This window comes from Hippopotamus amphibius, chromosome 15 (genome assembly GCF_030028045.1).
Source record: "Hippopotamus amphibius kiboko isolate mHipAmp2 chromosome 15, mHipAmp2.hap2, whole genome shotgun sequence".
Taxonomy (NCBI): domain Eukaryota; kingdom Metazoa; phylum Chordata; class Mammalia; order Artiodactyla; family Hippopotamidae; genus Hippopotamus; species Hippopotamus amphibius.
This window is the reverse complement of record NC_080200.1, coordinates 18996154-19068242: the sequence shown is the minus strand read 5'-3', so window position 1 is coordinate 19068242 and position 72089 is coordinate 18996154. Positions and strand designations below refer to the sequence as shown.

The following is a 72089-nucleotide window of genomic DNA, read 5'->3' as shown; positions in this document are numbered from 1 at the left end:
GAACTTATTATACCATTTTTCACGTTCAGCTTCATTTATTCCCTATATCTATATTTTATGAACTGCTTTCTCATGTTTCAAAAGACATATATGACACAAAATGCTCATATTACAATTGAAGACCATAGCTACATGTCCATAGGAAGCTTAGCAACTAGAATGTGGGTACTATTCCTACCTACATTAGGGTGTAGATAATCTGATGTTGACATCTTGTCTTGCATCATTCCTTTCCTATATAGTGTGGCTGGAGGTGAGAAGAGCCTGGGACACACAACGTCCCAAGAGATCAGAGTGGGGTGTGTTTGTATGTGTGTGTGTGTGTGTGTGTGTTGTGGGACATCACAGTCCATAGAGCAGGAGTACTTCAGCTTGTATGCACCAAAATGTCCCCCTGGAAATACAGATGACAGAAAGTTAACCAAATATAAAAACAAAAAGTGGATCCATTTCTATGCTCAGGATATTTGGAAACAAAATTAATAAGGTACAAGGAAAGCATGTTAATTAGGGACTCTCCATACCTTGAAGTTCAGCAATAGCAAGAAGCCCACTTCATTCCTTAACATTCTCTCTCCCCATCTCTCATCACTCTCCGTCTTGCTTATTCTCCTTGGGAAACGGGCTTCTTTGAAGCCTGAATATCTGAAACAAGAGCCTTCTTCAGGGTCTTTGCACTAACCGTTCTTCCTGCCAGGCATGCAATATCATAACCTCCTGACCTCTCTTCCTTGAGGTCTCTGTTTAAATGTTACCTACTTTGCCAGCCTACCTGAACATCCAGGAAAGAATAATAACCCAGCCATCCTCTCCTTTATACTCCCTTCCTTTTTCCTTTTACCTGTTGCCATGAGATACATTATATGATTTTGTATTTGCTAATATTATTTCTAAATCATTGAACTGTGTCTCTCAGCACAGTATACTCCTTGCCTTGAATATGGTAAGTACTCAATTTATAGGCCCTGAAGGACTGACAGAAATTCTCATTAAAATATACAGTAACTGAACCCCTGGGGAAAGGCTGAGAGATGAACAGGAATTTATAGTCAGAGATGGAATACGGAATGCCCTGATGGGGACAGATTTCACACCAAATTAGAGACATTGATTTCATGGCTGCAAAATATAAATAGTACTATTTTATTATGCCAGTAATGTTCATTTTTGTGAAAATTAGTCATGCTATTCTTTTTTTTTTTTAATTCCAGGTAGTCTCCTCCACAATATGGAACCAGGGAATGATACACGAATTTCAGAATTTCTTCTTCTGGGAATATCAAATGAACCAGAACTGCAGCCCTACATATTTGGGATTTTCCTTTGCATGTACCTGATCACTGTATTTGGGAACCTGCTCATTTTCCTGGCTGTCAGTTCAGACCCCCACCTCCACACCCCCATGTACTTCTTCCTCTCCAACCTGTCCTTTGTAGACATCTGTTTCATCTCCACCACTATCCCAAAGATGCTGTGGAACATCCAAATGCAAAGCAAAGGTATAAGTTATGAAGGCTGCATCACCCAGATATACTTTTTACTACTCTTTGCAGGGTTGGATGACTTTCTTCTAACCGTGATGGCCTATGACCGCTTCGTGGCCATCTGCCACCCCCTGCACTACACAGTCATCATGAATCCCCGGCTCTGTGGACTGCTGGTGCTCCTGTCCTGGGTGATGAGTGCCCTGAATTCCTTGGTACAAACCTTAATGATATTGCAGTTGTCCTTCTGTAGAGACTTGGAGATCCCCAACTTTTTCTGTGAACTCAATCAGGTGGTCCGGCGTGCCTGTTGTGACACATTTCTTAATGACGTGATGGTGTATGTTGCAGCTGGGCTGCTGAGTGGTGGTCCGTTCATTGCAATACTTTACTCTTACTCTAAGATAGGTTCCTCCATATGCAGAATCTCACTAGCTCAGGGGAAGTATACAGCATTTTACACCTGTGCATCTCACCTCTCAGTTGTTGCCTTATTTTATAGTACAATCCTAGGAGTTTACCTTAACCCTGCTGATGCCCACAGCTCACACTCAAGTGTAACAACCTCAGTGATGTACACTGTGGTCACACCTATGCTGAACCCCTTCATCTACAGTCTGCGGAATAAAGATATAAAGAAGGCACTAAAAAGATTCTTTGGGCTATAAAAAGGCAAACTCTTCTGGGGCAAATAAATGCCTACAATTGCAGGGCTCTAATAAATGGAGCCAGAAATTGCTATTCTTCCATCACACTGTAGATATATAATTTGCCTTTTGTATTATTTAGTTTTGCATTTTTGAATTCAACTTCTCTCTACATTTAAGTAACTCAATTTATTTTATGCTCTGATATATATGTATATATATGTGAAAATTTGATATATATGTGACAATTTTCCATTTGTTCCATTTTCCTGCTTTCACATATTTGCTCCAAAAGTTCTGTCAGAAACATTTACAAAGTCCCTACTTTCACTAAGTTTTTCCAAATCTTGCAATAAAAAATATTGGAAGTTCCCTTTTTTTTCTATAGGGAAGCATGACTTTCTTAAGAATAATTTCTTCTCAAATGACTTATATTATCTGGAATTTTTCTCTTTGTTTACTGAAAGAAGGGTCATGAGTTGTATTGCTCCTATGAATAAAAACTACATGGACAACTCAAGCAAAATAGGGGAACAACTGAGACCACATTTGTTCATCATTTGTGTACATCATTTCTTTGTATATTGCTACCTTAACCATTTTTCCTCATATTGTACACTTTAACAATACTGTGTGTTACAGGTGGTAATTGAGTTTTATTCTTCTCATTTTGATCCTGTTCACTTAGTCGTGTCTCCAGTGACTTCTGTAATGACTGGCAAAATGATGATCAAATACGCATTTCCCTATGAAGTCTACACAGGACAATATATTTGAATAAATAGATTGACTTACTGTGGCTTTTGAGTCCAGGAAGGTCTTAAATATGATGAAGCAAAAATTTACGGTGTGTTTTGTATTACTAAGCAAAATATGTATTTTTCATGCTCCATATCTACTCATTGAATTATGGGAGATTGGTATCCATGTGTGATATTTTTCCCCTTTGGGATGAAGAATTGGAGTGTTTGTTTATTTAATTTCTATTGAATTATCTGTTTCTCCTTAAAAACTCCCAATGTTGCCTACAAATATAATTCTTCCATTAATTTTAATGAAATATCTCCCCTTCTCTAAATTTTGTCATAATCAAAAGAGGAAGAGTGAATGCACAATGTCAAGTTCTTCCACTGTATATCTCTGTCTTGCCAAGGAATCTCTTCAGCCTTCATGATCTAAGAATGACTCATAAGAGTGCTTTAAATAATGCTCAGTCATGTGAATTAGGATCACAATTTCTTTTTTCTGCACATATATGCATGTACTTTCAATTTCTACATGTTCCTGAATGAAAGTGCAGTATAGTTACTTGTTAATACAGTAATTGGAAATAAACTTGAATAACAGAGTGATTGTGAATGTTGTCTTCAAATTAAAACATATGATAGAAAAAAAAGAGCAGATAATTACAACTGCCTTCAGATCTGTTTACTTTGATGATTGTACCAGTTAGCACCTCCTGCATAACAAGTCATACAAATGTCAAATGATTCAACATGATACTTTTAATATCCAAGGGATTATATGATGTGGAGTTGCTCTAATTACTACTGTCATGAGCCTGTTGTCAGCTGTCTCTCTATCTTGTGTTTCTAAGGCTGATCCATGATGTTGTGTGTGGTGATAGTACATTTCATTCTTGAAGCAAATAATGTTAGTTTTCTCCACTTCTGTATGTAAGTTAACCTTCTATTTACTGAAAAAATTAGTTCACCAGTGCATTACTTTCATTTCACTGTTCCTATTTACATATATGAAAGTTTGTTTTCTTTCCAGTTAAAAAGACATATCTCTTGCCCTTATTAAGTGTGAATCAGTGACCTCTACACTAGACCCATCCTGAGCCATGTACCATCAGAGATTTTTTTATTTGTATTAAAATATTATATTATAATTACATGCAACAAACTATACAGTGTTATAGTGTACAATTTCACAAATTAAAGGAGCTATACATAATTGAGTATATACCACATGGTTCCAGTTGTGTGTAAATAAGCATGTGCTGCTTTGTTAAGTAAATGTTATGAATGGAATCTCTTTGAGCCTTATCTTTATTGCTGAAGGTAATGTGGGATAATAAACCTACCTTCAGATAAATGGTTTAAGGCAGGGGTCCCCAATCCCCAGGCCATAGACTGGTACCAGTCCTTGTCCTCTTAGGAACCAGGCTGCACAGCAGATGGTGAGCAGTGGGCGGGCGAGTGAAGCTTCATTTGTAGCTCCCATCACTCCCCATCACTCGCAATACCACCTGAACCATCCCCCTCAACCCTGTCTGTGGAAAAATCATCTTCCATGAAACTGGTCCCTGGTGCCATAAAGATTGGGGACCAATGGTTTAAGGAATACATGAAACATGCAGAAATTCTTTGTTGAGTCAAAGAAAACATTTAAGGGTAAAATATGCGTTTATGTATATGTGTGTTATGTATACATTTTTCTTCAATAAACACACACACACATGTATATACACCCACAGAGATTTGCTTTTTACATCACTTTTTGTGTTGAAAGAAATGTTGAGGAGAAGATAAAAAACAAAACAAAACAAACAAAAAAACCCAACAAAATAAACAAACAAAATACAAGGAATGTTTGAATTAACACGAAACTAAAAGAATGTAGAAATCTAGACACAAAGATATAAATTATATTGAACTTAATTTAATAATAAATTGCTTATCCAACTTAGGCCTCCAAAGCCTTAAGTCAGGACCACATGTTCATTTATTCAATGGAAAATTCTCTATAATAGCCAATGATATAAAATATCTCTAAATTTAGTTAAAATGTATTCTACTTAATGTGGGATTTCAGCATAAATGTTCTTAACCAGCAGGTGCTAAATGAATGGAGAGGCTTCAACTGAAATTCCTCAAGTCTTTGCTTAATAAATGTCTATATCAGATTCTTATTGCTGCTGTAATAAGCCACACCAGTGGCTTTGAAAGGAACAAACTTATGTTCCTACAGTTCTGGAAGTCAGAAACCTGAAATGTCTCTTGGGTTAAAATAAAGACGTCTGCAGAGCTGGATTTCTTCTGGAAGTGCAGGGGAGAATCTATTTACAGTTGACACTTGATCAGTGTCTTTGAACTGTGCAGGTTCACTTATATGTATATTGTTTCAGGAGTAAATAATATAACACTACACATTCTGTGGTTGGTTGTAAGGTCTTTAAGAATCAACTGTACTTTTATATTCCAGCTTCTAGGGACCAGCTGTGTCCTTTACTCATGGTCTTTCTTCCATCTTCATAGCCAGCAACACAACATTTTCAAATCTCTCCCTTTGGAAACTTCTCTTCCTGTCTCTTCCATATTCTTTTCACATTTAGAGGACCATTGTCATTATATTAGTCCCACCTGGGTAATCATGGACAATCCTGTTAAACAGATAAGCAATCTTATTCCATCTATTTCCCCCCAACTGCTATGTAAACTAATATGTTCAAGGGTTATAGCATCTGGTTGAGGATATCTCTGGGGTCCATTATTCTGCATACTACAAAGAATTTTTCAGATGTATGTTATTTGATATCATTTAAGAAGATTTGTATAACACAGTTGGACACAATATATCAGCCTCTAGAAAGAGTTAAAACTTTTCTTTCAAAATTACATGAAAGGAAGATTCTAGGTGAAGACCAAACACTATAAACAGCTCATTCTAAACACAGGACCACTGCATTGCTACTCAGTGTGTGGTTTACCTGCAGAATCAATACCACCAGGGAGTTGTTAAGATTGTGGAGTCTCTGGTCCAACTGAAGACCTGCTGGGTCAGAAATTGCATTTGAATTACAATTACTAATACGTTCTGTGCACATTGAAGTTGGAAAAGTGCTGGTCTAGAACAGATTTTCTCACCTTCTCATTGCTGGCATTTGGGGCTAGATAATTATTTGTGTTGGTGGTGTCTTATGCATGATAGGTGTTTAGCAGCATCTTAATTCCAGGTCTTTATAGCTATCAACTTCCCTCTTATAACTGTTTCTGCTGCATCTCGTAAGATTTGGTATCTTGTGTTTTCATTTTTGTCTGTTACAAGATAATCTTGTGTTTCCCTTTTATTTCATCAGTTGTTCAGTAGTTTGTTTTTAATTGTCACATATTTGTAAATGTTTAACTTTTTCTCCAGATATTTATTTCTATTTTCATACCATTGTGGTTGGAAAAAATACTTTAGGTGCTTTCAGTTTTCTTAATGGTATTAAGACTTGTTTTGTGACCTAACCTATGATCCTTTCCAGAGAGTGTTTTGCGTGCACTTGTGAAGTAGTCTGTGCCTTTGGATAGAATGTTCTGTACATATTTGTTAGGTCCATTTTGTCTAAAGTTAGTTCAATTGCATTATTTGCCTCATTGATTTTGCTTCTGCATGATCTATCCAATGTTGAAATTGGTATACTGAATCTCCTACTATAGTTGCAATTCTGTCCATTTTTGCTTCAAATCTGTTAATAATTATTTGATATATTTAGGCACTCTGATATTGGGTGTATATATTTTTATAATTGTTATATTCTCCTGATGAATTGATCCACTTGCATTATATAATAACCTTTTTTATCTCTTGTCAAAACTTTTCAATTATAGTCTATTTCTCTGATATCATTATAGCTAACCCTGCTTTCTTTTGATTTCTATTTTCATGGAATATGTTTAGTAATTCATTCAATATCAGTATATACATTCCTTTAAAGCTAAAGAAAGTCTCTTTTAGGCAATATGGTTGAATCTTTTTAAAAAATACATTCAGTAACTCTATGTGTTTTGATTGGATAATTTAAACCATTTATATATAGTGTAGTTATTGACAGGAAAGCATGTTATTGCCATTTTGCTGTTTCCTTATTGTCTTGAAGTTCTTTTCTTACTTTCCTCCCCACTTTCCATCTTCCTTTGTGAATATATGATATTTTTGTAGTGCTATGTTTTTATTTCTTTCTCTGTATCTTCGTGAATCTACTCTAGTATTTTGCTTTGTGTTTATGTGGAGGCTATTAAGATACATATTATACTTATGACAGTCTATTTTAAACTAATAAATTCTAATACATGAAAATCTCTACACATTCACTCGTCCTCTAATTTTTAGGGAATGAGTTCACTTTAAATATTTTATATTGTTTATTCATTAAAAGTCTTGTAATTATACTTATGTTTAAAAAATGTGTCCTTTATTATTGAAGTGTTCTTGATTTACAACATTATATTAGTATCAGGTATACAGCACAGTGGTTCAGTATTTTTAAAGATCATATTCCATTAAAAGATATTACAAGATAATTTCCTGTGCTATAAAATATATCTCTGTTGTTTATAATATATAATAGTTTGTATCTCTTAAACCCATGTCCCTCATTTGCCCCTCCACCCTTCCCAATTCCTTCTGTTAAACAATAGTTTATTCTCTATATGTGTGAGTCTCTTTCTGTTTTACATATACATTCATCTGTATTATTTTTTAGATTCCACATAATTGACATTATACTGCATTTGTCTTTCTCTGACTGATTTCATTAAGCATAATATTCTCTAGGTCCATCCACATTACTGCAAATGGCAGTATTTTATTATTTTTGTGGCTCAGTAATATTCCATTGCATGTGTATATTATATATATATATATGGAATATATAATATTCCATTGCATATATATACATATATATAATATGTAAATAACATCTTCTTAATATAATCATCTATTATGCAATTTAATTGCTTCAATGTCTTGGCTATTATACATACTGCTGCTATAAATATTTGGAGTATGTGCATCATTTCAGGTTAGTGTTTCATATGTTAGGATATATACTCAGGAGTGAATTTTCATTCCTACCAACACTGTAAAAGTTCCCTTTTCTCCACATCCCTTCCAACATTTGTTATTTGTTGACTTTTAATGGTAGCCATTTTCACAGATGTGAGGTAATAGCTCATTGAATTTTTGATTTGTATTTCTCTAATAATTAGCAATTTGAGCATTTTTCAAATGTCTGTTAGTCTTCTGGATGTCATCTTTCAAAGTAGGTGGCCATTTTTTGATTGGGTTGTCTGTTTTTGTGATATTGAATTGTGTTAGCTTTTTGTATATTTTGGATATTAACCCATTGTGTTTTTTTTTCATTTTCAAATATATTCTCTCATTTCATAAATTATCTTTTCATTTTTCTGTGGTTGCTTTCACTGTGCAGAATCTTTTAAGTTTAGTTAAGTCTCAATTTGTTTATTTTTGCTATTAGTTCTTTACCCTTAGGAGACATTTAAAAAGACATGCAGATGGCTAACAAATACATGAAAAGCTGCTCAACATCACTAATCATCAGAGAGATGAAAGTCAAAGCCACAATGAGGTATCACCTCACACCAGTCAGAATGGACATCATCAAAAAATCTACAAACAATAAATGCTGTAGAGGGTGTGGAGAAAAGGGAATCCTCCTGCACAGTTGGTGAGAATGTAAATTAGTATAGCCATATGGAAAACAGTATGGCGTTTCCTTAAATAAGTAAAAATAGAACTATCATATGACCCAGCAATCCCACTACTGGACATAGACCTGAAGAAAACCAAAATCCAAAAAGAAACATGTAGCATAATGTTCATTGCAGCACTATTTACAATAGCCAGGACATGGAAGCAACCTAAATGCCCATCAGCAGATGAATGGATTTAAAAAAAGGTGGCACATATATACAGTGGACTATTACTCAGCCATAAAAAGGAATGAAATTGAGTTATTTGTATTGAGGTAGTTGGACCTAGAGTCTGTCATACAGAATGCAGTAAGCCAGAAAGAGAAAAACAAATACATATGCTAACTCACATATATGGAATCTAAGAAAATGGTACTGATGAACCCAGTGACAAGACAGTAATAAAGATACAGATGTGGAGAACAGACTTGAGGACATGGGGTAGGGGGAGAAGGGGAAGCTGGGATGAAGTGAGAGAAGAGTGTTGACATATATGCTCTACCAAATGTAAAATAGATGGCAAGTGGGAAGCTGCTGCATAACACAGGGAGATCAACTCAATGATGGGTGATGACTTAGAGGGGTGGGATATGTAGGGTGAGAAAGAGTCACAGGAGGGAGGGAATATGGGGATATATGTATAAATACAGCTGATTCACTTTTTTGTACAGTAAAAACTGGCACAACAGTGTAAAGCAATTGTATTTCAATAAAGAGCTTTAAAAAAGACTCAGAAAAAACAATATTGTTACAATTTATGTCAAAGAGTTTTTTCTTCAAACAGTTTTATGGTTTCTAGTCTAACATTTAAGTCTTTAACCCTTTGAGTTTATCTTTGTATATCTTGTGAGGAGATATTCTCATCTAATTTTTTACATGTAGCTCCCCAATTTATCCAGCACCACTTATTCAAGAGATTGTCATTTCTCCATTGAATAGTCTTGCCTCCTTTGTTATTGATTAATTAACCATATATGCATAGGCATATCCCTGGGCTCTCCAATCTGGTCCATTGATTCACATATCTGTTTTTTGTTTTTTTTTGTTTTTTTTTTTGTCAATACCACACTGTTTTGATTAGTGTTAGCTGAAGTCAAGGAGATTTCTGCTGAAAAATATGTTAACAGATTTATTGGGGTTCCCATGTATTTGATAAGATTTTTCTCTTGTTTCTTTCAAAATTATCTTTGTCTTTGATTTTTGAGAGAGTGGTTATAAAATGCCTCAGTGAAGATCTCTTTGGGTTGAATCTGTTTGGGTACTTTGAATTTCATGTACCAGGACGTCCACAGATGTCCCCACATTTGGAATATTCAACAATTATTTATATTAAAACTGTATTTTCTATTTATTTCTCTCTTCTCCTTCTCAGACTCCAATAATGCCAATTTTATTTCATTTGTTATTATCCAAAATTCACATAAAACTTAACTGTTTTTCATGTTCATTTCTCCTCTGACAAGATAGTATCAAGAGATCTACATCAAGTTCTCAGATTCTTTCTTTTGCATGATAAAACCTCTTGTAGAAGATCACTATTACATTTTTATTTCAAAAATTGTAATCTTCCATTCCAGAATATCTGTTTTGTTCTTTATTATGATTTCTCTCTCTTTGTTCAATTCCGTGATTCAAGATCTAGGGCATAGGGACAGAGCAGCTACAGCAGTAGCACAGCATTGGTAAGAGTGTGTCAAAACCCAGGTTCAGGAATCACATGTTAGGGCTAAGGCTGGCCCTTGTTTTGGAGTGACAGTACTGCAACTTAGGACCCAGAGGTAGAGCAAAAGTACCAGCATAATGGCCCCGGCAATAGAAGGTCAAAGCTCTGATTCAAGACATAGGGATCAAGCAAGGCACAGAGCAACAGTGACACACGTCACTGATGGTAGGTGAAACCCACAGTATAGGGCCAAGGGGGCAGAGTGCAGCACAGCGTTAGCTCTGGTCCCCATAGATTGCAAGGTGCAGTGGGCCCTGGAGATGAGGGTGCAGTAGTGCCTGGTTTCTGGAAATAGTTCTCACCATAGTACCAAGGGACTTTATTCAGCAGTGGGGCCACTGGGAAGATCCATGAGCTGAGTTCAGCATTGTTGAAGTCTGTAGGGGTCTTATGTCACAGAGGCTTTAGATAACAAGATGACATGAGGATTGCTGGGGTCCTCTGGTTTTATTTTTCCACATAGGGTAAAATCCTTCCAAGGGGAACCCATTTCTCTTCAAGATGCTTTGCAATGAGAGATGACCTGACATAGGTAAAATGCTCCCTATTGTTAGCTATGTGGCTAGGCTCAGTTTTTGAACTCTGCAGGATTTCTGTTCCCTCTTCTGTTGTATTCCAGAACTTTTGCAGAGCTATTTTCATTCATTTGTACTCATTTATTTATTGTTTTTGTTGTTTTTCTGGAGGAGATGAGCAAGGGGACCCCATAGCTCTCCTGCTGACATCATTTCCATATGTACTTTTTGTTATCTTTCCCTTCTCTATACCAAAGGCTAAGCTCAGCATGACTGGGCTCACTGCTCAAGGTTTCATAATGCTGAAATTAAGAGATTTTGGCCAGGTTGCATTCTCATCTAGACCTCAGGGTCCTCTTTCTCATTCAGCTGCTGCTGCCAGAATTTAGTTCATTGTATTTATGTCTGAGACAACTTTCTGGCTATTGAACCAATATCACTATGAGATCCCAGAGGCTGTCCTCAGGTACTAGCCATGTGTCATTATGGACTGAAAGTTTGTGCACCCCCTAAATTCATGTGTTGAAATCTAATCCCACTGAAATGGCATTTGGACCTTTTGCAGATAATTATTTCATGAGATTGAAGCTTTCATGCTCTCATGAATGGGATTAATGTCCTTACAAGAAAGGCCGGAGCACAAGTTTGATCCTTTTCCATCATATGAGGATACAGGAAAACTTCTTCAACTGCAACCCAGAAGAGGGCCTTAACCAGACTTTGACCATGCCTACACTCTGATCTTATATTTTCAACCACCAGAACTATAAGAAATAAATCTCTGTTGTTGGGAAACTTCCAGGTTATGGCATTTGTTACAGCACCCTGAGCTGACATATGGCCCTTTCACAGTACAGCAGCTTGTTATTTAAATGCCAGCAGCAAAATCACCCCATTGCTTTGAATAACTTCCTTTAGGAAGGGTCTAATCTCTTTTAAGGGCTCAACTGATTAGGTCCGGACAAGACAGTATAACATCACTCTTGATTAACAGAAAGGGGCTGAATTGAGATTTTAATTACATATACAAAAATACCTTCACTTTTCCATAAAGTGTATCCTAGTAATGACTATTAAATTCATCAGTCCACACTCAAAGGAAGAAGCATTCAGGTTGCATAAAGCATAAATAGGAGGGGTTTCCTAGGTGGTGCAGTGGTTGAGAATCTGCCTGCCAATGCAGGGGACATGGGTTCGAGTCCTGCTCCAGGAAAATCCCACATGCCGCGGAGCAGCTAAGCCCGTGAGCCACAACTACTGAGCCTGTGCTCTAGAGCCCGTGAGCCACAACTATTGAGCCCATGTGCTGCAACTACTGAAGCCCATGCACCTAGAGCCCATGCTCCGCAACAAGAGAAGCCACAGCAATGAGGAACCCACACACCACAACGAAGAGTAGCCCCCACTCACTGCAACTAAAGAAAGCCTGCACACAGCAAAAAAGACCCAATACAGCCAATAAAATAAATAAATAAATAAATAAATAAGTAAATAAATAAATAAATAAATTTATTAAAAAAAAAAGCAGAAACAAGAGTCTTGAAGCCATCTCAGAATTCTTCCTGTCACATTAACCATATTAATGAATTGGAAGATTCAGTATTGCCAAGATGTCAGTTCTACCTAACCTGATCTACAGACGAAGTGAAATCCAAATAAAATATCCTACAAAGTCTCTTTCTGGTAGTACTTGACTGCCATTTCTGATATTTATATAGAAATTCAAAGAACCTCCTGCAGCCAAAAGAGTTTTGAAAGACAACAAATTTGAATGTTTCACACTACATGATTTTAAGTCATGCTCTTAAGAAAGAAGAAATCAAGACCTTGTGATTTTAGTGTAAGGATAGACATATAGATCAATGGAGCAGTGTACATTCCATAAATAGGCTGAGCCATATACAGTTAATTGATTTTTGACAAAAGCACCAAAGCAATTCAATGAGGGAAAGATGTTTTGAGAAAATGGTACAGGAAGTAGATATGTGTACAGAAAAATACGTGAACCCCTACGCATAGATATCCATAACTATTAAATGCTATTTGTGTTCCACCCACATAGCCCTGATTCTTATCATTTGTGACACTTCCCACCCCACTTTCCAACTGCCAGCTCCAAGGTCTCCTTACTTGAAGGCTTTAAGTGGCCAATGGAATCCTCTCTACCCACATGCATGGCTGTCTGAGAGTCACAGTAATATTATGTCATCTTTCCAGGAAGTTTGTGTTCTCATGTTAGCCAATCCACACTTCACCTTTGGATATTACTTAAGATTATACCTAAAACCTTGACTACTTGTATGTTGGCACTACCTTCCTCCCATGATCTTCCCATGGGAAACTCTTCCTCACATCCTGTTTCTTATTGGATATACCTGACTTACCTTAATTTTTAGAATAGTTGGTTGCTCTCTGACCTCTGCTCTCTGATGGGTTCAAGAAAAGATATAATTTAATTGTTTATCTGCCCTTTTCCTGTTAGAGTGGGAGTGAAGTTCTTTCCATATTTCTACATTCTAGGCAGAAAATAAAATTTGCAACTCTCTCTAAAATTGTTTCGAGAGACAGAAAGGGAGAGGGAGAGAATGAATGAGGAATTATTTAAAATGTAATAGAAAGCATAGTACAAGAACCTCCTCAGTATCTAATTCTATTTGATTCCTGAATTTTTAAAAGCAAATAAAGAAAAATTTGAGTTTAGGAAACAAGGCAGCCACAGAATTATTTTATTACCGTTCTAGGAATTAGTAATCAACCCAGTGGAGAATGGATGATAGTACCCAAGTTTATATTTTAAAATATTTGAAAAGTATCAGGTCTTAAATTCCACTTTGGAGATTTTGTTCCCATATGCACTTGACCTGGAATACATACTTGAACAAATCTGTATCCTGCAGTGTCCATTTAGCAAGTAGATAAATATTAATTATTATTAAACATCATGTAAAGGCATATAGTTGTCAGTCAGCTTTGATGTGGTTACAAGCTACTCCCCAAATCACAGTGGCTTAAAATAATGAAAGTTTATTTTTTTCACGTTAGATGCATGCCGCAAAGTGTCTATGGCTCTGACTCTGTGCTAGGTAACATGCATGCCTTCATTCTGGGAGCCATGCCAATGGACCAGCTCCTATGTGGAAGGTGCCCATTCTCATGATAGAGGAGAACAGTAATAGAAAGTGTGAACTCACCCAAAGCCTCTTACAGCTTCTCCTTAGGCACTGAGCATGTCATGTCAGCCCTCTTTCTATCCAACAAAGCATGTGACAGGTCCAAGTTCAAAAGTGAACAGTGGGGGCATGCAGCCTTCTGACTCGAGACACATTCAAGACTCAAAGCAATTGATGGGGGATGTACACTCCTCCTAAGAGAATGAGGGAGTAAATTGATAATTGTGAAGAAAAAAACAAAAAGAAAGTCTACTTGCAGCAGAAACAAACACACAGGTATTTCATATTTCTATTGACATCAAATCTTTATGAAGTATATACTATAGACTTGCAACAAAGAAAGATAAGAAGAGTTGGAGGAAGCTATGAGTCAGCAAGTAACAGCAGTTTCACACATATTCTGAGTAGCTCATAGAAACATAGTAAAATTCCTTCAGAAAGTCTAAAAATTCTTACTGAGGTTGTATGGACCCAGCCTGAGGGGGTCTGAGTTCAGGCCCCTGTGTAGAACAAGGCATAGAATGGTGGCCTCTCAAGCACTCTGCTGTCTGCATGGGGACCCGGGGAGGAGATCTTCCGTATCACAACTCACTGTCTCCCAGGGTCAGGTAATCCTGGACTCACTTCTTACCACGAGATTCTCTGGAATCCCAGTAAGTTTAGTAAATGCAGAATTTGGACACAGTCATTACAGCTGCTGTGAACTGAGCATCTGCTCTGTTCCAGGTAATTTTCTGTGAGATCTAAAATATTATCACTTCTCACACAAACTCCTTAGGAGGGATTTCCCCAGTTACAGAGGAGGAACCAAAAGTTAAAAGTTTATTTCCTATCAAGAGGGAAATACCCAAGGAGCACATGTAAACGTGTGTATGCAGATGCTGAATGACTGAATCCAACATTTGACCACCTTTCATTAGACCTGAGGTTGGCACGAAGATTCTTAATGGAGAAGACCTAGAATACCTACACCTGACTCCAACACTGGACCACAGCCTTGATATTCACAGAGTGGTCCACAGAACAGGACCTGCAACATCAACAACATATGGGAGTTTGTCACAAATGCAGAGTCTCTGAGCCACCCTAGTCCTGCCAAATCAGAGTCTATATTTGAACAAGATTCCCTAGTGATTCATGTACACATTGATGTTGGGAGAAGTGCTTGTTTAGAACAGTGTGTCTCAGCCTCACCACTGTTGACATCATGCTGGATAATTCCTTGTGGTGGGGGCTGTCCTGTGCATTTTAGGTTGTTGAACTGTATCCCTGGCCTGAACACATGATGTTCCAGTGGCACTTCCCTTGATATGACAATCAAATATTTCTCCAGATATTGCCAAGTGTTCTCTGGAGACAAAATCATCTCTAAATGATAACCACTGGCCCAGAGCATGAGAACTAAAAATATATTGTGTTCTGTACAAAGCACATGCCTTGCTCAGTTCATAACATTGGAACAATCACCTCACCTTTCTGAATCACAATTCCGCAAATTTAGAATGAGGCTTGTAATTTTATAGTCCTCATAGGATAGACTATTGCAAAAATTAAATGAGACAATACATATAAGGGTCTAAGCTCAGCCCACAGTGCATTAAAAGATCTAAGTGGATCTCTTATCATTACCAAATCTTTTAAAAATAAAGGACTGAAAGCCAGGTTTTCCCTTGCATTAAAAACATAAAATGCCTAATTGATGGGATAAAAGCATTGTGAATGCAAGGATTATTTTATCCATGTTTTCATAGCAAAGGAACACAGCTCTATCCCTTTTTGAAGAAGAAAGAGTAATTTTCTGAGGATATCAGGTGTTGTGTTCCCACCACAAGCCAGCGGTTTAGAGACCCAAGGGGCCTCGTCAAGACAAATTCCTCAGGCTTAGATTTGGAGGAAACTTTGACTCAGGGTTGTAAAAATTTTCAGTGCCAGCCCTCTGGAAGACAGGAGAGTTTATGGAGTAGTAATAAGAATTGGATACACCTGACTTCTAACCTGGTCTCCTGGGAAAAGCAAATTAGGACAGAAAATTTCCATTTTGTGCAGACAAGTTCCCCTGAGGAAACAATGTGTTTGAGGGTTGGAGTAGCAATGGAAAATGAGCTGAGCAGGTAAAATGAGCAAATACAGCAAATATACAGAGGTATAAATATCTCCACTGCTACAATTCCTGTACAATTCAACCTTGAGCTAGAGGGGGCTCGGGTTTTGCATTTGAATTCCTAAGTCTGGCTCAGGGACCACTGGTTCACTCCTTCCTTCTTTCTCATCTGGAGACAAAGCTTCATTCTCCATCATCCACTACCCAGGTAGGAATTTGGGCTTCCCACACAGAGAGCGTCCTCTCAGACTTCCCAGACAGGTGAGTCTGAGAGTCCAGTTACACTGTAGGAGAAAGAGAGAATGAAACCCAAGAACATTTACCTGAAATCGCCTGAAAACCCAAATAGCTGGTTGAGAGCCAAGGGATCTCCATGTTTGTTTACTTGCTTGACTGAATAATTTATAATCAACTTATTTAATATGTTAAAAAGACAAGTGTCTAATGTCTTCAGCAATTCAAGGATTGTTATTGATAATAATGTGATGGGAATGAAAATCTAGTTAGATGAGACTCAAGAAGAAATGGGAGGCATAGTGGTGTCAGTAAGATTTAAATATTTCCAAGAAGATTTGCAGTTTGAGTAGAAAAATAAACTATTTGGCTAGGAGTGGCTTGCAGTGAACTGATGACATTTTTTTTGAAAATGTTAAATTTTATTATTTAATGTTCTTTCACCATTATAGTTATTGTACATATGACTATTATTAAAGGTCATGATGATATTTTATTTATCTATTTTTAATTTTTAAGATGGAGTATATTTGAGCATGTTCTGCATTCATTAGAAAGATCCAGATCAATAGAGGCAGCTACTACCTGGAAACTACAGTTCTTGAGACACACATTTCACAGAATCTTCTCTCACATTGAGTAGTCATTAGAAAAATAAGTGCATTTAATATATAAACAGGCATTTGGTAAATGGTTTTTCTTTGCAAATATTTCATTACCTGGGAGGCTGGATACATTTGGGGGGTTGTTAGCCATTTACTTTCTCTATTGTACATTGTCTATGCCTGTTTTTTGTTTCATGTATTGGTGTCTGAGTGTTTTTATTTATTTATTTTTGCCATATATTTCCTTTATAATTTATTTCATCTCCAGCTCAGAAAAGGCCAGGAACAGCACTCCAACATGTGGAAAAAAGGGAGAATGAGCTGTATTTTAAATACCTTGACAAGTTTTCTGTGCTGAAAATAGAGATACATGCAGCTTCAGTCTCCCCACTTTTCCCCTACCCGACCCAGGTGTGTCAGGCACCACTTCTGTGGAACCATTTCACTCAAAACTGCTGTACAGCTGCAACCATGTCCCCTACTCCAGATTCCCTATTTCAGTGTCTCTTTATTCTTGTTTTCTATTGCATTCTTTCAAACAAACAATTATAAATTTTAAAATAGGTTGGTATTTGCCATTTAATTCTTGTGAGTATGTATAATGTATTTGTTTGGTTGTATGAGAGTTTATCAATTGTGAGTGGTTAAATCTATCAGTTGGTCATATTTCTCTTCCCTCTCACTGCTTTTCAATCATAGAAAATTCTTCTGCATCCTTAGTAGTCACAAGCTGTCATTTATATGAATTACTATCTTATTTCATATGTTTTTACTTACTGCTACCTTTTGCCTTTTGTGAGTAAAGGTACTTTTAAAATGGCAATCATCTGTTGCCATCTGATTGAACACATGCTTTGGCATTCAAGTAAATATTGCTTATATCTTTTTCATAAGCATGTTTGAATCCATTTGTATTTATATATGTTGGAATTATAATTTTACATACTGCTTCCCGCACTGTTTTAAAAAAATATATTGGGTATTCTTTCTTTGGGTTTTTGCCCATTTCATTTATATTTAAAACCTTTGTTAATGTCACTATTGCTATTTTTTTTCTTTCAAAAGTTCATTTTACTCTTTTATACAGTATTGTTTAGGAAATTTGTTTTGAATTCCCACTATATTTAACCTGGTTTTACTTCCCCTGATATTTCTTTTACTTTATAAATTCCTTTTTTCTACAAATGTATTTCTATGTAAGTGCACATCTTTATGAAACCATGAGCGTAAACAAAACAGGTGAGGTCCTTGATGATTTGGATCTAACATTTAATGGGGAAAGAAGATTAAAATAAATAAATGCATGTATCACAAAATGTCCTCAGATATAAATCAAATATATTTTGAATAGGAAGGAAGGAGTAGGTTTTTGTGGCCTATATAAGATTTTATAGAGTGTATTGTGGGAAGGTCTTCACAGGTGGGGCAAGTCTCAGAAACAGAAGTTGAATATGCCCAATGGGTTTGCCAAAAAAAAACAACGACAAAAAAAAAAAAAAAAACAAAGCCCAGAAATAACAAAGAAAAATGCTGCCAAACAGACCATATGAAAACAAGTGTGGTCAAATACACAGGAGTAAATATACAGTAAAAAAAATCTATCAGGGGCCTCATATGGATACTGTAATGAGGCAAGTGGAGGAATAAAAGTGCAGTCAGTGTGTGGTCCCTTGAGTCTGAGGTCACTTCAGCACCCATGCTGATGCCTGTTTTCTCTGCAACCAGACTTTTTTTTTGAGCTTTTTATCCATATTACTTCTCCCTCAGCAGGAACTAGCTTTCTTTTAAAACTATTCCTGAGTTTACTGCAGTGGATAAGAAAAATTTTGACTGTGTCCCAGCATGTATGCACAAGCAAGCAAGAAGTGCACACATATGCAGGTGCGTGGACATACAGAAACAGACACATACATCCAGGGATCTGAACAAGCAGAACCAAAGACCCTTACTATGTATGATGCACTCTGATATTTTCATTTTGCATTTTATTTATTCCATCCTATTTTATTCTAACAAACCATATAGTCTGAAACTCTAATAGGTATGGATCTCAGAATATGCAAAACATTCCTCTAGGATGTCTTTCAAAACTACATGACTGTTTCCCTGATCCTTTTTGTTCTCTTATCTGGCATTTCTGTGAGAACATACTATTTCATTCCTTTATTCAATGTGTATTTATTTAGCTACTGTCCCCAACTAAACTAAGTCTAGGAGGTTGAGACTATGTATAATATAGATACATGCCCCTATACACTCAGACTAGCAGAGAATAAAAAATATACAATTAAAATAAAACTGCACGATGATAGCCCTATATCAAAATTATTGTAAGAGAAATTTTCCTATTTCTGTGGGAATGTTATAAAAGAGATTCATGAAAAAGATGTTCTAGACAGTCTGAAAAATAAGATGGGAGTTTTGATGATAGAGAGGGGTGAAAAATTCTAAATAGACCAGTGGTTGACTCTCCAAGCAGAGGGAAGCAGGTGTATGTAGGTTCTGAGTCTTGAGCCTGTGACATCAAGTGAAGCTATGACTCAAGTTCAATATTTATAAGACTGATGTAGGTGGGGAAATCATGATTGTGAAGATGTTGATTTGTTCAGGGAAAGTCAAGCTGGGGGTTTGAAGCTGTGGAATTTGAGGTTCATTCCCTAGTGAGGAGTCACTGTGAGAGGGTTAAGTCAGGGATTTGCTTTGTAGTAAGGAAAACTTTCTCTGGATCAATGTGAATATTGGCTAGATGGGTGCCAGCCTGGGATAGATGGGAAAGATGACAGGAAAGTGAAATAAGGTTGTGGAACTGGGGACCAAGAGGTGGGAACATAATGGAGACATTTGAGAGGAAGAAGAAAAACAAATCAGTCAAATCTCATGGCCAGAGGCAACCATGCATTCACTAACAGAAAGAAACTATGCTAAGCTTTGTACATATATTGACTAAATCTGTCAACTACCTTAGGATGGATACTGCTATTGCTACCACTTGGGAGAGGATATTAACATTTAGAATGTTTGTGATGACTCTCTTAAGTTCAAATAGTGAATATGTGTAGATCCCAAATTCAGAACCAGAGTTTCAAATTACAAAAGTTTTGCATTTGATATCATTTAGAAAAGTCTTTACAAAATAATCTTTGTTTTCCTCGGATCTTTATTGGATTATAATTGTTTTACAATGCTGTGCAGTTTCCACTGTACAAAAAGTGAATTGGCTGTATTTACACATATATCCCTATATCTCCTCCCTCTTGAGCCTCTCTCCCCTTTTCCCTACCCCACCCCTCTAGGTCATCACCAAGCATCGAGTTGATCTCCCTGTGTTATACATCTGCTTTCCACTAGCTATCTATTTTACATTTGGTAGTGTATATATGTCAATGCTACTCTCTCACTTCCTCCCAGCTTCCCCTTTCCCACCCCCCGTGTCGTCAAGACCATTCTCTATGTCTGCATCTTTATTCCTGTCCTGCCCCTAGGTTCATCAGGACTGTGTTGTTTTTTGTTTGTTTGTTTTTATAGATTCCATATATATGCATTAGCATACAGTATTTGTTTTTCTCTTTCTGGCTTACTTTACTCTGTACGACAGACTCTAGGTCCATCCACATCACTACAAATAGCTCAATTTCATTTATTTTTATGGCTGAGTAATATTATGTATGTGTATATATATATATATGTATTATATACACATATGTATATAATACATATTGTATACATATATACATACATATGTATATATGTACCCACATCTTCTTTATCTATTCATCTGTTGATGGACAATTAGGTTGTTACCATGTCCTGGCTATTGTAAATAGTGCTTCAATGAACATTGTGGTACACATATCTTTTTTTTTTTTAATGTATTTATTTTACTGGCTGTGTTGGGTCTTTTTTGCTGTGTGTGGGCTTTCTTTTAGTTGCGGTGAGTGGGGGCTACTCTTCGTTGCGGTGGGTGGGCTCCTCATTGCCGTGGCTTCTCTTGTTGCGGAGCACGGGCTCTAGGCGCGTGGGCTTCAGTAGTTGTAGCACATGGGCTCAATAGTTGTGGCTAACAGGCTCTAAAACGCAGGCTCAATAGTTGTGGTGCATGGGCTTAGTTGCTCCTCAGCATGTGGCATCTTCCTGGAGCAGGACTCGAACCCATGTCCCCTGCATTGGCCGGTGAATTCTCAACCACTGCACCACTTAGGAAGCCCTTATATATTCTTTTTTGCTTGTAATCTTGTATTTTCTTCTACCTGTAGATGATGGGACTTCCCTGTGGGTAGAGTGGCTAAGATTCCTCGCTCCCAATGCAGGGGGCCGGGGTTCGATCCCTGGTCAGGGAGTTAGATCCCACATGCTGCAACTATCCCGCATCCCACAACTAGGAACTCCCTTCTTGCATGAGTCTGGTCCATTCAATCTCTCTCAGCACTTCAGTTGGATCACAGTTACCTGCTGGTGTTGGAGGGTTGCCAGCAGAGGTGGGGGGGGCTGAGGCTCACTGAGGAGACAAGGGCACTGGGGGCAGGGATTCTGGGAAGTGCTCATTGGCATGAGCCCTCCAAGATTCTGCCCCATATATCTTTTTGAATTATGGTTTTCTCATGGTAGATGTCCAGGAGTGGGATTGCTGGGTCATATGGTAGTTCTATTTTTAGTTTTTTAAGGAACCTCCATACTGTTCTCCATAGTGGCTGTATCAATTTACATTCCCACCAACAGTGTAAGAAGGTTCCCTTTTCTCCACAGCCTCTCCAGCATTTATTGTTTCTAGATTTTTTGGTGACGGTGTTGTACTTTGTGTATTTCCCTTTGAGAATTTCTGATTTATTCCCCTTGTGCATTTTTCTAAGGGGATTTCAATCAGTCAGATATATTGATAACATAAGAATATCATTCCTTTCTCTTTTGGATATAGTGCTTTTTGCTGCTTTACTATGCTGTACACTATGAGGATATACCAGGGGTTGAAAAGTTGCCAGAATCAAGGAAGCTTTATCCTCATCACAAACTCTAGGGATCATCTGAGCTCCCCCAACACACACACACACCACATCCTGGCCACCAACACATCCTTTATTTTCTTCTCAGTTTTTTGAACTAATTTTTTTGTGTGTTTTCTTGAAATACTGGACACAAAATTGTCACATTACATTGGAGCCTTATGTTTGTGTACAGTGGAGACTTAACAACTGGAATTTAGTTACTATTTCTATATTTTTAGGGGAAAGATAATCTAATGTTGACAGTTTGCCTGTGTTATTATTTTTCTAGTTATTGTGGTCGGTGGTGACAATAGCTTGATAGTAGCATTGCCCCAGGAGGCATGGGGGGGGTGGGGGCATAAGCAGATCTCAAGGCAAGGTAAGGGGCACCTGAGCCCATATCCTCCAATATGAGACCCTTAAAATACAGGTGCCAAAATATTAATCAACATATACAAATAAGGAGGGGATCCATTCCTATTAACAGGATTTCTTGGAAAAAGAATTAATAAACTGCAAGTAACAATATATTGAGCTAGGGACACCCCGTGCTCTGAAGTTTCATCTTCAGGAAGGAGGCCACCTGGTACCTCTAAGTTATCTGATAACATCTCTCATCAATCTCCCTTTTTTACTTTCCCCTGGACATAACAAGTTCTTTTTGAGCCTTGATTTTCTGAAATAAGTACCTTTCAGAGCCTTTGCCCTGGCTGTCCACTCTGACAAGCACACACTTCTACCCAGATAGACTCATGTCTCCTGCCCTCTCTTCCTTGAGGTATCTGGTCAAGTGTTTTCCAGTCTACCTAATGACCCAGTAAAAAGTAATAACCCAATAACTCTCTTCCTCATACCTAATTTCTTTTTCTTTATAACAATTGTCAGCATAATGATAATTTGTATGATTTTTAAAATTTCCTTACATTTTTTCTCCATCATGAACCAGAGGAACTATTGTCCCTCAGTACCCTCTACTCTTTGTCCAGAAGTTGATCAGTCCTCAATTTATAATCCCCAAATGCATGACAGAATTCCTCACTACAAGTGTAGAATACTTGACCACTTGGGGAAAAAGTTGAATGTGAGACAGGCATTCTTATTTGAGATGGCATAAGAGATGGCTTGAGTGGGAAATTTCTATAAAAATTATGCATATTCATTTTTAATGCAAAATATAAATTTTAGAAATCATCTATGCGTGCAATGCCAATTTTTGAGAAACTAGTCATGTTATTTTTTTATTTCCTGGTAGTCACCTTCAGCACATGGAACCAGGGAATGATACACGAATTTCAGAATTTGTTCTCCTTGGATTATCAAAGGAACAAGAATTGCAACCTCTCATATTTGGCCTTTTCCTTTCCATGTACCTGATCACTGTGTTTGGAAACCTGCTCATCATTCTGGCCATCAGCCTAGACCCTCACCTCCACACACCCATGTACTTCTTCCTCTCCAACTTGTCCTTTGCAGATGTCTGTTTTATCTCTACCACCATCCCAAAGATTCTACAGAATATAAGGACACAGAGCAAAGTAATAACCTATGAAGGCTGCATCACCCAGATGTATCTTTTCATACTTTTTGCAACATTGGACATGTTCCTCTTGACTGTCATGGCCTATGACCGCTTCGTGGCCATCTGTCACCCCCTCCACTACACATTCATCATGAAACTCTGGCTCTGTGGACTGTTAGTTCTGGTGTCCTGGATCATGAGTGCTCTGAATTCCTTGATACAAAGTGTAATGGTGTTGTGGCTGACCTTCTGTACAAACCTGGAAATCCCCCACTTTTTCTGTGAAATTAATCAGGTGGTTCAACTTGCCTGTTCTGACACCTTTCTTAATGAGATGTTGATGTATTTTGCATCTGGGGTGTATGGTGGCATTTCCCTCACTGGAATTCTATATTCATATTCTAAGATAGTTTCCTCTATACTAAGAACTTCATCAGCTCAGGGAAAGTATAAAGCATTTTCCACCTGTGCATCTCACCTCTCAGTGGTCTCCTTATTTTATTGTACAGTCTTGGGAGTGTATCTTAGCTCTGCTGCTACTCACAGCTCACAGTCAAGTGCAACAGCCTCAATGATGTACACCGTGGTCACACCCATGCTGAACCCCTTCATCTACAGTCTGAGGAACAAAGACATAAAGAGTGCTTTGAAAAGAATCATTGGGATGGCATTTACATAGGGACCAATTGTCATGGGGCTGAAGAAGTGCCTTTTAAGGGCTCAAAGCCTCAGAGCCAGATTCTTTGATCAGATTGTTGAAGCAGAACTTGCTCCTTCTAGTTATTTCCTGGAATTCCCATTTCTTTGAATTCAAGTCCTCTACATTTTATTCCCAAATGAAATTACATGCTGGGGAATTTACTGATTTCCATTGTGCATCTCATGAGTGTGTAGTCAGCTGTCAGTCTCTATGTTATGTTTCTAACGGTCATCCATGATGTTGAGTAAGGATGTCTTGCTCTTCTTTCTTGAATCAATTTATGGTTATTTCTTTATCCAGGTTAATCTATGTACAGAAAAAAATGAGTTTATCATGTTAATTACTTTAATTTCACTTTTTCTACATCCATAAATGACACTTGGATTTCTTCCCAGTTAGAAGGCAATCTCACCCCTGTTAAGTGAGAATCAGCTGCCTATGCTCAAGACTCAACCCTTAGCCATGTATCATCAGATTTTTTCCATTTAATTGAATTATTGGAGTATAATTACACATGATAAACTGCATATTTGAAGTGTACAATTTTATGAAATAAAGGAGCTATCCAAAGCTAAGAAAACATATTGCATATTCCTATCTGTGTTTAATTTGACAGTGCACATAGATTTAAAAGCTTTGTTATGTAATTGTAAAAAATTTAAGCTCCCTGAGCCTCAGTTTTCTTATTTCTGAAGGTATTGTGAAATACTAAAGAAAACTTCATATGGATGCTGTGAGAAATAAATTAAATGTGTGGAAATATATATTTTAGTCCAAAGAAAACAGTTAAGGGAAAAGTTTTGTCTATTTATGTGTGTACACATTTTTATTTCAAATAAGTGATTTCATACACATGTATATATACATATAGGCATCTTTTATGTAGAAAGGAGACTTGAGAGAAATTTGGAGAGAATAGAAATGAAAATAATGAACATTTGAATTAAAATGAAATAAAATAATGGAGAAATATAGACACAAAAATTTAAAGGGCAATGGGTGACCTCAATGTTGATAATGAATTACTTTTCCTACCTCAATGTCACAAAAGAATTATAGGCAAACAGATAACACTCACACTGATGCAATGAGAAGTTCACTGTGTCAGTTAATGGGGCAGAATATCTTCAAATTGATTTAATTTTTTTTCTATTTAATGTGTGTTTTCAACATTAAATGCCCTTACCCAAGTTAAGCTAATGAACGAACTGAGAGGATTAAAATTAATTCTTGCAAGCAAATTTTATTGAAAAAATGTCTATTTTAGATTCCTATTGCTGTTGTGAAATACTCCCACACTAGTTGCTTAAATAAACAAATGTATTATCTTATATCTCTGGATTTTAGAAGCTTAAAATGGGTCGCATTGGGCTAATATCAAATGTTTTGGGAGATGGTTCAAGATGGCAGCATAGAAAGATCCTAAACTCACCTGCATCCATGAACATACCAGATCTACAGCTACATATGAATCCATTTCCTCCAAAAAAGACCTGAGAACTATCTGAATATCTCCTCCACAGCAAAGGATAATAAGGCTACATAAATATGGTAGGAGAGGAAGAGAAATGGTCCCTACAAAAACCCCATTCCTGGCATTGGTGACCCACATGTTGTCAGGATCTCACAGTTACAAAGATTTTTCCTAAAAGACAATAGTTTGTGTCTTACATCAGGTACACAAACCCTTGGGACCTGAACCAGAAAGACAAGTCACCAAAATCTGTGGCTTTGAAAAACAAAAGGGCTTATGTCCAGGAGACCCCAGAGTCAGTGGGGGAGGGAAAGTCAGCTCTGAAAGAGCTCGTGCACAGATTCACTCATCCCAGGATTCAGCACAAAAGCAGCAGTTTGTAAAATGCCTAGATCATATGTAATGGAGATTCATTAGTTAATTAAAACATCTGCTGTGTATGCAGGAGCTTGATATTTGATATTTTCCCTGGGAACACAGGCACTGGAAGGTATCATTGCCATGCTCTCAATCCACCTTGTTAGCACTGTCACTGGCAGGTACCACTATTGCCCTCCCTCTACCTTGCTAGTGCTGAAGGGAATGCCCTACCCACATGCTTTCCTTTGGCCTTGTGTAGCCAGTGGGCTTTCCTTGAACTTGCACGCTCCCATGCCACAGAAACACTGGAGAACTTGCACCCCACATATGCTATTCCACATCCCTGGTATGACCAGTGAGGTTGCCCCACTCTTGGACTCTCCCATGACCCTGCTGTCACCAGAGGGATCCCTTGCCCATGGGAATCCACAGGCCCACTGCAGCCAACAGGCTGGGCCTGGCTCTGGATTTTACCACAACCTCACTGAAGCCAGATTAACAACACGATTCAATTAAGAAATCAAAAAGGATATCAAAAAATACCCTGGAACAAATGAGAATGGAAATACAATATTCCAAAATATACTGGATGCAACAAAAGGGAAGATCATGACACTACAAGCCTACCTTAAGGAGAGGAAAAATATAAAAAACACTTAATTTTTTATTTCAGTAAACTAAAAAAAGAAGAAATAATTGCACACCAAGAAACTGGACAATCTAGAAGAAATAGAACAATTCCTAGAAACATACATTCTCCCAAGAGTGAATCATGAAGAAACAGAAAATCTGAATACACAAATTACTAGTAAGGAATCAGTAACTAAAAATCTCACAACAAACAAAAGTCCAAGATGAGGAGTCTTCAAAGGTAAATTCTAACAAATATTAAAAAATATAATATATAACTTCCAAAAACTGTTTCAGAAAAATCATTGAGGAAGAAATGCTTCCAAATTCATCTTATGGGGCCAGCATTACCTTGATTCAAAACCAGACAAGGATAACACAAGAAAAGAAAATTACAGTATAATATCCTTGATTAGCATACATGCAAAAATCCTCAAAAATATTAGCAAATAAATTCAAAAATATATCTAATGGACTATACATCATGATCATGTGGGATTCATTCAAGGGATGCAAGGATGATTAAACATCCTCAAATCAGTCAAATGGTAGACCATATTAACACAATGAAGGATAAATATCATATCATTTCAGTAGATGCAGAATAATCATTTGACAAAATTCAACATTTGTTTATGATAAAACCCCCCAACAGAGTGGGTTCAGAGGAAACATGCTGCCACATAATAAATGTTATATAGGACAAGACCACAGATTACGTCATACTCAATGGTGAAAAGAGGAAAGCATTTCCTCTAAGATCAGAAAAAAGAAAAGAATGCCCACTGAGTCCATTTTTATTCAGCATATTATTGGAAGACCTAGCCACAGTAATTAGGCAATAAAATGCAATAAAATGAGTTGAAATTTGAAAGGAAGAAATAAAACTGTCACTATTGACATTTTTTAATTATCCTAAATATTATACCAAAAAGCTTTTTGAACTAATAAATGAATTTGATAAAACTACAGGATAGAAAATCAACATACAGGAATCCCTTATGTTTCTAGATTCTAATAAATTATCTTAAAGAGAAATATTTTAAAAAATTAAAATTGCATAAAAAATAATTTGGCATAATTTACCAAAGAGGGGAAAGACCTATACACTGAAAACTATAAGACATTGATGAAAGAAATGGAAGAAGTCAAATATAAATGGAAATACATTTTATATTCACAGATTGAAATAATTAATATTCTTAAAATGACCTAAAGCAATCAACAGATTTAAAGCATTCCCTATCAAAATCCCAATGCCATGTTTTTGCAGAACTAGAACAAATTCTTCTAAAATGTGTATGGAACCACAAGACTATGAATAGCCAAAACAATCTTGAGAAAGCAGAACAAAGCTGGAGGCCTCACTCTTCCTGATTTCAAGCTATACCACAAAGATATAATAACTAAAATAGTATGGTACTGGCATGAAAAGAGACACATAGATAAATGGAACAGAAAAGAGGACCAAGAAGTAAATCTATACATAAAGAATAAGGTAATCTACAACAAAGAAGCCAAGAATATACAACAGGGACAGAACAGTCTTTTCAATAAATGGTGTTGGAAAAACTGGACAGACACATGCAAAAGAATGAAACTAGACCACTATCTTACACCAAACAAACAAAAAAATAACTAAAAATGGAGTAATAACTTAAACATCAGACCTTAAGATGAAAAAAAAAAAAGTCCTAAAAGAGAGCATAGGTGGTCAGCTCCTTGACATTGACTTTGGCAGGGATGTTTGATCTGACAACAAAACAAAGAAAACAAATGCAGAAATAAATAAGTGGGACTATATCAAATTAAATAGCTCCTTCATGGCAAAGGAAACCATCAACAATATAAAAAGGCAACCTACTGAATGACATAAAATATTTTCAAATAATAAACCTGATAAAGGGTTAATATCAAAAATATATAAAGAACTCAACTCAGTAGCAAACAATTCGATTAATAAATGGGCAGAGGACCTAAATAGATGTTTTTCCAAAAAGGCATACAGATGGCCAAAAGGCATAAAAACAAATGTTTGAACATCATTAATTATCAGGGAAATGCAAATCAAAACACAATGAGACAGTACTTCATATTTGTTAGGATGGTTATTAAAAGAAAGATGAAAAATAACAAATGCTGATGAGGATGTGGAGAACAGGAAACACTCATGCACTGTTGGTGGGAATGTAAATGGGTGCAGCCACTATGGAGAACAGTATGTAGGTTCCTCAAAAAATTGTAAATAGAACTACCATATGATCCTGCTATTCTACTTCTGGGTATTTATCTAAATGAAATGAGAACACTAATTTGAAAAGATATACACAACCCTATGTTCATTGTGGCATTATTTACATTGACCAAGATATGAAAGCTACCTTCTACATGTCCATTGATAGATGAATGAATAAACATGTGATACACACACACACACACACACAAAAGCAATGTATGTATGTATATTTTTCATATTTGTTAGAATGGCTATTAAAATAAAGGTGAAAAATAACAAATATTGAAGAGGATGTGGAGAAAAGGAAACCCTCATGCATTTCATGAATGAACATATACATATACATACATACAATGGAATGCTACTCAGCCATGAGAAAGAAAGAAATCTGGCCATTTGTGACAATATGGATGGATCTTGTTGGTATTATGCCATATGAAATGTCAGACAGGGAAACACAAATACAAGCATGATTTCACTTGTATATGGAATCTAAAAAACAAAACAAAGCAATAAAGAAAACAAACAAAACTCAGAGAACAGATCGGTGGTTATCAGGTGGGAAGTGACTTGGAGTAGTTGCGCAAAATGGGTGAAGGGGGTCAATTATAATGTGAGATGTATTAACTAGGCTTATTATTGTAATTATTTTTTAATGTATACAATAATAAAATTAAGTTTCACACCTGAAACTGATGTGTTATAAACAAATTTTACCTCAATAAAAAATGAAAAGTCTGCAAGGCTGAATTCCTTCTAGTGGCTCAGAGGAACATCTGATTCGTTTCCATTCTAGACTGTGTTGCTGGCCACCTGCATTCCTTGGCTCATGGCCCCTTTTTCCCATCTTCAAAGCAAGCAGGGTAGCATTTTCAAAATCTCAATGCAGCAACTCTTCTGTCTCCTCTTCAACAATTAGATACTCATTGTGATTACCTTAGTCTGACCTAGGTAATCATGACTAACATTTTTCATCAGCTGATTAGCAACTCTGTTTAATCTAGTACCTTAATTCTCACCTGCTGCAAAAAAAAAAAATCATATTCAAAGTTACTGGGGACTAGGATGTGGACATATTTTGGAGGCCATTATTCTGCCTACTACACAGTCTTTTTCATAAGTGTATCATTTTTTATCATTCAAGAATCCTTATATAAAAGAAAGAGACACAGAATTAACCAAAGCCTCTTAAATGAGTGAATACATTATTCCTTCACAATTACACACAATGACAGTTTTTGGTGCAGAAGACCTAAAACTATCTACAACTGACTGAATCACAGGATCACAGCCTTCCCACTCAAAGAGTGGTACACAGGCCAGGACCTGCAGCATCAACATTACCCAGGATCTTGTTAGAAATGCAGCATCTCTGGTCCCACCAGGACCTGCTGAATCAGATTCTGCATCTGTAGTAGGATTGTTGTTGATTTGTAGGCACACTGAAGTTATAGGAGAGCTGGTCTAGAGAAAGTTTTCCCAGTCATTGTTGTTGACAATTCTGGCACGATGTTACTATTTGGGGGTGGGGGGTGTTTTCCACAGATTTTAGATGTTTAGCAGCATCATTTCAGATGTTGTTAAACATCCTAGGGGAAAAATCCTTTGTGGTTGAGAACCACTGGCCTAGAATTTGCCAACTAGAAGCATTCTGACAGATTTACAATCAAGACCCAAGGCATACTCAGATATGACTTTTGGCCAGATCACTAAACCCCTCCAAGCTCCATTTCTGCAGTTGAGAATGGAGTTCTTAAATATACTTCGCCAAGATAAGGCATTTTAAATATTCAACCAAACAATCTTTATAAGGTGCTAAGCTCAGGTTTTAGTAAAAAAAAAAAAATCTAAATATATCTCAATTCATCAACAGATATTTTATAATGAAGGACTAAATGACAGCTCAGAACTAGAGACGTAAGTATGAGTCTCCAAATTTCCCAAATGTTATAGCAAAAGTGTCATGAAGACAATGCTTGTAGTGCCCAAGATTTATTATCAAAAGTACTCAGTTCTCCCACTTGTTGAAAAGGAGAATAGAAATTTTCTGGAGATTCAGGGGCTGTGTCCCCAGTACAAGTGAATGCTTTGAAGATATAAGAGACCTAATCCAGACAGATTCCTCAGTCTTAGACTTGGAGAAAAACTCTGACTCAGAATTGAGATGAGGTGCTGGGAGATTTAGAGATCAGAAAGTGAGGCAGTGTCATGGAGCAGGAGTGAGAAAAAAGGAAATAAAATTGGCTTCTCTTGAGTTCTACCCTGGTCCCTTGTGAGTAGAGAATAATTAGGAAAAATTTCCTTCCTTCCAAAACAGTTTGCCACAGGGGAGTTTTGTGCTTAGAAGTGGAAATAATAAGAGATAAGTGTGCCTAATGAGCAGATATACGGAGCTATAAATATCTCCACTTCTGGAGTCTCTCAGTATATATAATCTTGGGCTGGAAGGGCCCTCTTTTCTCCTTGTTTGTTTGGAGTCCTAATCCTGGCTGAGGGGTTATAGCTTCACTGCTTCCTGCTGTTTTGTCTCAGGACAGAGCCTTAGTCTCCATCACCAACCATCCAGGGAAGAATTCAGACTCCCCCTCCAAGACCTTTCTCTCAGAGTGAGAGTTTCTCCAGGTGAGTCCAATGGCGCATCAGAAGGTCAGAGAAAATGGAAGCCAATTCAACTCAGTCCAGAGGCAAGAAATTGCTTTGGTTTTTGCTTGATTAATTAATTGAAGTATTTATATCAGTGGATACATAATATTTCAAAGTGTGGCTGTAATACTCACACTTGTGATTGTCTTTCATATTCTCCATCATTAAACTGCTGTTACATTCATGTTAGAAAATATGCTGAGATTTTAAGTTCAAACTGTGGTTCAAATCAGGGGGGATTTTTTCTCCCAGAAGACACTGAGCAATGTCCAGGGACATTTTGGCTGTCACACTGGAGAGGGGTGGGTGGAGGCCAGGCACACTCTAAACATCTTTCAATGCACAGGACAGACCACACAACCCAGAATGTCAGCAGTGCTAAGACTGGGAAAACTTGAGTTAAAGAATATCTATATTTGTAATATTTATAGCTGTCATCAGGTTGCTTCCCCAAATTAAGAATACCACTTTTGCTGCCAATTTAAAAGTTCAAACCCCAAGCATCATGACAGCTCTTGACATTTATTTCTCAGTTTGATGGATGTGAAAGACGTTTCTTGTTTTTTTAAACTATGGCTCAGTTTCAGCAAACTTTACGTATTTGACCATTTTCATTTGCTTATTATTATTATAAGTCCATATGTGATTTGCCCAATTGTTTACAGTTTTCTGCATTTCAAAAATTTCTACAGATCATTGTTTCTCAATTGATTTTTGGAGGATATTTTTTACCATAAAATACTTATTTCAATATATCTACTGTCCTACTTCTGAGGTTTTTTACCTTATTGGAGATGGTTTTTCCTCCTGTAAATTTTTTTTGTTTGTTTGTTTTTTATTTTTTTGTGGGTACACCAGGTTCAATCATATGTTTTTATACACCTATCCCTGTATGCCCTCCCTTCCTTGACTCCCCCTCCTCAAGTCCCCCCCACCCTCCCTGCCCCAGTCCTCCTGTAAATTTTATGTGTAGTTTTCTAGATGTTCATGTGAAGTGTATTCATTACACTTCCACTGATGTTGTAATACCTCAGATTTTTTTGTAAGATGGGTAAGCAAGGAGATCAATGTTATATTCTTTCAGATAAATAGCCATTCCTGCCAGATTTTATTTACCAATCCAACCTTTCTCCAACTAAATGGAAACAAAACCTTCCCATTTGGTAAATGTTCATAACTACTGTGACCTAATTCCTGATCATTCAAAAAAAAAGTGATGGAACATCTACTATGTGCCAGAAAGTCCAAGGTACATTACATGTTATATTCTCTTCTGTCAAGGTCATTGATGAATTAAATACTAATGCATGTTGATACCATTAAATTATTGTAATTTTATATCACATTTCAGTCTTTGATTCTTCATTAAATTTTACTCACCACAGTTTTTTTGAAACTATTCATTTTAACCTGGTTTCATTATCCTTCAGTCTTTCATTTTATAAATTTTCACACTTTTAGATATGTTTCTGGATAAGTGCACGTGTATTCACACACTTTTGTGAAAAGTACAAAGTGAACAAAGCAGGTGACATCTCTGCCATTTTGGATCATGCAGTATAACAGTGAGGACAAAGTGCGATGAAATAAACGTGCTATGACATAGTGTCCTCAGGCATGATCATATGAAGTAAGTTATTCAGTATAAAAACACACTAAGGTCGTGGTGTGGGAGGGTTTTATAGAGCATGGACCAGGGAGGCTTCCGCTTGTGGGATGAAGTCCAGAATCAGGATTAGAGTGTGCCCACTGGGTTTCTCAAAAAAGAGATAAAAACTCAAAGCCCAAGAACAGTAAAGGAAAGATGCCACAGGAGAAAGGTGAGAAAAAGGCTAACCTCATCCCCTATCAGACCACATAAAAACTAACTGATCAAATGATTATGGAAAAGGCCCAGGAAAAACAAGTCTTTTATTACTTGGTACTAAAAATGCCCAATTTTTGTTACACTTTATATATTTTATTTGTGAAATATTGGCGTATCCCTTTGCCCATTCTCTCTCATGTGTACAGTAAGTAAGGTGTTCATACAGTCAAAATTAATGACACCATAAAGATATCACTCTTTTGTCTTATTATGGACAAGTTTATTTTTGTTCTCTTCTTAATTTTTCTGGGCATCAAAGAAATGTAATTCGGGTTGGAATGTTGCCAGAAACGAGGAAGATTATTCTTTGTCACAGCCTCTCAGGGACCAACTGAGCTTGTTAGATCTTTTTTCTCAACATCATTTCCCTTCTTTCTCTCTCTCTTTCTTCCTCTCTTCCTCACTCTCCCACTTCCTCTCTAAGTTTATTGAACAGAATTTTTTTAATATTTGTTTAAATATACAAAATGGCCATCTCAATATGGAGCCCCAAGTATATCTGTCCATGGGAAGCTTAAGAACTGGAATTGCTGGGAACCACTTCTACATTACACAGGGTGAAGTTCATTGATCCAGCCAACTTGGGTTGTGTGCATACCTAATGTACTCAGTAAGGCTGCGGCTGAGAAAGACACAGAAATAACACAGTGCAGACGAACATAGTGTGCTCGGTGTGTGTTCATTACTTGTGGGGAGTGAGCAGTCCTCACAACAAGGGTACCAGGACTCATATGTTCCAAGGTTACTTTTACAATACTGGGATCAGAACTCATCAAGGGAGCTACAAAGGAGTGGGGGAGGTCTATTTCAATTCATGGGACCCCTTTGCAACAAAATTAATAAAGTGCAAAATACAGTATGGAACAGGAAATCCTTGTATCCTGCGGTTTCAGCAGCAGCAAAGAGGCTTTATTCCTCCTTAACATGTGTGACTTTCATCACTATTTCTCATGTCCATTCATCTTGTAACACTGGCTATTACTTTTTTTGACTTGAACATTGGAAAAAAGCACTTTCCTCAAGGCCTTTGCACGGGACATTCCCTTCACCAGGTACGCACTTAATTATATAACCTTGCACCTTCCTCCCTGTCTTGCTGGAGGTCACAGTTCAAATGTCACCATGTTAGCAGGTCTTGCCTAAACACTCATGAAAAATAGAACACCCTATTCACTCTCTCCTTTATACATGCTCACCTTTTCTACATACCACCTGTGAACATCTGAAATGTTATGACTTTATTATTTGCTTATATTTTCTATTTCCATCATTGAAGAGTGGGGTCTTTCTTTGTTCTTCAGAAATCTATGCTCATTGCCTAGACATTGGTAACATGGTCAGATCTTAATTTTATGCCTGAAATACATGAAATATAAGTTCTAGCATTTCCAAAGTTTCAGTAAAGCACATGGTTGTGAAAATTAGTCATGTTACTTTCCTTTTTAGTAGAAGTCACTTCCACCACATGGATCCAGACAATGATACACGGATTTCAGAATTTCTTCTTCTGGGATTTTCAGAGGAACCAGAATTGCAGCCCATCATATTTGGGCTTTTCCTCTCCATGTACCTGCTCACTGCGTTTGGAAACCTGCTCATCATCTCGGCCATCACTTCAAACTCCCACCTCCACACCCCCATGTACTTTTTCCTCTCCAACCTTTCCTTTGTAGACATCTGTTTCACCTCCACCACCATCCCAAAGATGCTGTGGAACATCCAGACACAGAGCAAAGTTATCACCTATAAAGGCTGTGTCACACAGATATATTTTCTCATACTCTTTGCAGTGTTGGACATCTTTCTCCTGACCATAATGGCCTATGACAGGTTTGTGGCCATCTGCCACCCCCTGCACTACACAGTCATCATGAACCCAAGGCTCTGTGGACTGCTGGTTCTGATGTCATGGATCATAAATATCCTTAATTCCTCATTACAAAGCTTAATGATGTTGAGACTGTCTTTCTGCACAAACTTTGAAATCCCCCACTTTTTCTGTGAACTCAATCATATGGTCCAACTTGCTTGTTCTGACACCTTTCTTAATAACATAGTCATGTATTTTGCAGCTGTCCTGTTGGGTGGTGGTCCCTTTGCCGGTATCCTTTACTCTTACTCTAAAATAGTTTCTTCTATACGCAGAATCTCATCAGCTCAGGGGAAGTATAAAGCATTTTCTACCTGTGCATCTCACCTCTCAGTTGTCTCCTTGTTTTATTGTACGATGCTTGGAGTGTACCTTAGCTCTGCTGCTACCCACAATGCACACTCAAGTGCAACAGCCTCGGTGATGTACACTGTCATTACACCCATGCTGAACCCCTTCATCTACAGTCTGAGGAATAAAGACATGAAGCGGGCCCTGAAAGCATTCTTTATGAAGGGAACTATGTAAGCACCATTTTTTCTAAAACTGAAGAAGCACTCACGATTACAGAGGTCAAAGCCACAAAGTCAGAAATTGTGACTATTTGATCAGATTATGGGAGTAGAACTTGCTCTTTTTAAATAAATACTTTCCTGGAATTTCCATTTCTTTGACCACAACTTTTCTATTCAATTTATGTAACTCACTTCATTAAGCTTCCTTATCTCTCTGACATCCATCAGCTTTCTCCTTATTTTACTCCTGCTTTCCCAAATGTACTTCAACAATATCAAGAATATTTGGAAACCCCCACTGATCAAATGAGACAACACAAATTTATTTTTTTAGAATAACTTTTCACAAATGACATACATCATACCAAATATTTTTCTTTTGTTTTTCTAAAAGAACTGTCATGAGTTGTAGTCATTCTACCAAAAACCATATATTTGATCATGAAGGCAATTTATGTAATTTTATAATAGAGGAAAATTGAGACACTATTTTCAGTTTTATATCCAATTTTCCTTTGTACATCACTATCTTAACTCTTTCTCACCATTTAGACTGTAACATGACACTGTGATTTGTGGCAGGTCACTGGCTTTTATTCTCCTCATCAGGATTCTGTTCTTGGCGTCCACCATGCCTGCCACAGCCACTGTCAAAATGATTATCAGGTACATGTCTGTAGTAGGAGTCCCCACTGAAAGGCAGGTTTTAATAAATAGATTGACCTAATATGACCTTAGAATCACAGGTGACCTTCAACATAATGAAGAAAACTGTAATCCATACATGTGTAAGGGGAGGTTTATATATATTACTAGAAGATTGATTGGTATTTTTCTGTTTTTTATTCAGTTTTCTTCCTGTTTCTGCTTGAAAACTTCCAGTGATACCTGTTATATGATTCCTTTCATTGCTTTAATGGAATTACAACCCCCTGCATTTTGTCATAATTCCGAGAGAGATGGTGAATGATCATCTCTGTCCTCCATTACCTATCTCTGTTATGCTGACAATTACATTCACATTTTATGATCACAGAAAGACTCAAGAGAGATCTTGAATTCCTGTCCAATCATGTGAATCAAGGTCAACAGTTTCTTTTTCTACACAAATGTGCATGTCCTTCCAAACTCATCTGGTTACCTGGAAATGAACCCCAATGAGAGATTTCAAAATAATGGTTTTCTGACATGGACTGAACTGACAGAGGAACCATAATGCTATCCTCAAATACAAGAACAAATGCCAAGAATAATCAGCAGCAATTATAATTGTCCTCATTGTGTTCACTTTGATTATTGTATCAGTTAATAATCGCTGCCTAACCAAGTCATCCAGCAAAGCAAATGATGTAATATAATGCCTTTGTTACCAAATGAGATTGTAAGGTGGGGAGTTGTTCTGAGCTCTGCCGATCTCCTGATGAGTGTATACTCAGCTGTGAGTCTCTACATTGCTTTTATAAGGCTCATTCATGATATAGCGTGTGGCTTGGTGCCCTTCTCACTTGATCCAAAATGATCAGATTACTTTATTTCTCTATCTAGGTTTATCTTCTATTTTATAGAAAGAGAGTGCCAAGTGTGAACTGTTTTAATTTACTTCTACTATTTCTATATCCCTATATGACACTTTTCTTTCCACCCAGTTAGAAGAGATATCTCCTATCACTTCTCAGTGGGAATCTGCGATCCGTACTTTACAACCTACTTTGGTCTGTGCACCCTTAGACTTATAAATGATTTATTGGAAAATAATTACATACCATAAAGTGAACATTTTGAAATGATGAATAAAATGAATCTTACAAAAATTATAGTATGTACTGTATATTTCCATTGCATATGATTCAGAAAAGTGCACAATAACTTTAAAGGCTTTTTAATGTAATTGTGAGAATTTTAATCTCCCTGGGCCTCAATCCTTATTTTTGTAGGTAATGTGAGATAATAAACATAACTCTTAAAGAAGATTTCAAGGAATTAATGAAATGAGCAGCAATGTTTTTTGGAATCCAAAGGAAATGTTCAAATGTAAACTTGTATATATTTATGTATATATTTCTTTATATACATTTGTTTTTCAAACAAGCATAATCATAGCTATATATGTACACAGACTTGCATTTATGGTTCTTTTTTTTCTTAAGCTCTTTATTGGAATATAATTGCTTTACACTCATACCAGTTTTTGAGGTACACCAAAGTCAATCAGCTGTATTTATACATATATCCCCATATCCCCTCCCTCCCGCGACTCCCTCCCACTCTCCCTGTCCTGGCCCTCTAAGGCATCACCCATCATCTAGTTGATCTCCCTTTGTTATACAGCAACTTCACACTAGCTATCTATTTTACCGTTGGTAATGTATATGTGTCTATGCTACTCTCTCACTTCGTCCCAGCTTCCCCTTCACCCCCCTGTCCCCCCAATCCCATGTCCTCCAGTCCATTCTCTGCATGTTCATCCTTATTCTTGCCCTGTCACTGAGTTCATTGGTACCATTTTTTTTTTTTTTAGATTCCATATATGTGAGTTAGCATACAGTATTTGTTTTTCTCTTTCTGGCTTACTTCACTCTGCATGACAGACTCTAGGTCTATCCACCTCATTGCATATAGCTCCATTTCATTCCATTTTATGGCTGAGTAATATTCCATTGTATATATGTGCCACGTCTTCTTTATCCATTCATCTGTTGATGGGCATTTAGGTTGCTTCCATGTCCTGGCTATTGTAAATAGTGCTGCAATGAACATTATGCTACACGTTTCTTTTTGGATTTTGGTTTTCTCTGTGTATATGTCCAGTAGTGGGATTACTAGATCATATGGTAGTTCTATTTTTAGTTTTTGAAGGAACCTGCAAACTGTTTTCCATAGTGGCTGTACCAGTTTACATTCTCACCAACAGTGCAGGAGAGTTCCCTTTTCTCCACACCCTCTCCAACATTTGTTGTTTCCAGATTTTGTGATAATGGCCATTCTGACCAGTGTGAGGTGATACCTCATCGTGGCTTTGACTTGCATTTCTCTGATGATTAGTGATGTTGAGCATCTTTTCATGTGTTTGTTGGCCATCTGTATGTCTTCTTTGGAGAAATGTCTATTTAGGTCTTCCGCCCATTTGTGGATTGGATTCTTTGCTTTTTTGGTATTAAGCTGCATGAGCTGCTTGTATATTTTGGAGATTAATCCTTTGTCAGTCGCTTCATTGGTAAGTATTTTCTCCCATTATGAGAGCTGTCTTCTTGTCTTGTATGGTTTCTTTCACTGTGCAGAAGTTTTTAAGTTTCATTAGGTCCCATTTGTTTATTCTTGCTTTTATTTCCATTATTCTAGGAGGTGCATCAAAATATGGTTCTATCTTTTACATAAGAGAAAGAAAGTTGAGGAGGATACAATTAAAAGAATGAATGCTTAAATTAAAATGAAATTAAATTTGTAGAAACTTAGACCCAGATTTAAATAAACAGTAGAGGGGCTGGTCCAACATGGTCACATAGGAAGTTTCTGAATTCACCTCCTCCCATGGACAACTAAATCTGTAAGTGCATGTAGAACAATTCCTTGTATAAAAGACCTGAAAACCAGCTGAACTGCCCCTAATATCAAATGAGAAAAGACCACATTGAGGAAGGTAGAAGAGGTGAAGATGCTGTCTTGCCAAAAACCTCACCCCTGATATAGCAACACAAACCAGAAAGGATCTTATAAATCTAAAGCCTGTCCTTGAGGATTGAAGGGTTCATAGCCTACATCAGGTGCCTCAGCTCTTAAGACCTACACATGGTAGATGAGCCTCCAAAATATCTGTCTTTGAAAACCACCAGGGCTCGTGTCCACGAATGCAAAGTGATATAACAAATCGTGAAATTACTCTTAAGGGGCTCATGTAGGTTCAATCACTAGAGACTCAGTCACCCCAAACCACTGCAGAAGCCGCAGTTTGAAAAGTGCCTAGACTATATGTGAGGGACATTCATTTGATAATCTAAACACATCCACCAAAAGGGCAGAGGCCTGTTGGAATTCTTTCTGGGGATGGAGGCATTGGCGGGAGACATTTTCACACTGTCCCCCTGCCTCACTAAAGCCAGCAGATGCCATCCCTGTGCTCATCGTTTGTCATGCTCCACAGTGCCAGTATCTCCTGGAGGGAAGCTTTTGCACCCACCTGGTGAACTGGGGTTTTAAACGTGTAGTGTCCAAAGCTTTCTGGTATCAGCCCAGGGGACACCCCTTGAGTTCCTCGCTCTGGAGGCTAGGGGGGCTTGCATTCCTGGATCTGATTTGATTGCAAAATCAGGAAGACAGTTCTTGGCAGCCTCCCACTCCCAGGACATTTCACAGGTAGCAGACTGAATCATACTCTATCCTTCCTGAAAAAGAGGGCCGTTTGCTTCTCATGACCTTTGGCTTGAGGAGCAGGCTTCTGGTCTGGCATACTCCTAGAGGTCTATGGAGGTCCTCTCAGGGAACAGAGGCTGGTGGACAAAATCTTTGCATTTCCCTCTGCACTGCTCCAGCTTGCTGGTATCTTCCCAAAAGGAGCTTATATCCTTGTCTGGCCTTCTGATTTTTTTTAATGTTGCTGTTTCTGTTTTATATTTATTTACCTATTTATTCATTTATCTATTTATTTATTTATTGGCTGTGTTGGGTCTTCATTGCTGCACACGGGCTTTCTCTAGTTGATGCAACTAGGGGCTACTCTTCTTTGCGGTGCATGGGTTTCTCATTGCCGTGGCTTCTCTTGCTGTGGAGCATGGGCTTTAAGCGCGTGGGCTTCAGTAGTCGTGGCACATGGGCTCAATGGTTGTGACTCATAGGCTCTAAAGCACAGGCTCAACAGTTGTGGCGCATGGGCTTAGTTGCTCTGCAGCATGTGGGATCTTCCCGGAGAAGGGATCGAACTGGTGTCCCCTGCATTGGCAGGTGGATTCTTAACCACTGCGCACCTAGGAAGCCCTGGCCTCCTGATTTTTGCAGCTGCTTCCTGGACACCCTTACATCCTCTGGCTCAGTAGGACGGTGGAGCTTATGCTTACAGAACCCACAGGACTATAACCAATGGAGGAAGTGTTCTTAAACTGCTACCACCTTTGGAGCACAGCAAGAGGTAACAGACCCAGAAGCTCAGTCTTTCTGTGAAATAGGCTTATAACCTTATCATCATAGCTGCAACTTTGGAGACAAGCTTCTAATTTAACACACACCTATGGACTGACTATAAACATTTCCAGATACCTTGAAAGGTGGGTGTTATCTTCATGCTCTCCCTCTTCCATGCTTGAGTCTCAGTGTAACTTGGAGTGGAATTTTTACATCTCTTATGCCCCAATTTTTATATATGATGCCCTGGCTTTTGTAGCTGCTACACGGGGAACCATCCTCAATTGCCTGGCTCTGGAGGCTGCTTATAGTGCCCAGGGTTTATTAGTAAAAGAACTGAGTCCCCCCCTTATTGAAAGGAGAATAAAAATTTTCTGGAGATTCAGGGGTTGCATCCACATCATAAATCAAACCTTTGAAGAGACAAGAGACCTAATCCAGAGAAGTTCCTCAGTCTTAGACCTAGAGAAATCTCTAACTCAGAGTTGAGATAAGGTGCTAGGAGACTTGGAGGTCTGAAACGGAGGCAATTTCATGGAGAAAGAGTGAAAGAAAATAAAGTAAAACTATATTCCATTGACTTCTATGCTGGCCTCTTGTGAATAGAGAATCATTAAGAAAAATTTCCTCCCTTCCAGAAGAGTTCTCCACAGGGGAATTATGTGCTTAGATGTTGAAAAAACAAGAAAGAAGTATGCCTAATGAGCACATATAGGGAGCTATAAATATCTCCGTGTCTGCAGTCTCTCAGTGTGTGTAAACTTCAGCTGGAAGGGCCCTTTCTTTCCTTTGTTTGATTGGAGTCCTAATTCTGGCTGGGGGACTGTAGCTTCACCCCTCCCTGCTGTCTTGTCTAGGGACAGAGCCTTAGTCTCCATCACCAACCATCCAGGGAAGAATTTAGACTCCTCCTCAGAGACCTTCCTCTCAGAGTTCCCACCTAGGTGAGTCCAGCAACCCAGATTATGGCATGAGAAGTTCAGAGAGAAAGGAAGCCAATTCAGTTCAGCCCAGAGGCAAGAGATTGCTATGTTTGCTTGATTAATTAATTAATGTATTTATTTTAGTGGTTACAAAATATTTTCACAGTGTGGCTGTACTACTTACAGGTTTGATCATCTTTCATATTCTTCATCATTGAAGTGATACATCAATGCTAGAAAAATGTTGAGATTGTTAAATTCACACTGTGGCTCTAATTGGGGGTGATCTTTTCCCCAGGGAACACATTGGAATATTTTTGGCTGTCACACTGGAGAAGGGTGGGTAGAGACCACAGATGCTGTAAACATCTTTCAATGCACAGGACAAAGCACACAGAAGAGAATGATTTGGCACAGGAAATTAATAGTGCTTGGATTGAGAAACACTTAAAGAATAACATTATTTGCAATATTTATAGCTGTCTTCAGGTTGTTTTCCAATCTTGTAACACTTTATATATCTACCAGAAAAAATAAACTACTGCTTTTGCTACCAGTTTAAAAGTTCCAAAACCAACCAGCATGATGGCTCTTTAAATCCCCCCCTTCCCCAGGCTGATGAGTGTGAAAAACATTTCTTGTTTTCTTAAACTGTAGCTCAGTTTCATCAAACTTTGCATATTTGATCACCATTTTGATTTGCCTATTATTATTATGCCATATATTATTTGCCCATTTTTCTACTTTTCAGCATTTCAAAAGATTTCTATAGACCATAGTTTCTCAATTGACTTTTGGAGGATTTTTTTTACCATAACATTTTTTTATTTTATTTATAGATATTTATCTTCTTACATTCAAATATCTCGCTTTATTGAAGATGGTTTTGCCACCTGCAAATTGAATATGTAGTTTTCCAGATATTTATCTAAAATGCATCGGTTACCCTTACACAGAGGTTGTGTGTAATACCTGTTTGTTTGTTTTTTTGTATGTTGTCTGAGGGGACCAATTCCATATTCTTCCAAAGAGATTGCCATTTATGCCAGGTTTTACTTTACAATCAAACCTTTTCTGACTAAATTAAAATATAACCTTGCTGTATGGTAAATGTCTATACATATTGAGACCTAATTATTTTTTTAATTGAAGTATAGTTGATTTACAATGTTGTATTAGTTAAAGATGGACAGCATAGTGATTCAGGATTTTTACATATTGTATTCAATTATAAGTTATTACAAAATATTGGGTATAATTCCTTGTGCTGTACACCCTTGTTTCTCAGCTATTTTATGTTTGTATCTGTTAATCCCATACTCTTAATTTCTCCCTCTCTTCCACCCTCTCCCCTTGTTTTCTATGTTGTGAGTCTCTTTAAGTTTCATATATAGATTCATTTGTATTATTTTTTAGATTCCACATATGAGATATCATATAATATTTACCTTTTTCTTTATCACTTATTTCACTAAGCATAATACTATCCAGGTCCAACCAAGTTGCTGCAAATGGCAATATTTCATTGTTTTTTAATGGCTGTGGTCTAATGTTTATATTATATTGTGTATATATAGAAACATGCATACATATAAATGCATATATATATGTCACATATTTTATAATTTCTCATACTCCTGGAGGTGTTTCTGTATAAGTGCATATATATTCACACGCCTTTGTGAAAAGTCCAAAGGTGAACAAAGCAGGTGAGGTCCCTGCACTTTTCGATCATTCAGTATAACAACAAGGACAAAGTACAATGAAATAAATGTGCTATGACATAATGTCCTCAGGCGTAATCATATGAAGAAAGTTATTCGCTATAAAAATACAGAACGGCTGTGGGGTGGGCAGGATTTATAGAGCATGGACCAGGGAGGTCTCTGAATGTTGGATGAAGTCCAGAACCATGATTTGAGTGTGTGCATTCAGTTTCTCAAAAAAGGGATAAAATCTTAAAGCTCAAGAACCACAAAGGTAGGATTCCAAATGAAAAAAGTGAGCAAAGGGCTAATCTCATCCCTTATTGGACCATGTAAACACTATTGGTCGAATAATTATGGAATAGGTACAGGAAAAACAAGTCTTCTACTGCATGATACTAAAAACGTCCATTTGTTATACTTTTGTGAAATGTTGGTTTATCTCTTTGCTCATTTTTTCTTGTGTGTAAAATATATAAGGCATTTGATACCATAAAGAAATCACTGCTTTTGTTGTTTAGACAAGATTTGTTGTTGCTGTTGTTGTTCTCTTATTATTTTTTCTGGGCATCAAGGGAATGTAATCAGGGTTAGAAGGCTACCAAGGAAGAATACTCTTTGTCACACTCTCTCAGGGACCAACTAAGCTTGTTAGATCTTTTCCCTCTTAATCCATTTTGTTTTCTCTCTTTCTATTAATTGAACAGATGTTTTATATTTGCTTAAATAAACAACTGAAAATGGCCATCTCAGTATGGAGTCTCAGGTTTACATGTCTATGGGAAGCTTAAGACTTTGAATTTCTGGGAACCATTTCTACATTCTACAGGGGAAAGATCACTGATTGGGCTAATTTTGGTTGTATGCATTCCTGGTGTAATCAGTAAGCCTGCAGCTGAGAAAGATATAGAGCTACTGCAATGCTGGAGGCCATGGTGTGTGTGTGTGTGTGTGTGTGTGTGTGTGTGAGAGAGAGAGAGAGAGACAGAGAGAGAGAGAGAGAGAGACTGACTTGTGGAGTGTGAGCAATCTTCAGGACAAGGGTACCAGGACTCACATATTTCAAGGTGACTCTTACAGTACTGGGGCCAGAACTCAATTAAGGAAGATACTAAAGAGGGAGGCTGTTTCAATTTAGGAGACCCTTTTGCAACAAGATTAATAAAGTGCAAATTGTAGTAGTGGAACAGGAAGTCCCTGTGCCCTGGGGTTTTAGCAGTGGCAGAGGGACCACGTCCCTCTTCAACACGTGTGACATCATCACTCTTTCTCATATTCATTCACTTGACACATGGGCTTCACTATTTTTGACTTGAGCATTGGAAACAAGCACCTTCTTCAGGGCCTTTGCGCTGGCCATTCCCTCTGCTGGGCACACATGTCTCCACATAAACCCAATCTCTCCTTTGTACCTATTGTTAGTTTCTTCATAACACCTGTCACTATAGGATGTTATATAATTTTATTGTTTGTCTATTCATTCTCTGTGATTGAATTGTAGGGACTTGTTCTTCAGCACCTTGTACTCATTGTCTACACAGTGTCTAAAGCATGATCAGATTTTGTATTACATTCCTGAATTAGATGAAGAAATTCTCATTAAAAGTGTAAAACTCATGACCCTTGTGGTAAAAGCTGATTGGAAAAAAAAATTCCACATCATACATGAGGCACAAAGGTCCCTTAAATGGGACTATACCATACATGAAATATTCAAATTAATTTTTGACAGCAAAATATAAATTTGAAATACCATTTTGAATATGTGAGTAATGCAAGTTTGTGGGAAAATTAGCCATGTTATACCCTTCTTTTTCCAGAAGTCACCATCCTGCATGGAATCAGACAATGATACATGGATTTCAGAATTTCTTCTTCTGGGAATTTCAGAGGAAGCAGATTGGCAGCCCACCATATCTGGGCTTTTCCTCTCCATGTACCTGATCACTATGTTTGGGAACCTGGTCATCATCCTGACTGTCAGCTCAGACTCTCACCTCCACACACCCATGTACTTCTTCCTCTCCAACCTGTCCTTTGTGGACGTCTGCTTCACCTCCACCACCATCCCCAAAATGCTGTGGAATATCTGGACACAGAGCAAAGTTATCACCTATGAAGGCTGCGTCACACAGATATATTTTCTCATACTATTTGCAGTGTTGGACATCTTTCTCCTGACCATAATGGCCTATGACAGGTTTGTGGCCATCTGCCACCCCCTGCACTACACAGTCATCATGACCCCCCGGCTCTGTGGATGGCTGGTGCTAGTGTCCTGGATCATAAGTGCCCTGAATTCCTTGCTACAAAGTTTAATGATGTTGCAACTTTCCTTCTGCACAAACTTTGAAATCCCCCACTTTTTCTGTGAACTCAATCATATGGTCCATCTTGCCTGTTCTGACACATTTCTTAATAACATAGTCATGTATTTTGCTGCTGTCCTGCTGTGTGGTGGTCCTTTCTTTGGTATCCTTTGTTCATATTCTAAAATAGTTTCCTCCATACGTGGAATTTCATCATCTCAGGGAAAGTATAAAGCATTTTCCACCTGTACATCTCACCTTACCATTGTCTCCTTATTTTATTGTACGATGCTTGGAGTGTACCTTAGCTCTGCTACTACCCACAATACACACTCAAGTGCAACAGCCTCGGTGATATACACAGTGGTCACACCCATGCTGAACCCCTTCATCTACAGTCTCAGGAATAAAGACATGAAGAGGGCTCTGAAAGCAGTATTTGTGAAGGGAACTATGTAAGCACCAGTTTTTCTAAAACTGAAAAATCACTCAAGATTGCAGAGGTCAAAGCCTCAGAGTCAGAAATTTTGACTATTTGATCAGACTATGGAATCGGAACTTGCTCTTTTAAACTATTTTCTGGAATTTCCATTTCTTTGACTTCAACTTTTCTATCCTTTTCAGGTAACTCACTTTATTAAGCTTTCTTCTCTCTTTGCCATACAGCAGATTTTCCCTTGTTTTATCCCTACTTTCCCTAATTTATTTCAACAACAAATCAGAAATATTTGGAAATTCCTATTTGCCTAATGAGATAACAGATTTTTTTTTAAGGAAGAGGCAGTAAATGTATTAATATGCCTAACTGATAAAATAGCAGCATAATTTCTCCATTAGTGAAAATGGCTTGCAGATAGGGCAATTTCCATTTTTTTAAATACTTTTTATCAAATGGCATATATTTTTGTTTTGTTTTACTAAAAAAAAATTGTCATTAGTTTCAATAATCCTATCAAAATTACAATTGATGACCATGGCAATTTTCACAATTTATAATAGAGGAAAATCTAAGACACAATATTCACCTTTGTACCTAATATTCCTTTGTACACCACTATCTTAACTGTCCTTTCTTAGCACTTAGACTGTAACATAACACTGTGATTTATAACAGGTCACTGATTTTTATTCTCCTCATTAAGATCCTGTTCTCTCTTAGATGGGTGTCCACAGTGCCTACTATAACCACGGGCAAAATGGTTATCAAATGCATGTCTACAAGAGGAGTCCTCATTGAGACACTTTATTAAATAGGTTGACCTGAGATGACCTTCGAATCATAGATGATCTTCAATATGATGAAGCAGAATTGTAATTCATATACTGTATTACCATGCAAAATATTTGTTTTTCATGCTGTATATCTACTCATTGGCACATGGAGAATTGATGTGTATATGTAAGGGAAGGTTTTTACATAGTAGTGAATGATTGTTTGGCATTTTTCTATTCCTATTCAATTATCTTCTTGTCTCTGCTTGAAAACTTCCAGTGCTACGTATAATATGATTCCTTTCATTGCTATAATGAAAATAAATCTCACTTCTTCATTTTGTCATAACTATGAAAGGGTTATTACATCTGTTGCAAACATCTGTTTCACCTCCACCACCATCCCAAAGATGCTGGTGAATATACAGACCCAAAGCAAAGTTATAACTTATGAAGGCTGCATCACTCAGATGTACGATTTCATACACTATGTAGGGCTGGACAACTTTCTCCTGAACATGATGGCCTATGACTGCTTTATAGTAATCTGTCACCCTTTTCACTATATAGTCATTCTGAAAACCCACCTCCCTAGGCTGCTGGTTCTGGTGTGCTGGATCATCAATGTCCTGAATTCCATGTTAGAAAGCTTTAAGGTATTGTGGCTGCCATTCTGCAAAGTCTTAGAAATCCCAAGTTTTTCTTTGAAATCAATCCAGTGATCCAACTTGTCTGTTCTAACACCTTTCTTACTGACATGTTGGTGTAGTTGCAGCTCTACATCTGGGTGGAGGTCTTCTGGCTGGTATTTTTGACTCTTACTCCAATATAGTCTCTTCCATTTGTGAAATCTTATTGGATTGGAGGGAGTATAAGGCATTTTCCCCTGTGCAACTCACCTTTCAGTATCTTCTTATTTTATTGTATGATGCTTGGAGTATACATTATCTCTCCTGTTTCTCATAGTTTAAACTCTAGTACAACAGCTTCGGTATTGTATACCTTGGTCACACCCATGCTGAACACCTTTATCTATCATCTAAGAAATAAAGACATAAAGAGTGCCCTGTAAAGATTCTTTGTGGTGGCACATATAAGAGGGCCAATTGTCCTGGGGCTGAAGGGACAGGAGGGATAAAAGCCTTGGAGCCAGAAATTCTGCTAGTAAAATATGCCTCTTTTATTTTTTATTGGATTTATTTGAATACATTTATTTGAATTCAACTTCACCATACAGTTTAAGCAACTCAGTTTATCATGATAGCTGCTCTGATATGCAGACAGTTTTCACCCTTTGTCAATTTTCCTACGTTTCACAAAGTGTTTCCCAACTTTGGACCAGAAATATGTGGAAATTCTCATTTATTTCTTGGGTCCATATGGATTTCTTAAGAATAATTAATTCTCAAATGACAAATATTATCTCAAGAGTTTTGTTTTGTGTCAAAGAAAGAATATTCATGAGTTGTATTTTCACATGTAACAAACTACACTTGGCAACTAAGTTCATTTATATGATTTTTTGAATAGGAAAATTTAAGACTACAATTTTTACTTTGGGCCTGTCATGCTTTTCCATTTTACTACTTTAATTATTCTTACTTATAATGTAAACTTTAACATTCTACTGTGTTTTATAACTGCTCTCCTACTTTAATTCTCTTATTCAGTTTGGTATCCACACTTCCTACCACAGTTGCTGGCAAAAAAATGATTATGTATATTTTATATATATATATATATATTCCACTGGGGTCTACGTGGAAAAGCATATTTCACAAATTGATTTACCTAATATGTTCTTAGAGTCAGAATTGACCTTAAATATGAGGGAGCAAAATTTTACTCATTTTATTATAAATATTTCTTTTTCATGCTGTAATATTTTCTTGGAGTATAGAAGATGCTTTACATGTGTGAGGGCCTTTATTAATTCAGATGAAGGACTGGTTGGTGTATGTTATGTTATATTACTGATACTCATCCTGCATCACCTTGAAAACTTTTAATGCTGGCTGCACATATGACTCCTCTACTGCTCTAAACAAATTATTTCCCTTTGTCTAAATTTTATCAAAACTACAATAGGGATGTTAGGTGAACAATATCAATTTTATCCATTATATAGCTTCTTCATGCTCATCAGTCTTCATGATTACAGAATGATTCACAAGAGAGCTTGAATTCCTGCCCAGTAATGTGACTCAGTGTCACCAGTATCTTTTTTTTTTTTTTTGCTCAAACATGCAGATTCTCTCAACTTCATTTTCTCCCCCTGAAAAATAACCTCAATATAGTCTCTTGTTAATACAGTTATCAGAAATAAACTTGAATAACAGAATAACGTTGTCTTCAAATATTAGAACATATTCCAAAAACTTAAAACCCCCAGAAGATTATCATAATTTCCCTGTTTTGTTTGCTTTGATTATTGTATCAGCTAGCTAATGCTGCATAACAGACTTTTCCAAATGGTATGGCTTACATAATGACTTTTATTATTAAATACAATTTTATGGTAGGGAGTCATTCTGATCTATGCTTGAATATTCATAGTCTGTAGTCAACTGTGAGTCACTATGTTGTCTTTTTATAGCTCACATATGATGTTGTGTGAGATTTGACCACTAACTTAAACCAATTTATGTCAGTGTACTCTATGTATATTTAAAGGTTAATCTTCTAGTTTACAAAAGAAAATGAGTTTACCAAATTTGATTTGCCTTAAGTTAATGTCGCTGTTTTTACATCCACATATGACATTTAGCTTTCTACCTCATGATGAGATATTTCTCCTTACCCTGTTAAAGTGTGACTCAGGTACCTGGACTCTAGATCCTATCTTGGAATCATTAGTTTTTTTTTTTCCTTTTCAATAAGTTATTTAAGTATAAAGACAAACATACAGAACACATATACAGAACACATTTAAGGTGTACAATTTGCTGAATTAAAAGATACATACAAAAATTGAGTACATGCTTCATGGGTCTATATGTGTGTATACACACACACACATATCATATACATGTATGATATATACACATATGATATATATATATATATCAAGAACATGTACAAAAGTTTTAATTGCATTGTTACATAATTGCAAAAGAACTGAATCTCCATTAGCCTCATTTTCCTTATTTCTGATGTTAACGTGGAATAATGAGCATAGTTCAGAAGAGTGTGGTGAGGATTAAATTAAATGTGTGGCTACTTCGTTGAGTCCAAGAACTATTTTATGGGTTAGCAATGTGTTTATGTGTGTTTGTATTTACATATGATTTTATTATTAAAAAAACACAATCACACACATATATGTAAACACAGAGATTCAGTAACTCCATCATTTATATTGAAAAAATATAGAAAATTGAAAAATATATAAATAAAAATAGTTATAGGTGAACTAACATGAAATTATGAGTATATAAAGTTAGACAAAAGGTTTTGAAGTATAATGGTTTCCCTAAATTTTAATAATAAATTACTTTTCCTATCTTGATGTTCAAAGACTCAAAATCAGAACCACATTATATTTATAAAATGAGAAATTCTCTGTACCAACTAATGGTGTAGAATGTCCAAATTAAACTTAGATTTTCTTCTTCCACTTAAGGTGGGGTTTCAACACAAAATATCCTTACCCAATGGAAGCAAAATGAATGAAATTTAAAGGCTTAAATTCAGTTTCTTCCAAAAAAAAACCTTTATTGGATAAATGTCTGTGTAATATTGCTATTGATGCTATAACAAATTCCTACACTAGGACTTTAAAAAAATTATCTGCTTGTGGTTCTGGAGGTCAGAAGCCTGAATAGAAAAAGGCCTAAAATCAAGACGTGTTCAGGGCTGGGTTCCTTCTGGGTGCTCCAGGAGAGACTCCATTCCCTTCCATATTCCAGTTTCTTGTGCCCACGAGCATTCCTTGGTTCATGGCCCTTTCTCCATCTTCAAAGTCAGTGGTGTAGCATATTCAAATCTCCCTCTGATACCAATTATTCTGCCTTTTCCATATTCAGAGGACCATGCTAATTACACTAGTCACACCTGAATAATCATAGCCAACATTTTATCTTTAGGTCATCTGAGTAGCAAACATATTGCATCTGCTACCTTAATCATCTCTTGCTATGAAAACAAAATATTGTATGTTTCAGAGGATCAAGATGTGGGTATATTTTAGATGACCTTATTGAGCCCGCTACAAAACCTTTTTCAGAGATATATTATTTGGTGACACTCAAGGGCCTTTAGGTCAAAGAATTGAACAGGATATTTATCAGAAGTATATTATATGCAGACATGCATGAATCCTTATATAAAATAACTGAATAATGAATTTATTTATTTATAATTGCTATATAATTTATGTACAATATTGTGGTATTTTCAAGTGTACAACATAATGATTTGATATTTGCATACATTATGAAATGATCACCAAGACAAGCTTTATAACGATCTGTCCCAAAACAAACTTATGACAATATTATTGATCATATTCCCTATGCAGTTTATTACATCCCTGTGGCTCACTTACTTTACAACTGGATGTTTGTACCTCTTAATCCCTTCTGCCTATTTTGCTCCATCACCACTCTTACCTCTATCAAACACCCATTTGTTCTCTGTATCTAAGAGTCTGCTTTCATTTGTTTTAGTGGTATGTTTTGTTTTTTTATTTTCCAAATAAAAGTGAGATTCCACATACAAGTGAGCCTTTCTCTGTATGATTCATTTCACTTAGCAAAATACCATCTGGATCCATCATGTTCTCTCAAATAGCAAGATTAACTTTGTAAAAGGCTGAGTGTTACTCCATTGTATGCATATATACTGTGCCTTAATTATCCATTTATATATTGATGAACACTAAGTTTGTGGTCAGATCTTGGTTACTGTAAATCATGCTGCAGTGAACATTGGTGTGCACATTTCTTTCTGATTCAATATTTTTGTGTTTTTTTGGCAGATACTTTGGAATGAAATTTCTGGGTCATATGCCAGTTTAGTTTTATTTTATTTTTATTAGAATATAATTGATTTACAATGTTGTGTTAGTTTCTGCTGCACAGAAAACTGAATCAGCCTTATGCATACACACATCCCCTCCCTCATGGACCCCCCCAACCCATCCCACCCAACTAGGCCATCACAGAGCACCAAGCTGAGTTTCCTGTGCTATACAGCAGGTTCCCACCAGCTATCTATTTTACATATGTAGTGAATTTATTTCAAACCAATTCTCCCAATCCATCCCACCTTCCCCTTCCCTCACTGTATCCACACATCTGTTCTCTATGTCTGCCTCTCTATTCCTGCCCTGCAAATAGGTTCATTTTTGCCATTTTTCCAGAATCTCACATATTTGTTTTTCTCTTTCTGACTTACTGCATGACAGACTCTATGTCTATCCACATCTCTATAAATGAATAAATTTCATGTCTTTTTATGGCTGAGGAATATTCCATTACACACACACACACACACACACACACACACACACACATCTTCCTTATCCATTCACCTGTCGATGGACATTTAGGTTGTTTCCATGTCCTGCCTATTGTAAATAAATAGTGCTTCAATGAACAGTCGGGTACAAGCGTCTTCTTTAGTTTGTTGTATTTTTAAGCTCTTTATTTGAATATAATTGCTTTATACTGTTGTGCCAGTTTTTGCTGTACACCAAAGTGAATCAGCTGTGTTTATACATATATCCCCATACCCCCTCACTCCTACGACTCCTTTCCACCCTACCTTTCTCAGCCCTCTAAGTAACCACCCATCATCAAGGTGCTCTCCCTGTGTTATGCAGCAGCTTAGCTATCTATCACTAGCTATCTGTTTTACATTTGGTAGTGTATATATGTCAATGCTACTCTCTCACTTCATCCCAGACTCCCCTTCACCCCCCACCCCATGTCCACAAGTCTATTGCATCTTTATTCCTGCCCTGTAACTGGTTCATCAGAACCATATTTTTAGATTCCGTAAATGTGAGTTAGCATATGGTATTTGTTCTTCTCTTTCTGGCTTACTTTGATCTGTATGACAGACTCTATGTCCATCCACCTCACTACAAATAACTCAATTTCATTATTTTTTATGGCTGAGTAATATTCCATTGTATATATCTGCCACATTTTCTTTATCCAGTCATCTGTTGATGGGCATTTAGGTTGCTTCCATATCCTGGCTATTGTAAATAGTGCTGCAATGAACATTTTGGCACGTTTCTTTTTGGATTATGGTTTTTTCAGGGTATATGCCCAGCAGTGGGATTTCTGGATCATATAGTAGTTCTATTTTTACTTTTTAAGGAATCTCCTTAGTGGCTGTATCAATGCATATCCCCACCAACAGTGAAAGAGGGTTCTCTTTTCTCCAAACCCTCTCCAACATTTATTGTTTGTAGAATTTCTGATGATGGCCATTTTGACTGGTGTGAGGTGATAATTCATTGTGGTTTTGATTTGCATTTCTCTAATAACTAGTGCTGTTGAGCATCTTTTCATGTGCCTTTTGGCCATCAATATGTCTTATTTGCTGTAATGTCTCTTCAGGTCCTCCGTCCATTTTTTATTGGGTTGTTTCTTTTTTGATATCGAGTTGCATGAGCTGTTTGCATATATTGGAGATTAATCTTTTTTCTGTTGCTTCATTTGCAAACTTTTTCTCCCATTCTGTGTGTTATCTTTTCATTTAAGCAGACCCATTCACTTATTTTTCTTAAATAAAAAATCATTAAAGATCTTTTATGATCATTTTAGGTGGGTCATAAAAGATCTTGCTGTGATTTATGTCAGAGAGTGTTTCTCCTGTCTTTCCTCTAGAATTTTATAATGTTCAGTCTTACATTTAGGTCTTTAACCCATTTTGAGTTAATTTTTTGTGTATGATGCTAGGGAGCATTCTAATTTCATTATTTTACATATCGTTGTCCAGTTTTCCCAGCACCATTTATTGAAGAGGCTGTCTTTTCTCCATTGTATATTCTTGCCTTCTTAGTCATAGATTAGGTGACCATAGGCACATAGGTTTCTCTCTAGGCCTTCTATCCTGTACCAAAGATCTGTATTTCTATTTCTGTACTATACCATACTGTCTTGATGACTGTATCTTTGTACTATAGTCAGAAGACAGGGAACCTGATTACTCCAGTTCCGTTTTTTGTTCTCAAGTTTGCTTTTGCTATTCAGGGTCTTATGTGTTTCCATACACATTGTAAAATTTTTTGTTCTAGGTCTGTGAAAAATGACATTAGTAATTTGATAGGGATTGTATTGAATCTGTCAATTGTTTTGGGTAGTATAGTCATTTTCAAAATATTGATTACCCCAATCCAATAACATGGTATATCTCGCCATCTGCTTGTGTCATCTTTGTTTTCATTCATTAGTGTTTTATATTCATTGTTTTCTGCATACAGGTTTTTGCCTGCTTTGGTAGGTTTATTCCTAAGTATATTATTCTTTTTCATGTGATGGTAAATTGGATTGTTTTCTTAATTTGTCTTTCTGAACTTTTGTTGTTAGTGTACAGGAATGCAAGAGATTCCTGTGCATTAATTTTGTATCCAGCAACCTTACCAAATTCATTAATTATTTCTACTAGTTTTCTGGTGGCATCTTTAAGATTATCTATGTATATTATCATGTCATCTGCAAGCAGTGAGAGTTTTACTTCTGTTTCACAATCAGATTTAGGAGCTTTTGCTTTTCAGCACCCTACACTCCCTGCATAGACAGAACATGGACATTTGTCACAGTTCAATTTGCATCTTAGAGATGAGTAAAAAAATGTCACATTAAAACTGTGGGATACATGAAAGGTTAGAGGAAATGCTTATTAGAGAATAAGGAGGATTCTATAAAGGGGACCAAATCCATGAACAAAATATTGAAATTAATTTCTTGATTGAAAAATATAAATAGTGGCATTTTAATGATGTGAGTAATGCCCATTTGGGTGAAAATTAGTCATTTTTGCCCCATTTCCTGGTAGTTAAACCAACACATGACACCAAGGAACCTAACAGCTGCTTCAGAATTTCTTCCTATTGGAATTTCAGAGGATCCAGAATTGCAGCCCCTCATATTTCTGCTTTTCATCTCCATGTAACTGATCACTGTATTTGGAAACTTATTCATCATCTTGGCCACCATCTCTGACTCCTGCCTCCACATCTCCATGTACTTCTTCCTCTCCAACCTGTCATTTCTAGACACCTGTTTCACTTCCATCACCATCCCAAAGATGCTGTGAAACATCCAGACACAGAGCAAAGTTATCACCTATGAAGTCTGCATAATTCAATTGTATTTTTTAACATTCTTTGTAGTATTAGACATCTTCCTCCTGAGGGTGATGGCCTATGATTGCTTTGTGGCCATCTGTCACCCCCTGCCTTACCTGGTTATCATGAACCCCCAGCTCTGTGAACCACTGGTTCTTGTGTCCTGGATCATGAGGGTCCTGCATTCTTTGTTACAAAGCTTAAAGGTGTTGAGACTGTCCTTCCGTAAAGTCTTGGAACTTCCCCACTTTTTCTGTGAACTCAATGAGATGATCCAGCTTTCCAGCTTGGACACCTTTCTCAATAACGTGGTGATGTATTTTGCAGCTGTGTTGCTGCCCAGTGGTTCCATCTTTGGTGTCCTTTATTCACACACTAAAATAGTTTCCTTCATACATGGAATCTCTTCATCTCAAGGGAAGTATAAAGCATTTTCCACCTGTGCATCTATCCTATCTGTTGTCTAATTATTTTATTGTACAGGCCTAGGAGTGTAACTTAGCTCTGCTGCTACCCACAGCTCACACTCTTGGTGTACACCGCAGTCACACCCATGCTGAACCCCTTCATCCACAGTCTGAGAAATAAAGAGTTAATGAGGGGTCTGAAACTACTCCTTGGAAAAGAAACTATGACAGGGTCTGTTGTCCTACGGGATAAGAAATGCCTGTGATAGCAGACCTCAAAGCCTGAGCCAAATGTTGCCAGGTTTTGATCAAATTTTGGAAATACAAGCTGTCACTTCTATTTTTCTTGGAATTCATATTTCAACTTCTCTATGAAATTTATGTAATTCACCTTCAAGTTTTATGTTATCTCTTGTACCCAAGAGTTTTTATTTTTCCTTTTCTCATTTTCATACTCTCCCAATTGTATTCCCAACCTTGGATGTAATTTTTTTTTAATTCCCATTTATCTCAAGGAATCTCTTAAGAATAACTTCTCAAATGAAATATGCCATACCGAGTATTTTTGTCTATTTGTTTGTGTCACTAAAAGAATAATCATGAGGAGAAAAAAGATGGCGGTGAAGTAGAGGGATGTGGAATGCATTGCTCTCCACAGATGCATTGGGAATGCACCGAAGGACGCAATAATTCCCACAGAGAACCAGCTGAACACCAGCAGACAGCCTTGGACACCAGAAAGGACCACAAGAAGCCCAACATAACTGGTAGGGAGGCATCTACGATGGCTCAAAGAGGGTGAAGCGGCAGAGCTGTGGCAGACGGGAGGGACTGAGAAACATACGGAGGGTCCACAGCGCAGCTTAGCATTCCCGGACTGAGACGGCGATCCACAGCTAAGTAGAGTGTCCGGGAGCGGGAGCGTGGAAACCAGAGAGCTGGTTCAGGGTGAGAAACATTGTAGCCAGTAAGGTGACAGACCGAGAGGACAGGAAGGAAGAGGTCTGCGGCGAGGAGTGCCTGCCCCTGAGAGCTGCCCGGCCATGATGGTGGCTGGAAGCTGCAGGCTTGCGGGCGGAGGGGAGGAGCTGCACGCATAGCCTCTCTCTCTCTTTCGGCGCCTCTGCAACAGGCAGTGGAGAGGCACCTGTGGGCCACCTAAGGCACTCAGGGATAACAAGAACCCTCAGGCACTCGGGCGGGGCTGGATTAAAACCCCTTGGAATGCTGGCAGCAGGGAGGCTGCCAAGAAAAAAAAAAAAACAACAACAACAACAACAACAAAAAACCGGAGAGAGACCCAACTCTAAGACTTTCTGTTTACGCCTAAGCCACTGATGTCCCTCTGCAACAGGCACCACCAAGCCCGACTGAAACAACAGTGCACCACTGCTCACTCACTCCCAGGAGAAGGAGCCACTACTGTACCCTCTCCCTCCCCACACACTGACGCTTACAGATGAACAATAAAGAAAGCTCTGCTGGTCACAGAATAATACAAAAAAACCCAAGGTGAGTAGAAGGACACTTACAGCTGAGACTCTAAGGAAACAGAAATATTAGTATCAATTCCTATTGAACTGGTCCATTCTGGGATCAGTTCTGGATTTTTTTTTTTTCTTTTTCTCTCTCTCTCTTTTTTTTTTTTTTTATTAAATACTATCTTAGCCCTAAGGGATCTACAAGCTTTATAACACAATTTTTTAATGATATTTTTTATTCTTTTTTTTTTTGCCTTTTTTGCCTTTTTATATTCTTCTATATCTAGCTAAGTTTTTGGTAGTACGGACAATATATCTCTCATACTTTCCTTTCATCCCTATCTTTTATACATTTCTATTCCTTTCTTTTTCTTTGCATATTTCCAACCACACTATGCTCTTCTGTTCCCCTTTCTTCTAGCCATTTTAAGTTTATTTTATCTTAATATACTTATAAGCAACACTATCAATCTGCTCAGACTCCTTGCTCTATTCTCCAGATGACGTACCACCTTGGTATTTAATATTAGGTTTTTGTCTTTATCTTAGTTCTTAGTACAGTTGTCTAATTACATTCTGAGAATCTCCATTCTCTCTGGTGGTACTCTGGCTCTTTTCTTTGTTTGATCCTAGCTTACAAAATCTCCCTGGATTAATGTTTGTATGTGTAAGGTGTTATTTGTTTGTTTGTTTGCTTCTGCTTTTGTCTCTGATTTGTTCTGTTACAGTTATCAATTTCTGTTGGGTTTCTCTCTGAATATCTGATAGCACACTGGGGTTCTGTCAGGTCTTTCTAGAGCCTTATGTCCTAATGGATTCAGTAACAGTGTGTCTTATACATGTATGTGTTTCCTAGATTTAATATTTGTTTAATCCAATACTTGGACATTAGTCTGAGGCTTGGACAGTCTTCTATAAACACCTCTATTGCCAGGACAAGCAACTACAAAAGTTTGGACAACGGTGAGGAAACAAAGAAACACCATGCAGACAAAAGAGCAGGAAAAAAACCTACAAGACCAAACAAATGAGGAGGAAATAGGAAAAATGCCTGAAAAAGAATTTAGAGTAATGATAGTCAAAATGATACAAAATCTCGATAACAAAATAAAGTACAAGAAACAGTTCATAAGAACTCAGAAAAACAAACAGCAATGGATAACAAAATAACTGAAATTAAAAATACTCTAGATGCTATAACCAGCAGAATGACTGAGGCAGAAGAACGAGTAAGTGACTTGGAACATAGAATGGGGGAAATAAACGCCACAGAGCAGGAAAAAGAAAAAAGAATAAAAAGAATAGAAGACAGTCTCAGAATCCTCAGTGATAACATTAAGCGTACCAACATTCGAATTATAGGCATCCCAGAAGAAGAAGAAAACAAGAAAGGGTCTGAGAAAATATTTGAAGAGGTTCTAGTGGAAAACTTCCCCAACATGGGAAAGGAAATAATTCACCAAGTCCAAGAAGCACAGAGAGTCGCATACAGAATAAACCCAAGGAGAAATACACCAAGACACATATTAATCAAACTAACGACAAATAAACACAAAGAAAAAATATTAAAAGCAGCAAGAGAAAACCAACAAATAACATATAAGGGAAAACCCATCAGGATAATAGCTGACCTCTCTACAGAAACTCTGCAGGCCAGAAGGGACTGGCAGGATACACTGAAATTCCTGAAAGAGAAACCTACAGCCAAGAATACTCTATCCAGCAAGAATCTCATTCATATTTGAGGGAGAAATCAAAAGCTTTCCAGACAAGCAAAAGTTAAGAGAATTCAGCACCACCAAACCAGCCTTACAACAAGTGCTAAAGGAACTTCTCTAAGTAGGAAACACAAGAAAAGGAAAACACCTACAAATACAAACCCAAAACAATTAAGAAAATGGTAATTGGAACACACATGTCAATAATCACTTTAAATGTAAATGGATTAAATGCTCCAACCAAATGACACAGACTGGCTGAATGGATACACAAACAAGACCCTTCTATATGCTGCCTACAAGAAACCCACTTCAGACCAAGGGATACATATAGACTGAAAGGAAAGGGATGGAAAAAGATATTCCATGCAAATGGAAGTCAAAAGAAAGCTGGAGTAGCAATACTCATATCAGACAAATTAGACTTGAAAGTAAAGACTAATAAAAGAGACAAGGAAGGACACTACATAATGATCAAGGGATCCATCCAAGAAGAACATATCACAATGGTAAATATCTATGCCCCCAACATAGGAGCACCTCAATACATAAGGCAAATGCTAACAGCTATAAAAGGGGACATCGCCAGTAACACAATAATAGCGGGAGACTTGAACACCCCATTTCCATCAATGGACAGATCATCCAAACAGAAAATAAATAAGGACACATAAGCTTTAAATGATATACATTACACCATCTCGACTTAATTGATATTTATAGGACATTCCATCCAAAAATGACAGACTACACTCTCTTCTCAAGTGCACATGGCACATTTTCGAGGATAGATCACATCTTGGGTCACAAATCAAACCTCAGCAAATTCAAGAAAATTGAAATCATATCAAGCATCTTCTCAGATCACAACACCATGAGATTAGATATCAATTACAGGAAAAAAACTGCAAAAAATACAAACACATGGAGGCTAAACAATTCACTCCTAAACAATCAAGGAATCACTAAAGAAATTAAAGAGGAAATCAAAAAATATCTAGAAACAAATGACCACAAAAACACAACAACCCAAAACCTATGGGACGCAGCAAAAGCAGTTCTAAGAGGGAAGTTTATAGCAATACAGTCCTACCTTAAGAAACAAGAAAATGATCGAATAAACAACCTAACCTTACACCTCAAACAACTAGAGAAAGAGGAACAAAGAAACCCCAAAGTGAGCAGAAGGAAAGAAATCATAAAGATCAGAGCAGAAATAAATGACAAAGAAAGGAAGGAAACCATAGCAAAAATAAATAAAACTAAAAGCTGGTTCTTTGAGAAGATTAACAAAATTGATAAACCATTAGCCAGACTCATCAAGAAAAAAAGGGAGAAGATGCAAATCAACAGAATTAGAAATGAAAAAAGACACCTCAGAAATACAAAACATCATGAGAGACTACTACAAGCAACTATATGCCAATAAATTGGATAACCTGGAAGAAATGGATAAATTCTTAGAAAAATACAATCTTCCAAGACTGAACCAGGAAGAAATAGAAACCGTGAACAGACCAATCACAAGTACGGAAATTGAAGCAGTGATTAAAAATCTCCCAACACACAAAAGCCCAGGACCAGATGGGTTCACAGGCAAATTCTATCAAACATTTCGAGAAGAGCTAACACCTACCCTTCTCAAACTCTTCCAAAATATCACAGAAGGCAGAACACTCCCAAACTCATTCTACGAGGCCACCATCACTCTGATACCAAAACCAGGCAAAGATGTCACAAAAAAAAGAAAACTACAGACCAATATCACTGATGAATATAGATGCAAAAATCCTCAATAAAATACTAGCTAACAGACTCCAACAGCACATTAAAAAAATCATACACCATGATCAAGTGGGGTTCATCCCTGGGATGCAAGGATTCTTCAATATACGAAAATCAATCAACATGTTACATCACATCAACAAACTGAAGGATAAAAACCATATGATCATTTCAATAGATGCAGAAAAAGCTTTTGACAAAGTTCAACATCCATTTATGATAAAAGCTCTCCAGAAAATGGGCATAGAAGGAAATTACCTCAACATAATAAAAGCCATATATGACAAACCAAAAGCCAACATCGTTCTCAATGGGGAAAAACTGGAAGAATTCCCTCTAAGAACAGGAACAAGAGAAGGGTGTCCACTCTCACCATTATTTTTCAACATAGTTTTGGAAGTTTTAGCCACAGCAATCAGAGAAGAAAAAGACATAAAAGGAATCCAAATTGGAAAAGAAGTAAAATTGTCACTCTTTGCAGATGACATGATATTATATATAGAAAACCGTAAAGACTCTACCAGAAAACTGCTAACACTAATTGATGAGTTTAGTAAAGTGGCAGGATACAAAATTAATGCACAGAAATCACTTGCATTCCTATACACTAACAAAGGAAGAGCAGAAAGAGAAATTAAGGAAACTCTCCCATTCACCATTGCAACAAAAAGAATAAAATACCTAGGAATAAACCCGCCTAAGGAGGCAAAAGATCTGTTTGCAGAAAACTTTAAGACATTGATGAAAGGAATCAAAGATGACACAAACAGATGGAGGGACATACCATGTTCCTGGATTGGAAGAATCAACATCGTGAAAATGACTGTGCTACCCAAAGCAATTTACAGATTCAATGCAATCCCGATCAAATTACCAATGGCATTTTTCAGAGAACTAGAGCAAGAAATCTTATGATTTGTATGGAAATGCAAAAGACCCCGCATAGCCAAAGCAATCTTGAGAGGGAAAAATGGAGTTGGTGGAATCAGGCTTCCTGACTTCAAACTATACTACAAGACCATAGTGATCAAGACAGTATGGTACTGGCACAAAAATAGAAAGGAAGATCAATGGAATAGAATAGAGAACTCAGAAGTAAGCCCAAACACATATGGGCACCTTATCTTTGACAAAGGAGGCACGAATATACAATGGAAAAAAGACAGCCTCTTCAATAAGTGGTGCTGGGAACATTGGACAGCAACATGTAAAAGGATGAAGTTAGAACACTTCCTAACACCATACACAAAAATAAACTCCAAATGGATTAAAGACCTACATGTAAGGCCAGACACTATAAAACTCCTCAAGGAAAACATAGGCAGAACACTTGATGACATCCATCAAAGCAAGATCCTTTTTGACCCACCTCCTAGAATCATGGAAATAAAATCAAGAATAAACAAATGGGACCTCATGAAACTTAAAAGCTTTTGCACAGCGAAAGAAACCATAAACAAGACTAGAAGGCAACCCTCAGAATGGGAAAAAATAATTGCCTATGAAACAACGGACAAAGGATTAACCTCCAAAATATACAAGCAGCTCATGCAGCTTCATACCAAAAAAGCAAATAAACCAATCCACAAATGGGCAGAAGACCTAAATAGACATTTCTCCAAAGAAGACATACAGATGGCCAACAAACACATGAAAACATGCTCAACATCACTAATCATCAGAGAAATGCAAGTCAAAGCCACAATGAGGTATCACCTCACACCAATCAGAATGGCCATCATCACAAAATCTGGAAACAATAAATGTTGGAGAGGATGTGGAGAAAAGGGAGCTGTCCTGCACTGTTGGTGGGAATGTAAGTTGGTACAGCCACTATGGAAAACAATTTGGAGGTTCCTTCAAAAACTACAAATAGAACTACCATGTGATCCAGTAATCCCACTCCTGGGCATATACCCAGAGAAAACCATAATCCCAAAAGAAACTTGTACCATAATGTTTATTGCAGCACTATTTACAATAGCCAGGATATGGAAGCAACCAAAATGCCCATCAACTAATGAATGGATAAAGACGATGTGGCATATATATACCATAGAATATTACTCAGCTATAAAAAGGAATGAGATGGAGCTATGTGTAATGAGGTGGATAGAACTACAGTCTGTCATACAGAGTGAAGTAAGTCAGAAAAAGAAAGACAAATATTGTATGCTAACTCACATATACGGAATCTAAAAATGGTACTGATGAACTCAGTGACAAGAACAAGGACACAGAGGCAGAGAATGGACTGGAGAACTCAAGGTATTGGAGAGGGCGGGGGGTGAAGGGGAAGCTGAGACGAAGCGAGAGAGTAGCACAGACATATATATACTACCAACTGTAAAATAGATAGTCAGTGGGAAGTTGTAGTATAATAAAGGGAGTCCAACTCGAGGATGGAAGATGTCTTAGAGGACTGGGGCGGGGAGGGTGGGGGCGACTCGAGGGGCAAGGAGTCAAGGAAGGGAGGAAATATGGGGATATGTGTATAAAAACAGATGATTGAACTTGGTGTACCCCCAAATAAAAAAAAAAAAAGAATAATCATGAGCTGTACTACTATGTGAAAAAATTCCTCTTGGTAACTGAACCTATTTATAACTTTATAACAGAGGAAGATCTGAGACCCCATTTTTTCACTTTTCTGAACATCATACTTTGCATATCATTACCTGAATTGGGCTTCCTGATAATTCAGACTTTAGCATACTGGTTGTTATCACTGCTTATGGGGTATTTTTCTACTCATTAAGACCATGTTCCGCTACACAGCTTGTGGCCCTGGTGTCTACCATAATCACTGGCAGAATTGACAATAAAATAGGCGTATCCAAGTGCAATCTACACAGAAAGACAACTATGAAAGAATAGACTGATGTAATATGGTTGAACTTAAGTATGATGAAGCAACATATTAAATCATACATTTATTCCCATGAAAAATATTTATTTTTCAGGCAGTTCATCTACTCATTGAAATGTGGACTATCAGTGTCCATTCGCAAGGCATATTCATTGAGCTGAAAGACTGGAGGACTGTTTTGGTTTTTTATTAAATTATTCTCCAGTGCTTCCAGAAAACGACTTCTTCCTTTCTCTAAATGAAATATCTCTTACTATTCAAAATTTTCTCACAGCCACTAAAAGGGTAAAGAATGAACAATATTTATGTCATCCGTTAAGAATTATCCTCGTAAACAAAGGATGACTAACTAGAAACCTCAGATTCCTATTCAGCTATGTGATTCAGGATCACAGGTGTTGTGCAAACATCCACGTCCTTCCCACCTTTCCATGTGACCTCGAAGGGATCTAAATGAAGCCACTTTTTCATAAGGTTATATGAAATAAACTGGAATAACAGAGTAATCATGAATGCCACCTTCAAAACTCAAAACGAATGGAACAAGCAGAATCAGATAATTATAACCACCTTCAGTTCTGTCTGATTTGATTATGGTATCAGTTAGTTATTGTGCTGCTGGCTTTCCAAAGAAGGTGCTATTCCCTGTCCCAACTACTCATCTCCTGATGTACTGGCATGAAGTGCGGTGAGCAGTATGAGCTTGAGCTCAATAACAATGCCTCCCACCCCTGTTAGATGTGACTCAGCTGTATGTGCAAGTATCCTACTCTGTCATGCAAATTATTTTTTTAATTCTAATAAATTTATTAAGGCATAATTTCATGTACTATATTGTACACATTTAACATGTAAAAATTGAATAAATTAAAAAGTCATTTAAAAATTAAGATTCTGCCAGGTTCCATTTATATACAACTTGAGAAAGTATAAAATAGGTTTTACCGATTTGTTATGAATTGGCTTTAAATGTAATCCCCTGGCCATTGTTTTCTTCCTTCAAAAGGCAATGTGGAATAGTAAACATAACTTCTAAGGGTTGCAGTGAGAAACAAATAAAATCTGTAAAAATACTTGTGTAGACAAAAGAAGACATTCAAAGGTATGTGGTGTGTATATCTGTCCATTATTTGTAACTATTTTTCTCTCAAATAAACACACTCATACACATATATGTAAATGGACAGAGATTCACTTATAATTCCATATATTATGTTGAGGGAAACCTTTAAAGAAAGTTGTAAGGTAAAGAAATGAAAATAATGAATGTAAAATTTGAATGAAAAAATTCAAAGACAGCAGCAATGTAAACAAAAAGACATAAAATAGAATGTGTGACTTTACTTTTGATACAAATAAAATTCTCTTTCTTAATGACTCAAAGTCAGAACTACATCTATATTTAGGAAATGGGTAATTCGGTTCTTCAGTATTGGGGCAAATATCTCCAAGTTGACTCTAATTTTCTTCTTCTTTTAACATGGAGCTTCAACACAAAATACCTTGGATTCAGAGAAAACTAGATGACTAAACTGAGAAGCTTAAAATCAGTTCCTATGAATCACATTTTTTGGATAAATATGGATGTTAAATTCCTATTGCTTATCTCAATAAAAGTTCTAAAAAAAATTCCTATTGCTACTGTGACAAATTATCAATACTAAACTAGTGGCTGAAAAATTAAAGTTCTGGAGAACAAAAGTTGTTATTTCTTTCATTGAACTGAACACAAGATTTATGTGAAAGTTGGGATCCATCTGGACACTCCAGTGAAGAATGCATTGCCTTCCTGGGTCACTTTCCAGTGGCCTCCTGAATTACTTATGTGGTAGTCCTTCCAACATCTTCAAAGCCAGCAGCATAGCATCTTTGAACATCTCTCTGGTTCTAATTCTTCTCTCCTCCACGATTAGAGGGCCATTGGCATCGCTTATACCAACCTGGAAAATCCATGCTAATCTTCTCGTCATAGAATTAATGATTAGCAATTTTTTTTTACCTGCTAGCTTTATTCCCCTTTATATAAGCTAACATATTCAAAAGTTCTTGGTATTAGGAGTGGACATCTTTTGAGGCCCTTATTCTGCCTACTACAAAGGCTTTTTTCTGGTGTATAGTATGTGATGTCATTCAAGAGCCCTTATATGAAGAATCAAACACAGAATGTATTACAGCTTCGGCAGTGAGTAAAATTCTTCTCTTACAAAATTACACGCAAAAATAATATTGGGTGCAGAAGATCTAAACTCACCTACACCATACTGTAACATAGGACCTTAGCCTTATTAAAGTGTGACCACAGACCAAGACCTGCAGCATCTCACCTCCCAGGAGCTTGTTAGAAATGCAGGGCCTTAGGGCTCACTGCAGACCTACTCAATCAGAATTCACACTTGAATTGGAAACCCTGGTGACCTGCATGCCTAAGGAAGTAAAAGAAATGCTAGCCTAAAATGGGTTTTCTCACCTTCTCAGTGTTAATTTTTGGAGCAGGATAATTATTTGTGTTCAGTGCTGTCCTGTGCATTGTGGATGTTTAGCAGCATCCCTTCTGACATTGACAAGTATCCCCAAGGGCAAAACCAAATTGGTCAAGAACCACAATTCAGAGTTTGAGAACTGGAAGCATCTTGATAGAATTCCATTAGACTCCATCCCAAAATTGCTTTGTAATTTTCAGCAGAACATTAAATACTTCTGAGCTCTATTCTTGAAATGGAGGATGGAGTTATAACAGTACTATCTCACAGAAGGAGTTTCTTTAAAATTAAAACAGATCATCCCTATAATGTGCTAAGGGAGGTTGTGGTGCTTGAAAATATCTAAATATACCTTATAAAATTACAAATGTTTTTAATTAGGAGCTAATCAATACCCCTTAACATCAGGGATAAATAATTACTAATAGTGTTAGCAAAAGTGACAGGAAGGAAAGAAGTGTTCTGCTTAATATCTTACATCAAAAGAGCAAAGTTGGCCCTCTTATAAAGAAGGGAAAAATAATTTTCTAAGGGTTTCATGGGGCTGTGCCCCCACCAAAAGTCATTGTTTTGAAGAACAAAGAACCTATAGAAGAGAATTGCCTCATTCCCATAGGGCTTATAACCTGCTCTCCTGAGAAACAGAGAATTACCAGGAAAAAAATCCTTTCTATCTAGACCAGGTTCCACAGAGATATCATCTACTTATAGGTTGTTGCAATATGAGGGAAATGTACCTAATGAGCAGACATAGAGAGCTGTAAATATCTCTTCTGCTGCAGTGCCTGAGCTTGTACAACCTTGGCATGAACTAGACAGAGTTGTTTCTTTTGGAGTCCTAAATCTGACTAAAGGACCAATATGTGACAGCTTCCTCCTGTCTCATCTGGGGACAGAGCTTCATTCTCCATCATCAACCATCCAGGAAGAGACTCAGATTCCCACACTGGGACCTTCCTCTCAGTGTTCCTGTGCAGGTGAGTCCAAGACCCCAAAACACACTGCAGGAATAGGTTAGACAGAAGGAAATCCAAGAATGTTTACCTGAGGCCAACTGAGAACCTGTTCAGCCGAGCCCAGAGCCCAGAGACCACTGTGTTTTTTCCACTTGTTTGATTATATATCAATGCATCTTTATGATGCTAAAAAGAGAAGTGACCATTGAATTTAGTAAGGCAGTGCTCACTGATGCAAACTAAATGATAAAAATCGGAGCCCAATTAGAAGAGGGAAAGCGCTTCCAGGAAAAGAATATATGTTCAGGTATCTTATTATTTACCTGGAGTAGAGAAATGGGATATTAGCTGTGGAGGGGTATACAATGAAGGCCTTTCTTTCTAACGTTTAAGATGGGATATTTTATCATATTTTCATTGTGAAGATAAAGATCCTCCCCAAGGCATGCTTGCATATACATCCTGCCAACAGTAATACATGTTTCACAGTATATGAGACATATATGTCGCAGTGTCTTCTATGAAATAAATGAAAAAAAAAATAAGATGTAAAAAGGGATAATGAAAATGGGCTTACTATGTCAATATTTTATTTCTGATTAGGCTGAATGTGTATGTGGATTTTTTAGCCATTTACTTTATCTCAAATTATCTGTATGAGTCCTTTTGTATACTAGGATCGGATAAATTTTCCTCCTGTTTTTAATTGTAGTCTTTGAATCAAATTATTGAAATTTTATTCACAGACTTGTCATTTGCCTTTTAGTTATTTTAGCTATGTATAAATGTATTTGAGGAGAAATGTGAGTGTATATAAATTTTATGTGGTCACATCTATAAATCCCTCATACTGTGTTCTCTCCTTTGCTTTTATTGTTGTTGTTGTTCTGAAAGAAATTAGCTGTCACTTTACTATTCTTTCTTGCAAATCATTATTCTAAAGAAAAATGATACTGAAAGGTCTGCATACTTAATGCTAATAAATGGTCCTTTATATGATCTCCAAATGTTTTTACATCTCTGTTATTCTTTATTGTTATTCTTGAACTTTTGTGACTAGAGCTCTCTAAATGTTGCATCACATTCACCCATCACTTGGAAGGAATTCTTATTTATCATTTGACTAAATATCACTCTTATCTACCTTAAGCACATTGAAATCCACAAATATTCACGCATGATGAAATTATAATTTAAATCCTTATTTCTTCCCACATTTTAAAAGCACTTCTGTTATGTTCTTTTATTTCCACGTCATTGGAAATTGAATTTTATATTAGTAGAACATGTTGATGTTGTTAAATTATTACTGTTTCATATCTTTTTAAAACTTAGCAGTAGATTTTCTTTCAATGTTGTTATATATAGTTGTTTTGATACCCTCTACTTAACCTCATTTCCTTCTCACTGGCATTGTTTTCCATAAGATGTTCGTTTCTTTTCAAACTCCATTTCTATATTATGCTCATACTAATTCACTTCTACACCAATGCTCGAATGGAATCCTATACACATCACAAATACTCTTGTGTTTTAGTGCAGCCATTTTTAAAATTTTGTCCCACTTTCCTTCTTCCTCAAAAATTCTTCAGGGACCAGCCTCCAATCACTAATACAATGATGATTCATTATTTTTATGGCTGTAAAACATTTAATGGGTTTCCCAAGCTACTCCTCATTTGATGGTCTTTCACATTCTTTGTCATTAAATTGCTAGTATATCAAGACTGCCAAGAAAATTTGAGATAGTGAAGATCAAATCGTGTCTCTAATTGTGCATGATTTTGTCCCCCAGGTTTCACCAAGAAATGTCTAGATAGTTTTATAACTGTCACACTTGGAGGGCTGAGTAGAGGTCAGGGATGCTCCAAATATCCTACAAGGCACAGGACAGACCCTCCCCCCGCCCCCGCCCCCACCCCCCCCACACACATACAAACAATGATCTGATGCAGAATGTCAACCGTGTCAACACTGGAAAGCACTGAGTTAAATAACTGTATTTTGAATATTTATAGCTGTCTTCAGATTTTTCCCTAAAATGTTGTAACACTTCATGTTTCCGCCAGAAAAAAATCAGACAGTACACCCTTGCAACTAGTTAAAAAATTCTCATTCCAAAATGTGAGAGATCTTTTTCCCCAGGACTGTTATGAAAGAGATTTCCTATTGCTTTCTTAAACTGAATACTGAGTTACAACAAAGATTTATATATTTGGGCACCATTTTGATTTGCCTATTACTATTATATATCCATATATCATGTGCGCATTTCTATGGTTATCAGCCTTTCAAATAGTTTTTGCAAATGACTGTTTTACAATTGACTTGTGGGGCGTATGTTCGGCCATAATTTTTTAATTAATTTGGTTAAATATGTTTATTATCTTATTTCTGAGTTTATTGCTTTATTTAATTTCATTTTGCCCACCTTTATACTTTATATATTTATATATCGAGGTTTTACTCTGATCCCAAAGTTGTAATCTATTTTATTTTTTTTAAATGTTAGAAGAAGGGGAGAAACTTGATTTTTGTAAACAATTATTCAAATAAATATGAAATAGGCACAGAAAAAAAGTTTTGCTTCCAAATTTTAAAAACGAAAAACTTTTATTGTACATTCATTGCACTTTATAAACATCCTATGTGAAGTGTTGGTTTATTCCCGTTGCTCATTTTTCTCTTGGGCTGCATATTCCATAAGTGTTTCAAACCATAAAGACATTGCTACTTAGTTTTTTGGTAAATTTATTTTTTTTATTTTTTTATTATTTTTCCTTGGCATCAAGGGAATATAACAGCACATGATATGTCACCAGATCCAAAGAAGCTTTTAAGGACTGTTTGAGCTTATTAGATGAGCTTATTGGAGCTTTATGTTCTCTCATGTTCATTTTCTCTCTGTCTGTCCTCTCATATATACATACATACAATACATCTTAAAACCCAGGTTTTGAGAAAGAGTATAGATACATATACAGACACATGTTCACATAACAGATTTTTATGCATCTTTAATACAGGGCATGAAATGGTGATGGCAAAATTGATGCACAAGCTTATTGAACCTGGGAAGTTAGAAACTGGAATTTCTGGATGTTATTTGTGCATAATCTGATTGGATCAAGTTGAGCTGTGTCAACCTGGAACATTCTCAGGGTAGTGAGGGGTGAAAAAAACATGGAAGTAACACAGCCAAGAAGCCAGGGTCTACTGTGTGTGTGTGTGTGTGTGTTGCTCTCCATGTCTTGTGGAGTGTGAGAAGTCCTCAGAGCAGGAGTACTGAGCTCATATATTCAAAGGTGACTCTTATACACAGGGGCCAGAACTCAAGCAACAGAAAAGATTCATTTAAACACAGAAAACATTTCATAAAGTGCTAGAGGTACATAGTTTGGTTGAGGGACTCCTCATCTCTTGAAGTTTTAACATGAGCTGGGAGGTTACCTTGTTCCTCTAGATTTTCTGACCCCATTTCTCCTCATTCTCACCATCACCCATTACCTCCCCTGCATTGGTTTCCTATATTTAAACTTTAATATCTTAAACAAATACCTCTCTAAGTCTTTTGCACTTGCTGTTCTCCTTACCTGGCACACATTTCTCCTGATGTGTTCATGGCTCCTGCCCTCTCTTTCTTAATGTCTCTGTTCATGTCTCCTTATTTGCGGTTTTGCCTGAGCACTCATCAAAAATAGCAGTCCTCTTTATTTTTTGCTTATACGTGCTTTCATTTTCTCATAGCGCCTGTTACTATCTGACATGCTACAAACGTTTTTATTTGCTTTTATTATTTCTCCATGAGTGGATTTGAGGAGCATTTGTTTTTATAAACATTATAGTCATTGCCTAGACAGCACCTGGAACATTGCCCAATTCAGTTTATATTCCCCAATTGAATGAAAACAGTTCTTATTAAACTGTGGAATACATGACATCTTGGGGGAAAGGCTGAGAATGGAACAAATTTGCTAATTAGAGATGACACAAGAAATTGCCTACAGAGGACCAAACACATGAACAAAGTATTGATATTAATTTTTGACAGAAAAATATAAAATATATAAATATAAAATATAAATATAAAAGTGGTAGCATTTCAACATTCTGACTAATGCCCATTTCTGTAAAAATAATCATGTTATTTTCCCCTTTCCTTGTAGTCACCTCCAACACATGCCACCAAGAAACATAACAGGAGATTCAGAATTTCTTCTTCTGGGAATTTCAGAAAAACCAGAACTACAGCCCCTCATATTTGAGCTTTTCCTCTCCATGTACCTGATCACTGTGTTTGGAAACCTGCTCATCATCCTGGCTGTCAGTTCAGACTCCCACCTCCACACACCTATGTACTTCTTCCTCTCCAACCTGTCCTTTGTAGATATCTGTTTCACCTCCACCATCATCCCAAAGATGCTGCTTAACATACAGACACAGAGCAAAGTAATCACCTATCAAGGCTGCATCACCAGATGTATTTTTTTATGCTGTTTGTAGGGTTGGACGTCTTCCTCCTGTCTGTGATGGCCTATGACTGCTTCATGGCCATTTGTCACCCCCTGCACTACACAGTCATCATGAACCCCCAAATCTGTGTAATGTTGGTTCTGGTTAGCTGGGTCATCAGCGTCCTGGATTCCTTGTTACAAACCTTCATGGTGTTAAGATTGTTCTTCTGTAGAGAGGTGAAAATCCCTCACTATTACTGTGAACTCAAACTATTGATGCAACTTGCCTGTTCTGACAATTTTCTTAATGACATGGTGATGTATTTTGCAGCTGTCCTGCTGGATGGTGGTCCCTTTGCTGGTATCTTTTACTCTTACTCTAAGATAGTTTCTGCCATATGTAAAATCTCATCAGCTCAGGGGAAGTATAAAGTATTTTCCACCTGTGCATCTCACCTCTCAGTTGTCTCCTTATTTTGTTGTACAGGCTTAGGAGTATACCTTAACTCTGCTGCTACCCACAACTCACACTCAAGTGCAATCACTTCGGTGATGTACACAGTGGTCACACCCATGCTGAACCCTTTCCTCTACAGTCTGAGGAACAAAGACATA

General features: G+C 37.1%; 4 protein-coding genes and 1 pseudogene across 4 annotated transcripts; all 5 read left to right on the top strand.

The window, feature by feature from the left end:
* The first annotated feature begins 1228 nt into the window (after nt 1–1228).
* Nucleotides 1229–2152, top strand: LOC130836297 (olfactory receptor 7A17-like). Its single transcript, XM_057708357.1, has one exon. The coding sequence runs from the start codon at nt 1229–1231 to the stop codon at nt 2150–2152; it is 924 nt and encodes a 307-aa protein (XP_057564340.1).
* Nucleotides 2153–23178: 21026 nt separating this feature from the next.
* LOC130837069 (olfactory receptor 7A17-like) lies at nt 23179–24141 on the top strand. Its single transcript, XM_057709846.1, has one exon. It carries the CDS (start codon nt 23209–23211, stop codon nt 24139–24141), a length of 933 nt encoding a protein of 310 aa, XP_057565829.1. The 5' UTR covers nt 23179–23208.
* Nucleotides 24142–34807: 10666 nt separating this feature from the next.
* On the top strand, nt 34808–35770 carry LOC130837138 (olfactory receptor 7A17-like). The gene has a single exon (XM_057709942.1). It carries the CDS (start codon nt 34838–34840, stop codon nt 35768–35770), a length of 933 nt encoding a protein of 310 aa, XP_057565925.1. The 5' UTR covers nt 34808–34837.
* A 9563-nt stretch (nt 35771–45333) lies between these two features.
* Nucleotides 45334–46266, top strand: LOC130836716 (olfactory receptor 7A17-like). Its single transcript, XM_057709194.1, has one exon. It carries the CDS (start codon nt 45334–45336, stop codon nt 46264–46266), a length of 933 nt encoding a protein of 310 aa, XP_057565177.1.
* A 24933-nt stretch (nt 46267–71199) lies between these two features.
* The window catches only part of LOC130836296 (olfactory receptor 7A17-like), a 953-nt pseudogene continuing 63 nt past the window's right edge, over nt 71200–72089 (top strand).

Excerpts from the sequence above, each read along its gene's own strand:
- LOC130836297 (XM_057708357.1), top strand. The coding sequence starts at position 1,229 with ATGGAACCAGGGAATGATACACGAATTTCAGAATTTCTTCTTCTGGGA.
- LOC130837069 (XM_057709846.1), top strand. The coding sequence starts at position 23,209 with ATGGAACCAGGGAATGATACACGAATTTCAGAATTTGTTCTCCTTGGA.
- LOC130837138 (XM_057709942.1), top strand. The coding sequence starts at position 34,838 with ATGGATCCAGACAATGATACACGGATTTCAGAATTTCTTCTTCTGGGA.
- LOC130836716 (XM_057709194.1), top strand. The coding sequence starts at position 45,334 with ATGGAATCAGACAATGATACATGGATTTCAGAATTTCTTCTTCTGGGA.